The following is a 72,089-nucleotide window of genomic DNA, read 5'->3' as shown; positions in this document are numbered from 1 at the left end:
GATCGTGTGGCCAAATCTTGTAGGCTTCTTTCAAAGCACTAGGGTATGTGGAGTTTTGGCCGTGCAACCTCCTCTTACATGCTTCTTTCAAATCACCAAGTTCTGGGAGATTTGGCCGTGTGGCCAAATCTTTCAAAGCATTAGGGTTTGGGAAGATTTTGCCATGCTCCCAAATGTTGCTAGCTTCTTTCAAATCACTAGGAAGATTTGGCCACATGGCCAAATCTTCAAACGTTAAATTTAAAAATTGAAAATCCAGATTTTAAATATTAAAATTTAAAGTTCAAAATTCAAATTTCAAAATTTAAAATAAAAAATTCAAGTTTCAAATTTTGATGAAACTACAGATATATTTGTCACTGGATCTATGAATGGCTTAATTGCCTGTGCACTGGTAAGCAAGGAAAAGCATTTCAACGATATTGAGCGCTATACCAATGCACAATGTAAGCCATCAATATATGTTGCAGATGAAAAATATGAAAAATCAAGTCATGTAGAAGAATCAGGTGATGAGGATGATAATGATGAGGATGATGATGATGAATTTGACATTGAATTGTCCTTGAAAAGAAAACGTTCAAGTATCATGAAAGACATGATCATGGGTTTCTGTCGAGAAGATGAGTATGTATTGGACTTGTTCTCTGAGGGGCTTGCTGCAATAGAGTCTCTTTCTTGTAAGAGGCATGTTGTTTCAGTTGTTGAGACTTATGAGGAGTTGGCAAAGGTTGAAAGTATATGTTGCACGTATGCTTACAGTAATCATGAAATTCAACAATGGGCTAGCTTGCAAGAACCAATATTGGCAATAGAGGGGGTACCAAAAGAAGATGATACAACTGAAGGTGGAGGGGATAAAGAAATTGATACCATACCAGGACAAAAAGAGCTTCAACCCTTCAATGAAGAGCAGTGTGAGCATTTACAAAAACACGCTTCAAAGTTTTGGGAAACAAAAGAGGAAGCAATAGGTCCTTGAAATTGTCCTTTAATATGGTGTTCGTGTTTTCCATATGTTATCTTACTATATTCTCCATATGATGTATTAATTTTGTTCCAAAGATCTTTTAATATTACTTGGAAATTTCTTCTATCTCATTGCCAAAATTCAAACATTCATATGTATTCTTGAATTTATGTTTAATTTTCTATATTTCATGAAAAGATGTGTTTGCATGTTGTAATACCTTCAGAGTGTGATACACATCCAAATTTATTTATGAGTTCATAAATGTTAAAAAGTGTGTTGATTCTTGATCGTGATGAATGAATTAGTGTAAATTGTTGTTTCTATCCTCATTCACTTCATATGAATGCTCAAATATGTTTTGGCTGCTTGGCCAAATCTTTTCTTAGTGGGAACACTCGGGCAATGCTAGATAATGTTGGACTCCACTCTATCTATTACGCAAAGGTTGTTGGCATTGTAAGGATATGTAGTTTTGGGGATTGAAAGGGTATAGATTCAACAACTTTAGGGGGTATACTAAGCATATGAACATGAATGCTTTCATTTTTTTAGTAATCCAATTTTGTTTTGGAAAAGAAAAACATGAATGCTTTCACACAAACAAATTGCATTGAGAGCACACAACCTAAAGTTTGACAATTTGGCTTTCCATCTCAATCTTCAATTTGTTTCTACTTATGAATTTCATTTCCTTGTTTATCAATAGATCTTGGCCATCTCAATTTCACATCGCTAGAAGCATTGCCTGTACATGTGACACCTAATCCAATGATTCGTTATGTGCCTAATTTGAACATTAGCATGCAAGCTCCAGGCTCAACATGGTTGATTGAAAATGTTGAGGGTGCAATGTCTGGAGTTAATGTTCCATTGACAAATGTGGATGCAAGCTTAGAAGGCAAAGGCAAAGATGCAATGTCATTGAATGAAGCCAAGGTGCAAGAAAAAATCTTAGAAGGTAAAGGAGAAGACATAATGTCACCCTCAGAAATAATGTCAAAATAGGTGATAACAAAAATAAGACTAGCAGTGATAATAGATTTGAAAGGGTTATTGCTCGAGCTTTGTTTTTCAAAGTCAAACAAACATATGTGCTTGCACAATGGGAAGCATTGGCTTGTTCTCCGTCCTGGGTGTTTAGAGTTTCTACAATGGTTGCTCGATCACTGTCATGTTGGCATTTGGTCCACTGGAGGAGAAAAGGGCATGGTGCAACACATGCTAGACACTTTGGAGCATCATGTTAACAGAAAGTTACATTTCTTCATGGTTTGGGGTGCGATGGCATGCCAAAAGCATACAAAGAGTAGAATCATTCGACCAGATAGGATCAATGTGGAAGCGAAGTTTAAACCATTAATGAGAGTGTGGCGTTGTTTTAAAGAGGAATGCAAACCAGCAAGAACAGTGTTCATTGATGTTTCGCCTTACACGGGTTGTGTTAATCCAGTAGAAAATTGCATTTTCCCTACAAAATTTGATATAGATTGTGGTGATTCTATTTTGCTTCATGAGTTATTACTATACCTACAGATGCTAGATGATGCAATAGATGTGCGCAGTGCCATCTCTTCTAACAGATTTGGTCAAGCTCCAATTGTCGAAGGGCATGATGTCGAATCTCATATGTCTACTCGTAGTTTAAAAAAAGACACAGAGAAAGGTATTACTTCACCTATAACCAAAACTAGAGTGAGAGGGACTTGTCCTACTACAAGAAGTATGGTGCATGCTCAACATGTTACATTAAATGAAGAGGAAGAATGCAAGCTAGGAAAAATTGCCAAAATGGGGCCATTGAAAGATAGTGAGGCAAAACGCTTTGCTATGGTTCTTAGATGCAAGGAAAGGGGAATCACTGCCGATGCTGCAAGGGCATTCTTAGCCAACTTGATTTGATTTTATTGCATAGACAACCCTTAGTGAATCTGAGTGATCTTGTTAATTAGAGTTGCAGACACAAATGCTCAGCTAAAACATTTGTACCTACATTCTGATTTATATTTGGACACTATTTGGTTAGATTTGACTTGCCAAACATTATGCTTCAATTTGTTTTGTGAAAGAATTAATAGACATGAGTTAGTACCTTGTCCAAAAAATGCTTTGTGCTTTGTGATGTGAGTTTGTATTCCTCCACTAAAAGAATGATTCTTTGATTTTAAACATATGATAGGTGTTGCAGATTGTCCTGAAAAGTTGAAGAGCTATCTTATTACAAATTTTGATCCTGCATCCAATGGTTTATGGAAACATGAATTGCCCATACCCATTGAGCACGTGTTCGAAATGAATGGCATCCATTATGAAGTAAAGAACTCAACAATACCTGGGGCAGGATATGGTCTTTTTGTACATACGACCATCAAGAAGAAACAAGATTTGATGGTATATAATGGTCCAAAGTATGATTATGATACTTGGAGATCTCTCCTCAAGTTTTTCCCAAGGATGAAGACTTATGGAATGTTTGAAGATCCATTCATTGAGCCATTGACAGATGTGAAATGTATTATGGGAGATGTATTGTATGGAAACATTGCTGGATATATAAATAGCTCAATGTATTATAAAGAAAGAACAAATGTTATATTTGTATACATCCCTAAACTACCACCTTGGGCTCAAAAGTCACAAGGAGATTTAAGTGCCCATGGCTACATTACTGTGCAAACCATAAAGGATATCGCCTTCGGAGATGAGCTACTTTGTGAGTATGAATACTAGTATGGAATTGTTAATGATTATGTTAAACGATGTGGTGCAAAATTGGCTATGTGTCAATGGTTTTGATTATATTTAGTAGAAGAAAGCAATTTAAAAAAAGGTTTTTATCTAGACCATGTCTCTGAGTTTCATGAGCTCTATTGTGATGGAGAGTTTCACGAGCTCTATTGTGATGGAATGGTGTTTTTGAACACCACATTTATATGATGGATGTCAAAGCTCTACCATAATCCTATTGCATATGTCAATACTACAATTTATCAACATAGAAACATATGCATTTGACATTATTTTGATACATCTAATATACCAAATAAAAATTGATAGTTGTTGCAAGTTTAATTTTGTTTTTGAAGACCACATTTATATGATGGATGTCAAAGATCTATAACAATCCTATTGCATATATCAATATTGCAATTTAATTTACTCCAATGAATATTCCTAACGCAACATCTATAAATTGGCTTTTGTTTGTGGTTTTGATGCATATGAAACAACAAACATCTTTCTTTCACTAGCAAATCAACAAATGTTTTGGCCATGGAGCCATGTTCACATCTATTAAGGCCTTTTGCCATAGCAACATACGGAAGCTTGTTGCTTGGGTTCTAGGAATTGGGAAAGTATTGTGCATGGTCTAGTCTCCCCCAACATAATTGAAACTTGGGTCCTCAATGGAGCTAATGTTTCAATAAAAAACATCAAATTTTACTTTTGAAGTGACTATATTTTATTTCATGGGAATTGGGATTTTCCCAAATTCTCTAATATTGTGTTCACTTTAAGTAGAGGATTTTCACAATATACTACCCACAAAAAACTTCAAACACAAAACACCCCAACCTTCCTAGATGGTCATTTTCATAGTGATTTTTGAGCACCCAAATTTGAAAACGAAAAAACCACTAGTAAGAAACCACCTTGCAATGAGGTTTTTCACTCTATTGAAAAACTACCCAAACTTATCTACCCATACTTTTAATAAAACCACTACTCATAGTAAGTTTTGACATTGAAATAAAATAAGACCACCTCACACGAAAGATTTTAACTTTAAAGACCCAAAAAATTTTTCAAAGATAAAATACCCTTACAAACAATCTACATAGGTACTCATTTTCATAGTGATTTTAGAACATCCAAAATTAAAACAGAAAAACACCAACAAGAAACCATCTTGCAAGGAGGTTTTTCACTCCAAACAACCAAATATGCACATAGGTGGTTAAGGAGAAGGTTTCTATGGGTGCTTAGCTGAAAGCTAGTTATGCACTCAAGATTTTGCATCTTGTAAATTCTTGCTCTTACAAAAACCACCATTTAAAAACATATGTTAATAAGAGGTTTCTATGGGTGGTTAAGTAAGCTTTTTACACACTCAAGATTTTGCATTAAGCGAATTCTTGTCTTTTTTTAAAAACATTATTAAGAGCTTTCTATGGGTGGTTAAGTGGAAAATATTTAAGCGCTCAAGATTTTTGCACCATGCAAACTCGTCTTAAAAAAACCATCTGAAAAAAACACATCAAAGCCAAAATTTCCCATGGACGGTTTTTATGGGTGGTTTTTATATGCTTAAGATTTTGCATCATGCAAATTCTTTCCTTCAAAAAGCCACCCAAAAACAAACAAAAGACATACATGTTAATGGGAGTTTTGTGAGAGTAGTTAAGTGGAAGTTGTTTAAGTAATTAATATTTTGCACCATGCAAACTCTTGTATTTAAAAAAACATCACAAAAAGACACATTAAAGCCTAACTTTCCTATGGTTGGATTTTATATGCTCAATATTTTGCATCATGCAAATTTTGTCCTTCAAAAAACTACCCAAAAACCAACCAAAAAGCATACATGTTACTGGGAGTTCTGTGAGAGTGGTTAAGTGGAAGTAATTGTTTAGGTACTCAAGGTTTTGCACCATGCAAACTCTTGTCTTCAAAAAATCCATCACAAAAAAACACATCAAAGCCAAACTTTCCTACGGATGGTTTTTATGGGCAGTTTCTATATGCTCAAGATTTTGCACCATGCAAATTCTTTCCTTCAAAAAACCAACCAAAAAGCATATACATGTTACTGGGAGTTCTATCAAAGTGGTTAAGTGGAAGTTGTTTAAGTAGTCAAGGTTTTACACCATGCAAAGTCTTGTCTTCAAAGAACCATCACAAAAAAACACAGCAAAGCCAAACTTTCCTATGTTTCTTTGGGTAGGTTCTATATGCTCAAGATTTTGCATCATCAAATTTCTTTCCTTAAAAAACCAACCAAAAAGCATACATGTTAAGGTGTGAGAGTGGTTAAGTGGAATTTGTTTAAGTACTTAAGATTTTGCACCATGCAAACTCTTGTCCTCAAAAAACCTCACAAAAAAACACATCAAAGCCAAACTTTATTATGGATGTTTTTATATGCTCAAGATTTTGCATCATGCAAATTATTTTCTTCAAAAAACCACCCAAAAAGCATAGGGAGTTTTATGAGAATGGTTAAGTCGAAGTTGTTTAAGTACTCAGTATTTTGCACCATGCAAACTCTTGTCTTTAAAAAACCATCACACAAAAACACATCAAAGCCAAATTTTTCAATGGGTGGTTTACATATGCTCAAGATTTTGCATCACGCAAATTCTTTCCTTAAAAGAACCACCCAAAAAACATACATGTTAATAGGACTTTTGTGAGGGTGGTTAAGAAGAGTTCTTTATGCACTAAAAACTTATCATTTAAAGTCTTATCTTCAAATAATCTCCATAAAAACACACACGTTCATATTATGAGGTTTCTATGGATGATTAAGTTTACGCTATTTATGCACTCAAAATTCTACATCATGCAAACTTTTGTCTTCAAAAAATCACCATTATGCATACATGTTATTAAGAGCTTTCTATGGGTGGTTTAAGTGGAAAGTATTTAAGCACTACAGATTTTTCATGATGCAATGTCTTTCCTCCAAAAAACCATCATAATAACCATCCAAAAAACCACATGTTCATCGGAAGTTTCTATGGGTATTAAGTTCAAGCTATTTATAAATCATGCAAAATCTTGTCTTCAAAAAACAACCATTGAGCACGTATGTTATTAAGAGCTTTCTATGGGTGGTTAAGTGGAAGTTGTTTAAACACTCAGGCTTTTGCATTGTGCTTTTGCATGCATGTTAATAAGAGTTTTCTAAGGTTTGTTAAGTAGAATTTCTTTTTGCACTAAAAATTTATCGTCACATGCAAACTCTTATGTTCAAATAACATTCATTATAACAACACAAAAGTATTAGTTTCTTTATTTCATACATGTTCTCTTGATTACCATTTTTAATTTTATATTTTGTGATGGTGTTAACTTATTTACTTAGTTTTCTTTTACACTTTTGGTGGTTCTTATGTCTCATTTACTTGCATTTTAGTTTCCTCCATTTTGAATGTCCATTGATTGTTTTCTTACAAACTTCATAAGATCCACATTTAAGGTAATTACTGATGAAAACCACGTCTCACATAAAAATAAAGAAGAAAATCTATGAATAGGAAGTTTTTAAGACGTTTACAAATATAAAAGACTTGCATGAAAGTGGAATGCATATTATTTAAAAAACTATTCTAATCTCACTAGTCAAATTCTATTATAAACATAACAAAAGGTAAACAAGATATAATAACTCGTCTTATTCCTTACTAGGTTGCAACTCCAATGTGAGCAAAATGAAAAAATTTAAGCTAAGAAGAGAAATTGATCTAGGTGCAACCCACACAAAAATTCTACATTTGAGAAAATGTATGAATTGTTCACCAAGAAAATCTACCTAAAAATAGTATGTAACATAGAGGCTTTAGTGGTGGTTTTCACATAGACAACTATTTGCATGGCTTAATTTCTTGCATCCAAAATAAACCCTTAATAACAACCTCAAATATATATTCTATTTCAGTGGTTTAATACTTTGTCATTCCTTTTGTCAGTATAGGTGCATGTCTCATATTAATTAGTTGATGTTATGATACTTAAGAAGCTTAAATTTATAAGTCTCTCGTACATACTTATACAACATAAATATGTAACATATGATTCACTAATACACATGCTTCTAGAAGTTATCAAAGTATTATATATTTAAGTTTCCAATTGTCTTATACAATTCTTCAATGAAAATTGGTAAGGAGGGGGATGAAAGAAAGATGAGCAATATATTAGTAACATCTACCAATGGGGTGATAACCTATTGATTAAGGCAATTGTGTGTGTGTAAAATCTACCAATGGGGTGATACCCTGGTGATTAAGGTGAGTGTGTGTGTGAGGATGTGTTGATTTCAAACCCCAGCTAAGCGCCTATGGAAACAATACAAACTATATATATATATATATATATATATATTAGTAATATGAGGGTCAATGCAAGCTTGGGTGTAGCCATTTTTGGTGAGGTTTAGGGCATTTTTTGTATATAGGCATTATATTTTCTTGTACATGGGGATCATCTTTTTTAAGCCATTCCCAATGCAATGGAAAATCATGCTACACAAATAAGGTGTCATGTCCCCTATAATCCGAAATGTAGAAATGGTATGTGCATTGCACTGACCTAGACCCCTATGAGTCAACAAGTAGATTGACATCAATGGTGGTAGAAGAATCAAGCAAATGATTGTATGTGATATGCACTAGCATTGTTATCTGCTTGTTGTACCAGTGAGCACTTCGTATCTCATCTTGTTCTTGAAATTCATGAACAATTTTTGCAAAATCTATGATAAAAACAATAGTGTCATGGGAAAATTGGCAAGACATGTCCTGAACTGCTTATCTTGCCAGTTGGCCATGAAACTGTGATGCACACATTTTGGGATGGATTGAACCAAGTGATCTATAAGCTCCCTTGTCTAAGTGCTCCTATAGAATAGTAGCCGTCTCTTTTTATCCGATCCATCAACATTAACATGTTCAAATCTCCTCCATTTTAAAGTAACAGATCTGTCTTCCCTCATTTCATTTGGACAGACAACAAATTGATTCTTCTTCAGCTTCAGACTACAATGCTTGCATGTGCCACGAATGAATTCAATGTTGTGCCACTCAAAGTCTCCCTTTGGACATACCACTGGCTCCCACAGAGATATTAGGCTACCAAACTTGGTCTTTCTTGCGATACATGATGAGGATTCAGGTGGGCTTTAGACTATGCATTCATCTGGGAGACATGGGCATTTATCTCCATGGAGGAATGCTCCAACATGAACAAATCTCAAGTCATTCATAGCTTTCCGAGCCAGGTCAAAGTCTATGTGTGTTTTGCAACAACACACACACCTGTCTTTGAGTTTCCTGACGTACTGGGGCTTACAATGCTCAAAGCTCCTTTGTCCAATCAAAATGTTAGGGTTTTGATCCATAAACTTGAGATACAACTCCGTCGGCTAACCCAACATGTGGGAACAACCATACATTGAGCTCCCTTTTGCAAAAATGTAGTCTAATTAAACTATCAGGCTACTGGAAAATAAAACAATTTCAACCACCGAGATGGTAATCAAGCTACTAGTAAAAGAAAACAATTTCAACCACTAGGCTGGTGATCAAGCTACTAGTAAAACAAAATAATTTCAACCACTTTTCAAACAACCACCTTCTCAAAACAAGAAAACTTTCAATGTGTGCATCACAGGGGATCATGAAAATTGTGAGGACATTGCAACTGTGAAGAGATGGGAGCCAGTTCAAGTTTATGTGGAGATGCAACAACAAACAATGGAGAGACAAACAATGACTCACCACAGTTTGCAGAGAGTTTCGATGACCTCACTGACTGTCTGGAAGAGGGGGGTAACTTTGCAGTTGTTGCTGCCTCTAGGGAGAACGAGGAAGATGACCCATACTTTGTGTTGCAGTGTACCAAACCTAAGCACAAGGTTGAGGAAGCATTTACGGATCATTGGGGAACAACCTATGAGAATTGGGATGTAGTAGTTGGGGCTCCATTAGATGTAGTCTCATCATTTCCATCAACATTGTGGAAGTTGGATGATCTTGGATTCTTGCATTAAAAGTTCCTTGCCCACCACTGTGATGTTTGGTTTTCTCAAAATCTCAGCCATAGCACATTCAATTGTCATGGCTATCATATCCATTCCACCTACAAAGAAATCCTTATTTCAAAAAATAATTTAGACCAATCAATTCAAACTATTGGAAAGCCGCTGTGACATGAAGTTGGGGGTAATGAAACTTCACGCAACTCTTAGCTTCCTGCTCTTTCTAATCTTAATAATAGGGACCCTTATCACTTGCAAAGAGAGAGGAAGAAAATATTTTCATGCAAACAAAACCACAACATATCTTTCTCCTTGCTTCCCTTAGAGGAGAATGAATATGGTAACATCCCAAGTGACGTAGTCCAGCATCGGGAGAAGAAAAGGATCCGCAAAGGCCATTATCTCACCAAGCCGGTTGACACCAAAGAGAAGAGCGATGCGTTGGTGGAAGAAGATCTTTCAGCTCCACATGACATGAGCTCGTTTGTGACCTTTACTCCCTCGCAAGGGAATGAAAAAGGTAATGCGAGCAGCTTCCTTTGGATTTGCAATTTGTCAATTAATGTACTCTGTACCTAAAGCTGGATGTGTGCTTGCATTCCAGAAATGCATCCTTAGCAGTAGCCTCGTTGGAGTATTGGTTGTTGCTGGCAGCTTTGGTCCATGAACCATTGTTGAGAGTGAGTCCATTTCTAGAATTATCAAAGCGCTCCCCATTTGGAATTTCACTTGTGAGGGAAGAAGTGGCATTGATCTCCAAGAAAGGCTGGGGCTGGCCATTGCATTGATCTGAAATCATATAGTGCTGCACTGGAACATTTTCTTGAGAGAGATGGTCACTGGAATTTTTGAGCAGCATGATACATAAATAGCATGCAAAGGTTTGCCTTCCCATCTGCCGAAGATTCTTGCACAAGGAAATACTATGCCACCATATGCCAAGATCAAGAAAGCATTTCAGGAGGCTTAGAGATTGAATCTCAACCTTCATCTTCACGTGAGGACAAGGAAACAATCGCTTCCTTTGCTTCATTTTCACACGAGGACAAGGGAAGATGTACGACCACAAGGGCAAGGCCTTCCACTTGCTCAGTGAGGCAAGCAGCTATGCACCTTTCTACTTTAACTACTGCTATTGCAAGGCATCTGAAATGCTTAGGTGGGCGACAAAGCCTAGCAAACTAGACATGCAACTGCGTGCCAGTCTTCTACAAGCATTGTAAAGTAGTTAAATTGCATTCACGATATGTGTGCACACAATAGAGCTATTAATGAACTGAATAACCGATACTTGGTCACCGTAAAGAGTGAGATTCACTCTACTAGCAGCGGATTAATTAGAGAAGATGTGGGGACACCCACCAATACTCTCACTACAAGGATTTCTTGGATTGAGAATGGCGTGAAGGCCATGAATGAGTACACACAAAATCTTCTTGGCAGAGATGGAGAAGGTCCAATTGTTTGTGACAAAGGATGTAGGGTGCAGATTGACACCTTGAAGGAACAAGTGGAAATGTTCAGTGTGCAACATTCAAAGTCAACTTAAACGGCTTGACATCTATAATGACGAGGATGAGTTGCAAGCTTGACCACGTTGTGACCCCTCGCAGTAAGCTAAATTGCTGTTATAAATTCTGCATTTATACTTTTGATGGACCTAATATATTTTCATACTATTTTCATGAATAATTTTCTTTAAATTACTTTGTGGGGTACACCCTCTCTACGTCATATCCAAAGTTTTATTTTTTCTTCTCAAAAATAAGAATAAAAGTTTCAACTATCTTGGCTATGCATATGTGATAATATTTGGATGTACATCCTTCGACTATGCGACCAGCTATAGATACATAAACGCAAACATGTAAACATTGATAGAGACACACACAATGTAAAATAGAGCGTGCACGCACAAACACACATGCACACACATACTGAGATAGATAGATAAAGCTATATATATATATATATATATGAGAGAGAGAGAGAGAGAGAGACGTATATAGTTGTGTCCATTACAGGAGATGGTGGGACTTGCTTCAAATTCGGTACATCTTGAGAGGGCAAGAAGATTGCACTTAACACATAGGGCGTGGCGTGATTTTGTGACTGCATTGAAATCACAGTAGAGCATTGAAATCCGAAAATGGCATTATCAAGCGTGACTTAGCCCCACAATTGGGTTTGAAGCTATCAAAGAACCATGCGCAAAAGACAAGATAATGAGATTCAAAATTTAAGTGGAAGGATGCAATTAGATGGAACTAGGGCTCAAAGACGTTGCCATGCAAGACATCAAACTTTCACCAAGATTGCTATAGTTTCCCATGATGCAGTGGATTGCCTCTCTATTCTTTGTCGATTTTATGTACGCGATGATATAGGGCACCCATCTATGTTTCCATTGGTATTCTGTGCTCCTACTATTCACTCACTTGGACCTATGAACCACTTATGTAGTTTTTGTCATGTCCAGTTATGGAAGCAAGAAACAAGAACAGATATGCAACAAGTAGTGGGAAAACATTGTTGTGATATTGGGCGTGTGTTATTGTTGCCTTTATAAGAACCATTTGAGATTTTGAAATTTTTATTGCAGGGGAATGATGCAACAAGAAGATCATTCAAAAAAAACATAAGAGTGTACAATAGTGTGATGGCTTTTGTCTCATTAGGTGCCCAAATTGATGGGATGTTTTTTGGGGATAGAGGTATACATAACTTTCGGGTTCATGGTAGTGTCTATCATCATGTGGGTAGTTTGCTTCTTGATGATACTAGGTAGGAGATTCCACGTTTTGCACAGTTATATGTATATGACACAGAGCATGAGTTGTAGAACTGCTCGGATGAGATGCTTGGTTTGGATCTAATGATTTTGGAATCCTTGCAGAGAATGATACATGCATGCAATCCTTATGCCAATGCATTGGTAGCTATGGGGGAGATGTTGAGAAGAAATCCACATGTAGACTTAAGGATGGTTATTTGTGAGAGTCATGCAACCTCCAGACAATATTTGGTTCCCACAACTAGCGAGGTTGCCACTATCATGCCAGGACAAGGGAATGATCTTGATGTTGGTAATAGGGACATCCTGATTTTAAGCCGCAATGGCCGTATATGATGAATATCTAACTTGCACCAATCATACATGCTACTCATGTATGTTCTTCTATTTTCTCTAGGGGAGGATGGATGGCATGTATGTATGCCATATGCTGATGATCCTGGTCACCTCGGGGTACAAAGACAGAAGTACGTGCCACAGAGGAAATACTATGCCTATTGTCTATGCAAGCGAGGTCTAGTGGATCAAAAAATAGATTTAATTCTTGGATCTATCCCTGTTTGTAAACCCCCATATAGGCTTAGTCAAACGGAGGAACGTGAGGTCGAAATCAGTTAATGGAATATCTTAGGAAGGGCCAAATCCAAACAAGTAGCTCACCTTGGTCTGCACCAATTTAACTGGTAAAGAAAAAGGATGGTACTATGTGTTTATGCATAGATTACCAAGCACTAAATAAAATCACCATAAAAAATAAGTATCCTATGCCTTGCATTGATGAGCTCTTTGATCAATTGCAAGGGGCAAAATACTTTACTAAAATTGATTTAAGATCAGGATATCACCAAGTACGAATTAGGAAAATGATGTCGCTAAGACATCATTTCGTACTAGGTATGGGCATTATCAATTTAAAGTAATGCCATTTGGATTAACAAATGTGCCAGCAACTTTCATGACACTTATGAACAGTGTCTTAAGGCCATATCTAGGAAAATTTGTTGTAGTATTTTTAGATGATATCCTTATTTATAGCAAAACCAAAAAAAAGCATTTGGAACATTTGCGAAAAGTGTTCCAAATGCTTAGAGATAATTCACTCTTTGCTAAAGAATCCAAATGTGAATTCTTTGCAAAAGAAGTGAAATACTTGGGACATATAATATCCCACGAAGGGGTTCGTATGGATCCTGACAAAGTAAGGGCTATATTGGAATGGCCACATCTTACAAATCTAGAAGAATTATAGATATTCTTAGGTTTGTTAGGATTCTATAGGAGATTCATCCAAGATTACGCTAAGATTGCCGTTCCAATGATGAACCAACTTAAGGGGAAGGGAAGCACCTTCATATGGGATGAACCTCAAAAGAGAAGTTTTGAAAAATTAAAGGTAGCTATAGTAGCAGCTCCCGTCTTAAAAGTAGTGGATCCCAATGAACCATTCCTAGTTGAGACACATGCCAATGATTTTGTTGTTGGGGCGGTACTTATACAAAAAGGTCGACTAGTGGCTTTTGAAAGCAAAAAGTTAGATCGTGCCCAACGAAATTACTCGGCATATGAGAAGGAACTATATTATAGTCTATGCTTTTAAAAAGTGGAGGCACTATTTATATGGTGCAAAATTTGAGATCATCTTTGATCAAGAGAGCATTAAGTGGATTTGTAATCAGCCAGGGCTTAAAGGTAGAAAAGCTAGATGGGCTGAGATAATGCAAGAGTTCGATATACAATTAACATATAGGAAAGGGAAGTTTAATGTGGTGGTAGACTCTCTTAGCCGAATGCCAATTGTTAATGAATTGAGTTTTACTCAATTTCAAAATGATTTCCTAGAGTCCTTAAAGGGGAAATGTGAGTTTGATTCTCACTTCTCTGAAATATGGAAAGCAATTAAAAATAGGGATCCAACAAATTGAGAGGCTTTCACTAAGGAGTTGCATGGAAATGGCGACACACCACAGGTTGGTGATAAAGGACTCAAGTGGAAAAAATATACTATAGAAGATGGCTACTTGCTCTACAAGGGTAGAGTATGTGTCCCGGATAATAATGACATTAGGCGCCAAATCCTTTTTGAATGTCATGATAGTCCAACACTCGAGAATTCAAAAGACATATGTGCTTCTGAAAAGACAATTCTTTTTGCCTAGAATAGGTAAGGACGTCCAAGATTATGTATTGAAGTGCCAAAAATGCCAGGTCAACAAGGCTGAATGCCTTAAGGTAGGAGGTCTCCTACACCCATTAGAAATTCCATCTGGCAAATGGGAAAGCATCTCCATGGATTTCATCGTAGGATTACCTAGGACACAGAGGGGGCACAACTCTGTGTGGGTAATTGTGGATCGGTTGACCAAGATGGCTCATTTTATTCCTGTCAGTGAAGATGTTAAAACTCCAGAATTAGCTAGGCTATTTGTGGAGCATATCTATAGATTGTATGGGCTACCAGCTGGTATTGTTAGTGATCAGGATAGCAAATTTAATAGCCATTTTTGGAGGGCTGTGTTTAAGAGGTTGGAAACTTCATTGAATATGAGCATCACGGATCATCCACAAAGTGATGGACAAATTGAAAGGGTCAATTAGATCATTGAGGATATGCTTCGAGCATATGTAAGTAAATGGCAAAGTAATTGGGAACAGTATTTGCCCATATTAGAATTTGCATATAATAGTGCCAAACATTTAGCTACAGGTTTTAGTCCATTCATGATGATATATGGATTTCAACCAAGAGCCCCAATGACAGTGGGACTCGAAAAAGAGAAGGTTCAAGCGGCCAAAGACTTTCTTGACGATATGAATCAAACACTTAAGTTAGCTAAAGATAGTATAAGAAGAGCTCAAGATAGAGCACGAAGTTATGCAAACCCCCACTATAGAAAGTTGGAGTTTGAAGTAAATGAGAAAGTCTACTTTAAGATACCCAAATCTTCAGAATCTTTAAAGACAGGTAAATGTCTGAAGTTGTCTCCTAGGTATTGTGGACCATTCACAATACTTAAGAGGATTGGAGAACTTGCTTACAAAATAGCCTTACCTGAGGGATGTAGAGTACATCCAGTTTTTCATGTTAGTAGGCTAAAAAGAAAATTAGGAGATGATGATAATCTCATTGGAAATGAAGTCCTAGTTGAACTCATTGAACCTGCATCTTTACCACATGAACCGGAAAGAATTTTAGATAAACAAGAGAAAAGAATGCGACATACCATATGGCAAGAATGTCTGATTAAGTGAAAAGATAGATCTGAAGAGAGTTCAACATGGGAAAAGGTAACCAGTCTCTAGAGGAGGTTTCCCAATTTTGTTTTCGAGGACGTAAACCATTCTTAAGGGGAAGGGAATGTTACGTCAGCCATAATCCCAGGAGTGTGGATATGGTGAAGTGGGAAGCTAGAGGGCTTGACAGTGCAACGGTAGACACGCGAGATTAATGCCTAGCATTATAGAAGGATGCCAAGAGGGGTCAAAAGATTAAGGTCCTTTGAAAGGACACTTGGCAAAAAAGGGGTCCACATGTCATGCACTGGGTTCAAGGGAGATTTCTAGAGACAGGCTCCATAAAGGAAGAATACGAAGGGAACCAAAAGAAGGAAAGCAGTAAGGAGCTCTCTAGGAATCGCGGTTGGGAGGAATGAACAGAAGTGAGCCCTCTTGTTCAGGAAATGTTATATCAAGAGTGGTTCGTGTGTATGCAAGAGGCTACGTTTGTTCCCAATAGTGCACACTTGAGACAACTCTTTGCGACAATATTGCTCTTCTGTGAGCCAGCATCTCCTCGGCTTTTATTGGAAAATTTCAATTCGGAGCTTTCTGATGATTTTTTTCATGCATTGGAAGTAAGTGTGGAGAATCGGGTTCATCATCGCATAATGGCGATAGGGCAATGCCTTGCACATTTGGAGCATATTCTTCGACAGCATGGGCGAGCATTGGCAGATTTTGGTGGTTTGCCTATCGTGGGATAGAGCAAATGATTTTGTTGTAGATGTGTTACTATAAGAGGAGAGGATGTTTTATGTTCAACAACAGGCAGATATCACCCATACGATGGAGGCAAGCTTGAATCCCTGTCAGCTAGTCGCTTACAATCAAATTTTAGCAGTTGTTCATGCAAACGTGGGTGATGTGTTCTTTCTGGATGGTCCGGGAGGATCTGGAAAGACATTGACTCATTGACATGCCTTTGAAGCACTGGAGAGGACTTTACAAGACATCATGTCGAGTGATCAACTATTTGGTGGCACAGTAGTGCTACTGGGAGGGGATTTCCGACTGATTTTGCTAGTGGTTCCAAAGGCTGGACTTGGAGAGCGTGTGATTCTTGCACCTCGGAACCTTGAAGTTGATGCAATCAATAATGCAGCACTAATTGCAATGGTAGGGGAGAGAAAGGAGTATTTAAGTGTAGATTCAGTGAATAGTACAGACGCATATTCATTTCTGTATGCAATAGAGTATCTCAATCTCTTCAACCTTGGCGATGGTTATCCACCTCACTGATTGGTTCTAAAGATAAATATCATTTTGCTACGCAACTTGGATCCATGGAAGGGACTATACAATGGCACTCGATTGATATGCAAAGAGTTCCACACAAGGTGTTGGAGGCTGAGATCATCACTGGTATGCATATCGATGACAAGGTGTTCATTCCTAGGATAACCTTCATTCCAAGCAATTTGCAACTACTGTTTGATATGAGGAGGCAATTTCCCATTCGATTAGTATTTGGCATGACAATTAATAAGGCCCAAGGTCAAACAATAACCGTTCGGCGACACCGGTGTTCATTCACATGGGCAATTATATGTGGCTTTCTCACGTGTACGATCATCAAATGCTGTCAAAGTATTTGTTCAAGACAAGGCTGATGAGGTCAGTGTCAAGGATTCAAGGGTACAATATACTACAAATGTTGTGTAAAGCAAGCATGTATGGTTGTTGCCTTTCTACATTGGACCGTTCTTAATTGAAAAGTACAAGCATATGTTTCGTTGTTTGTACATTAGTTTCAATATAGCTCATGTATTGATGAAGAGTTTTTTAAAAACCCACGAGCATGCTCTTGCATGCAACTAGATACGATGGTCAGGAGCTTCACATTCGTCACTCACTTTGTTGCGGTAGGAGGTGCATGATTGCTTTGAAGCTGCATTTGAGTATTATATATTCTTCAACAAACAACGTTATGTTTATTGACCTTCTTTGTTGCACAGATCCCCCTCGATGGGGGTGCCACGCGTCTTCACAGCTATTGGTTGACATTCTTGAGATGAACAGCTTCTATGGGTGGGGTCCCTAACATTTTGTTCCGTTCTTAAAAGAAGATATATGAATGTTGTTTTTTTTTTGTGACTATGAGTGTGTAAAGAGACTATTCTTTTGATTTTAGATACCTCCCAATTGGCACGTGGTTCATGAGGCTCCACATTTGGTACGAATTGCTTGGCTTCTTTAAATTGAAGGGTCGCAGAGTTGGTGGTGCGTATGGACGTCTTAGGATCACCATATCCTTTATAGGATACAGAGCGCATCAGCCGATGCTGGCTTTTGCTCATGGTAGAAACGGCGACTACATGTACACTTTCTTCAGACACCTACTCACCACACCATGTGATGGTAAGCACTCTCATGGAGCATCACAGGTGTCTTTCCATTCAATTTTCTAAATTCTTATATTGACCCTTTTCTACTTCGTAGGTGTCACTGGCACGCTGAGGTACGTGCGTCGTCGACATCTACTTATTCCAGCACATCTAGGATGTCCTGCATGACATCTATTTCATTAGCGAACCTTTATATGCACCTGCACTTATTTGACTATTGGAGCTTTATGGACTTTCGGATATGCATGCACTTTCAATTTTCATGTTTTGTTCGACGGTTTCAACAATGACATTTCTATCGTTGTGTTATTATACGTCCATAGAGAGAGAGAGAGAGAGAGAGAGAGAGAGAGAGAGAGAGAGAGAGTTGCATTCGTATAAAAGTATTTTTCAAATTAGCTCAAAGTTTATTATTTGTATTCTTATACATATACAATGGAGAGGGACACATGTGCATGCACACGCACACACACATGCACGCGTGCACACACACACAAGCAGAGAGAGAGATGGTGTAAAAGTATTTTCTCAGTAAAGGCACTAGATTTAAAGTTTAATAATCGTGTTTTTATATATATAAAGAGGCATATAGAGAGACACGCCAATGGATTTGTTGTTACTTCCTTTCAAACATAGATAAAGAACATGTAAATTGAGAGAAAGAGAGAGAAAGAGAGCCAGAGAGAGGGTGGGAAGTTCCCAGCCTATCGTAGACGGGTCAAGTTACTCATAGATATATATATTATAAAAGCCAGCTGATGTGGGTAGATGACGTGGACCCCTATCTGGGGTGATATATCAAGCTTGCTTACTTGGAAGCTCAATGAGCTGATGTGGCTGAGATGACGTGGACCCCTATTTGGTGATATATCAAGCTTGCTTACTAATCTTCATCTTCATCTTCATCTTCATCATCCTCTGTCTGTTTGTCATCTTCATCTTCTTCTTCCACTGTCTGAGTTCAAATCAAGAACCCACAACTTCGAAGCTTTCAAAAAACCCCAATATGATGCTACAGCGTCTCCGCAAACATGCTCCTTCCCGTCTCCTTTCTCATCGCAATCATCCGGCCTATCCAACCATCTCTCCATGGGAAGAAATCCGAAAGTTTGGCTTCATCGACAGTGCTTTCTCCGGTCATTCGGAGATGGAACGAGCCCCACACCGGCCCATTGAGAAAATTCTCATCGCAAACAGGGGAGAAATTGCTTGCCGGATCATCAGGACCGCTCGGAAGCTAGGGATCCGGACCGTGGCTGTTTTCAGTGAGGCTGATAGGGATTCCCTCCACGTGCAGCTGGCAGACGAGGCAGTCTGTATCGGGCCTGCTCTAGCCCAATCCAGTTATTTAAACCGGTTTGCTATTGTGGATGCTTCCCGACGGACACGAGCCCATGTACACTTTCTTCACAAGATTTCGAGTGTCATTTGTTTGATTCCCACGTAAACAGTAAAAAGTTTATGAGTCCTCACTGACGAAATACAAACTACCACGAATTTATCCAGGTGAAAAGAAATAGCCTATCAGCAGATAAATGAATGAGCATATAGCATATGACGCATAAAGGAGAGAAAAGTCTCCTATTTTCGGATGAAGGTGTGGTGTGTGGATGGTGTGACGATTCGGAGGAGAAGGATGGATGTGGCCTTCTGCCACAGAGAGAGAGAGAGAGAGAGAGAGAGAGAGAGAGAGAGAACTCTGCTCATTGTGGTGAATTTTATGTTCTTGTTCACGGGGATGGCGTTTGAAAGTATCAATATATTGCTGATTTGTTTGGGTGAATTCATGCTTTTCAGCCGCATACTAGCAGCTTGTTTCTGTTATCAGAGAGGAAGACTGACTGGTAATTGAATCATTTTTCTGTTGAAGGCAGTTCATCCTGGATATGGATTTCTGTCTGAGAATGCACTATTTGCAGAGCTTTGCAAGAAGGAGGGTATCACATTCATCGGTCCACCTGTAAATGCTATCCGTGTGATGGGCGACAAAAGGTCTCACTTTGCACCCTGCCTTTCTTCTGTGCAGAGTAGAGTGTTTTACATGGAGCTTTTGAAGGTTTTTGCAAGCATCAGCCATCATGTCATACAGCGAACTTTTTTATTGGAAAGCTGATGCAGTGAGTCGAAGAGCCTAATGAGTACAGCAGGTGTGCCAGTTGTTCCTGGATATCATGGAGAAGAACAGAATGCAATGTTTTTGAAGTCGCAAGCAGACAAAATTGGCTATCCTGTCATTATTAAGGCCACTCAAGGTGGCGGAGGGAAGGTTGCTACACTCATGTTATGTTTATCTGATGATTTATGAATATGTTGTCAATATCAGGCCATTGCAAAAGTTTTTAACTCGAGGGTTTTATTGGTCCATTTTTGGATTTTCATGTGTGCTCATTGGAGATCGATATGCCATCCTTATAACCATTGTAGACTTGTTTCAGTGAGGGATGGATTTGTACTTTTTCTCTGACGAGTTGAGGGTTTCAAAAACTAGTAGCATTGATCTATTTTGCATTTTGTGATTTACTTATATTTTCGTAACTGTGCAGGGTATGAAAATCGTCTCACGTGGGGATGAGTTTTTAGAAAATCTCTATTCTGCTCAACGTGAAGCGCTAGCAGCTTTTGGAGATAAGCGAGTTCTAATTGAAAGATACATCTTAGAGCCTCGACACATTGAAGTTCAGGTCCTGGATTTTATTTTTTCAAAGTTGGGGCTTTTGAAACCCAATCTCCTTCCTCTCAGGATTATTTCGAAGGTTTTAGAAGCTGTATTCTATCTGATTATGTGCAAGTGCATCTCTCTAGCACTAATATGAGGAGTATTGACTACAGTAAACAAAAGTTAGTGGAAATTAAAGCATCTATGAACATATTGTAACCATATTGAAAAACACCCAATCAAGTCTCCTCAGCTCACCAATCAAGCTCAGACACCATGTTAGAAGAACAATGACCTTGCAGCAAGCACCGACTTTGACTTCACATGTAATCTACTGCGGAAGCTTGCCAGGATGCTATATATCACAATCTCACTTCACATGTGTGCACACAAGTAGATAGAGAACACTTAAGATCTGGAAAGATAACACACTATAGTACATCAACCCTCATGTATAGATAGATGACTCAAGTACAAAAGCTGTCACAATAGTGTACCACTACCCGGTACAGCAAACTATGGCACCACTATGGGCACCGTCTGCCGCACGTACTGCTGTAGAACTCCACCAAGATTGCTAAGTGCCTCTGTAGGCTTCAGTAGCTGCTCGCGAGGCTGAGCTCTGCTGCTCACGTCTATGCAACCACAGCTGCTCTCCTAGTGGCTTTTATAGGGGACAAGATCTGGCTGACCCTAGGCCCTACAGCCCGATTGGTCCGTGGGTCTGCCAACCTACAGGCTGACCCCACCTCCCTCTTTATGTACGCATGCGGCACCTTTCACATGTGCCCACATGGCACCTTCTATATCCATGATGCTATAGGTGTCAAGCCCCTTTGTCCTCCTCATGCTAGAGACCCTAGACTTCCAATAAACGAATGTGTGCTTTCTTCCCATATGGACCCAATTTTCTTGCTCTACTTTCTAGTCGGGCTCTTTAGCCCAGTACAAGCGATCCCAAGCCAGGAGAACATTGCCAAGAATGTACTTTTCTTGAGAAAAGCCACTTTGGGTTTTACTGGCAAACAACTCCTAACATTCTCTTTGCAAGGGTCTTGACAACAATTTTGTAGGAGACAAAGAGGAGAGTGATGACTTCCCAATCTTTCAAGGTTGAGGGTGTCTTGGTTCTTAGAGATAAGTTATTACTTCTTTTCACAGTGTGAGGAGGGTGTCTCTTCAATCCAAGCTTTGATAGCTGTTCTAGTGAGTTCATGAGTAGAAGTCCCAATGCTTGGAGTAGAGTTCTTTAGGAAGATCATCAGACCCATGAGCTTCCCATTGCTTGGCAAATTTAGGCTGACTTGAGTATTCTAAATCTATAGGTTTGATCATATCATGGTTTTCATTATCCTGAATAATGGCTCTGGTGCTTCTGCATGGCACTAATCCTATCAGGTTATCATGACACATCGCAGAAAATGCAGTTTCATCTTGATTTAGGTTCCCCTGAGTATCCTTGAGCTTGTTAGGCTGTCGAAAATGCTTGTAGTCTCTAGAATTTTATTTTTAGATTCTTCTCATTATTGAAGGTTGAGAATTAAGACCTTTTTGTTTTTTCTAATTGATGTATTTCTCTTAGCTAATTACTTCCTCATTATACATAGGAATGGGATTCTCAGCTTGTTGAATCAGGCATTATTTGTAGAAAATGTATGTGTTTTCCTCTACCTCAACTAAGGTGGCCTACGAAAGACATTCCATCTTTTGTCCTTAGTGTTATGACTCCAAGGTCATAGCATGAGCTGGCACTAATGACAACTTTTAAGACCATTCGCAGTGTATGGGTTCCCTTAGGAGGATAAGGACACCATACATGAGCTGTGCACTCTCAGGCTCGGAGGGTGATCCTTTATACTGGATCTATGGCTGGGCGGGGAGCATGCCCGCTCACCCAATGTGGTCTTTCTAATGTTTGGTTGTTTTACAAGTTGGCGTCTGAGTAGAACCTGGACTACACCCAGGCGTGGGCCCAGCTAACCCTTACCATGGACGCTCATTTCACTTATTGGGTGGATGTTCTCTTCATATTCCTTTCATCCCTATGGTCATACAGCTTTCTTTTCTTGTTTTTTCATTTGGCCCTATTCTGCTAAATGCTGAAGATGTGGTTTTAGTTTAGACACATCAGTAGGCCTACAGAGTCGCTTGGCAGCTCTAGATGCTATGACAGCCTATATGGCAGGTACTGTTGGAACGACCAAGATATTTTCAACACTAGTAATGCAATGATTCACATTTGCTGGGCCACAGGTTCACATTGTCACATCAATCATCACATATGTACTTCACTAGACGGGCTCAGTATGAAGTTGGCAGCTCAAGCTGGATTGACTAGAGGGCATGCTTCAATGGCATACAAAAGCCTTCCTCTTTGACTCCCTAATCACCCTAGCAGCACTCTACTCGGGGACTTTTTGGGAGGGTGTACTTCGTAGGGACTAAGTTGGCCAGATTCAAGAAACTACAGGTCATGATACTTGCCGAAAAAACAGTGCTGATTATATTACTTCGAAAAAACAAGATACATGAGGTCAGTTTTGCAGCTGACATATAAAAGGGGCTGCGTTCACAAATCGGACGCAGCCCAAATGGAAACAAAAAGCTCTCTCTCACGGAGGGATCAGGCGGGCGTGAATAAACAGCCAGAGAGGTGGTGAATAGCGCCACTGAAGGCCCTGAGAAGTATGCTCGAAGAAGAGGCCCTGCGTATCCCAATCTCGGAGGAAACGTCTCCGCTTCTCCCGGCCAGCCCGGGAATCTCCTGTATCTGGTCCCACTGGCCTCTGAGTGTGTGTATAATCTCACTCCAGATGTCGGCCATGACCTGGGCAGTCGAAAGAGAGGTACCATCGAGGATCTGCGTGCAGTGCGAGGTCCAAATGGACTGGTTGCCTCTCCTGAGATCCTGTGTCCACCTCTGCCAGGTGCGGCGGGATGCCCTCGAGCGGCCCCCAAGTCCCCTGTGTGATAAGGAACATGGGGTCCTGCGGGCTTGCCTCGAACAACTGATGAAAGCCAGGTGTGGTGCTGCACCAGCAGAACGCACCCCAGATGATCAAACCTAGCTCCGGTGCTGCGCGAGCAAGGATCCCGAAGGTCCACCTCCACACTTCCTGGGCGCGAGTGCAGCTCCACAAGCAGTGTTTTGGTGACTCCTCGTCCTCATGACAAATCTGACAAAGTCCATCCTGACCAATCTACCGCAACCAGCTCATAACTGGAAGACCCTTGTGGGCGAGTAGCCAAAGGAAGTAGGAAATCTTCCGCGGCCGCTAGCTCTCCCACAAGGCCTTCCAGAAGGCCTGCAAAAATAGCCTGGAGATACCCTGAGCATACCAACTGGGCCGTTGGGTGGGCGGGCGGCTCTGCATTCTCCCGAGAACTCGCCTGCCCAATGTCGTGCTGTAAGCGAAGAAAGGGGTCGGCCCCTGGCCTGCCACAACCTCTGGCCATCTCCACTCACCTGGGTCCCAATCAAGCTCTGACAGAGCCCTCCCCTCCCAAAGCCAGAGTTGCCATAACTGCAGCTGATCCTGCTCTATAATAGGATCAATCCACCAAACCTTCCCCACGAGTCCTACGACCCGAACCCTCTGCCACGAGAGAAGGGGGTCGATGAGCACACCCTCTCTCCTGAGTCGGCTGTCCCCCGAAACCACGAAGAAGGAAACAGAGGTGTCGTCCATCCGGCCTGCAACTACCAGTGGGATGCCACGGGGGGTGAACTATCCAAGCCAATGGTCATCACCAGGCATGAGGATCTGAATCTCGGGTGGAACCAACCAACTCGCAGGAATCGCTCCGTCTATCTCTGTGCGTCTCGCTTGAGCTCCATGGACACCTCCAGCTGCGGCTGCTAGAGCAACGGTCTCCAAGTGTCTGTAAGTGTCCCTCCAAACTCGAGGGGACCGGGCTAGCCCCCGCATCCAACCGTCCCACAGGATATGTGACCTCTCCCCCAGCTGAAGGCCCGAGGGATCTCTGACCTGATCGTTCTAGATGAGCGGTTGGCGGTCGATCTCCTCCTGACAGCTAGGAGGGGACTGGATGAGACTGAGACGGAGTCGCCTCCAAACCATGAGAAGGCTACGAATGAGCGGGGAGTGGGGGTGAGCAAGCGGTGCAGAGGTGAAGATCCACCGGAGGGACGGTAGCCACTCTCCACCTCGGCGCGGGACGCAAGAACTGATCCCCTGCTGAAATAACATCTTCCACGTTTGCCCCCCCGGGGTCAAACCGTGGATAACTAACTTGCCCAGCAGGGCCTGACTCTGAAGCTTAGGATCAATGACCCCCAAGCCACCCTCAGCCTGCGGAAGAGTGACTGTCTGCCAGGCTACCCTGGCTCTGGTATCTCTGAGACCATCCCCCCCAGACCACATGAAATTTCGGACCATCCTCCTGAGCTGTGTGACGCTGGATCTCGAGAAGCACCAACAAGAGGCCACATACCAGGCCGTGGCCATGAGAACCTGGTTGACTACAAGAGCACGACCTGCAAGAGAGAGCTTAGCAGTGCTCCAGAAAGCCAGCTTCCGTCGAATGGAGTCTAGCACCGGGAGAAACTGTTGAGCTGGCGTGATGTCCAGGCCGACCTGAAAGCCGAGATATCTAGCTGTCTGTCCCCGTGGGATCCATCTGAAACCCAAAAACCTCCCCCACTGTGAGCATGCCCCAGGGTTTGTGAGAAAACCAACTGATTTGTTCCAGTTGATTTTCGCACCAGCTGCCGAGCAGAAGACCTCTAAGGCCAGCCTCACCCTCTCCAGCATCATCTCATCATCCTGAACGTACAGCGCTGTGTCATCTGCATACTCCGAGTCCAAGAGCTCCGTGTCCTCCCTAATGGGAAGGCGAACACCTCGGATCCCGATCGACCTCGCCCGAAGGTAGTATGTCATCGCCTCGGTGAAGAAGAGAAACGGGTAAGGAGCGAGGGGGCAACCCTGACGCACTGATCTCTCCAATCGAAATCGCTCTCCCATCCTGCCGCCGATGATGACCCTGCTGGAAGATGTCCTGTATAACGCTGAGATACCCTGAATCCATCCTACTGGGAATCCTAGTCTCTCCAAAGTACCCTCCAGGAAGGACCAGTCCACTCGATCGTAGGCCTTCTCAAAGTCGAGAAGTAGGATGGCTAAGTGCGACCCACTGTGCTGAGCCCACTCCGTCGCCTCTGAGAAGGTAAAGACATTATCCAGGATAGTGCGATCCTGGACAAAGCCTGTTTGAGTGTCATGAATGAGGTCAGGAAGTAGTGGCCGAACTCTGGCGTTGATCATCTTGGCAAGGATTTTGTAGGCAGTGGTGAGGAGAGTGATCGGGTGCCACTGACGAATCTCCTGTTGGTCTCCTCCCTTCGGGATGAGGCAAATCAATCCCGAAGAGAGGCTCTCTGGCATATGTCCGCTGCTGAAAATCCTCTAGAGAGCTGCTAGGAGGGGCTGATGGATCTGATCCCAGAAAGAGGTGAAGAATAGTGAACGGTGCCATCAACGTCGTCTGCATGCTGGTCTGAACAAGGGCTGGAATGTGCCTCCACACCTCCTCGCGGGAACGTCTAGTACGGGGGGCAAGCTGCTCCTGCTGGAAAAGAGTCCTGTAGAAGTCGGTAGCCAACCCCAAGACCTTTTCCGGATTAGTAATGATGTGCCCCTTTGCTGTCCTAAGACTTCGGAGCTGATCACCTGCTGCCCTCTGGCCATGCGTCGTGAAGAACTCTTTGCTCATCCGGTCGCCCTTCCGAGCCCAGTAGGAGAGGGAGGCGTGAAAGGAAAACTCTGAGCGACGCTGGAGAGTCTCCTCAAGAAGGGCTCTGGCTCGAAGGGCTTGGATCCGAAGCTCCTCCGAACCCGGAGCAGCCTGCTGGAGTCGCTGAATGGAGGCGAGGTCCCTACGAAGAGCTCTCTCTCTGTCCCACCACGCTTGGCGAACCTGAAGGGCTGCGAGCTGGCAAATCTGGCTGGACTCCTGCAAAGCCTGCGCCACCGACTCTACCAGATCCTCACACTCGCCCCAATCTCTGTCCCAAAGGCTACCGATACTACTGCGCACCTCCTCCCTAGAGAAGATGGAATCAGGAATCTTGCACGAGCGGGGCGGAAGGGACTGAGCTGCGGAGTCTAGTGATAAGAGCACTGGCGCGTGGTCGGAGAGTGTCGTCCCTGGCATTATACCCACCTGACCACCTCTGCTGACGGCCCAATCACTGACATAAAATCTGTCCAGTCTCTCCAGGAGTCTGCCTCCTTCCCTGCGGAAGCCCCACGAGAAGTCCAAGGTCCCGTGCCATTGGCGGAAGGACGGTTCTCTCCAGCTGTCCCTACCTCCTGTCGCAAAGATAAAGGAGTCCCAAACGGATTGCTCTGCCTGAGCTATACCTGTAAACTCTGGTTCTCTGCCCTGCTGGTCCTCCAAAGTCTCCAGATTGTTGAAGTCACCTCCAACGATCCACGAATCCATGTCTGGGAGAATCTCTGTGAGTGTCCTCCAGAAAGTGGCTCTGCATCGGAGGTCTGTAGGTGCATAGATGTTGAGGATTCCTATTTTGGAGCCCTCCAACTCTAGGCCAACCCAAAGTGCACGGCCTGGGATTCACGTACCATGACCAAAACTCCCTGGGCAAATGACTTGCAAACGGAAGTACAAACGCCACCACTCCTCCCCTGTGCACCGATCGAGGGCTCCCAATAAGTGTGAGAGCGTCCAGGGAGGATCTTCCTGCATCTACGGGAATGGGCCATTGAAAGCTTATGCTCCTGGAGCAGGAGTATATACAAGTGACCAATCATTGCTGGCTGAAGTTCCTGTCTCAAGATGAGCTTCCTAGGACCACGGGTGCCAGAAGAATGAAACCCGTTCACGTTCCAGGAGACAAGGTGTAAGCTCATGATGAGGGCTGGTAGGCTGCGAACAACTGTCTGCTCGCGGCTGAGGTCGATGAAGAAGCTGAAATTTCGGAATGAAGGCGCTGACGCTTTTGTGAAGGTTTGGAGGGGGAGGCGGGGTCATCCTGCCCGTTCTTCAAAACTTTTAACAAAGGCGTGAGGCCTTTGGTGCCATGGACAAACGCTTTCTCAAGCCAACTCGAGATCTCTGAGGTAGTCATCCCGTAGAAGGCTCGAAGTTTCTGAGGAGTCCAGGCTCTGACATCCTGGGGAAGGGGCCATGACAGAGGGGGCCTGAGGATCATAATCAATCTGAAACGCTTGGCGGCGCAACTCCACCGCAGGCGCACATCACCCTCGGACCACTGAGTCTCGAGAAGCTGTCCACCCGACGGGCCTATCCAGGAGCAAATTCGAGCGAGCGTCTGCTCTCTGAGAGCCTCCCAGATCGAGTGGTCTGTCCAAGTCTCGGTGCCGTCGCTGAGAAAGGTGAAAGCAAAGCTAGGGCCATCCCTCGGGGCCAAGGCTGCGATCTTCCCATCCGCCCCTTTACGGAGAAGGAAGATACTGATGTCGAGGCAAGCAGGGAAGGTCCCGAGGTCGGCCACATCCAAGTAATCCCAGGGACCAGATCTGTAGAAGTCGCGAGGAAGCTCTCTCTCCTGAAGTTGAGGCCCGCCAGAGTCTGCAACTGAGGGGGTCGGGCTAGCAGACAGGGAACACTGCTCCAGGGGGTGGTGCAGACTCGGGGTGCCTTGCCTGGGTTGGGGAAGGGGATGGAGGTTGAGGGGTAGGAAACTCAGACTCCGTGGAAGCAACTAACGGGGGGGGCGGAGGAGGGGGGGTGGGGGCTGCCCGCGGCTGAGGAACCACCGGTGCAGCTGACACTGCAGAAGAGCTGAGATGGGCGGGGGAGGGGGGATGGGGCTGGAGCTAGGACTGGGGCTGAAGAGGAAGACGAGGGGGTTGAAGAGGGAGAGGTGGGGGCTGATGCTGCGGGTCGGGAAGAGGGGGCTGCGGCTGGGGTAGGGGCGGGGGCTGAGAGGAAGGGAGCTGGGGATCGGAAGAGAGGGGGACCTGAGGCTGCGGAGGGCGAGCTACAGGGGAAGAAGAAGCTCTCTCAAGACCCTGGGGCGGCTGCCTGTCAGGTCTCTGAGGCGCTGTTGCAAGTTGGGTAACCTCTGCCTCCTTGCCTTTGTCAGAAGTCTTCTTATTCTTTCCTCTTTTCCTTCTGACCTCGGTCCAGCCGCAAGCCACCTCTGGACTGGACTCCGGCTGCCTCTGCTCCTCCTGACGTGGCTGCCCGGAGGGAGGGGGAGGGGGCTGAGGGGAAGGGGGCGGGGGGGGCCGAGAGGAGCTGGAGAAGCGTGGACAAGCAGCAGCCAGGTGCCCAAAGCCGTGACACCTCAGGCACTGGCCTGGCTGTCCTGTGACTACCATGCTCTGAGTAATGGTGCCAGCATCTGTCACGATCTCAATCACTGCAGGGAGGGACACAGCGTCTGCCACAGCCACACGGACTCTGGGAGCTCCTGCCGCAGTAACCGCGTCGACGAAAGTGTCATGCATCACCCAGCCAAAGTGGGAACCCAGGTCCCTGACTATTGGCCGCAACTCAGCAGCAAGGCCTGGAAAAACTAGCGTCACTGGGTGGCGAGGTATGCGGAAACGGGCATCAAAGTCCGCTGCGCTGAATCCTCGGTACCAAGGGACTATCATGATGATCTTTCCATCCACAGATGTGGGGGAACCAGCAATCAGGTTCCTCGCAGCTTTCGCAGTGGAGAGTTTAAGCCAAAAGATGCCCCTTCCCATAAGGGCCACCTCCTCGATGTGGCTGTCCTCTAGCATAAGAGTGGACTAGAGCCAGTCCCTGATGGCTGATCTGGAGGGAGAGTGTCCAATGACTCTGCCGTAGACGGAAGTGAGGGCAAAGTCATTGGCAACCTGTTGTACCCGAGACGGCTGTTGCTCTGTCAAGATCACGCGGTAGGCATCTGGAGAGGGGGGGTCCGGCTGGGCCTCCGGTTCCGGGCAGGGAGCTGCCATACCGCCAAGACAAACTGCGAGACCTCCGATGAAGAAGAGGCTGCCACCAAAAAAGGGGGGGGGATAGACGAGGGATGGAGCTTGGGTGTGACGGAGGAGGATAAGGCGAGGCGAAGTGAGGCGGGCGGAGGAAGTGGAGGCGATGGCGGGGGTGGAGGGCGGAAGGCGGAAGGGGCGGAGGGTGGGGGCGAGAGCGGAGGGCGGAGGTCGAAGGCGAGGGAGAGGGCGGCGGCGGAGGCGAGGACGGGGGGCGGAGGGGGGAGGGTCGAGGGCGAGGGGCGAGGGCGGAGGGGTGAAGGGCGAGGGTGGAGGGCCGGGGGGGCGAGGGGCGAGGGCGTGGCGAGGGGCGGGGCGAGGCGAGGGGCGGGGGGGTGAGGGGCGAGGGGTGAGGGGTGGAGGGGCGAAGGGCGAGGGCGTGGTGGCGGGGCGAGACGAGGGCGAGGGGTGTGAGGCACGGGCGAGGGGGGTAAGGCGAGGGCGAGGGGGAGCGAGGGCGAGGGAGTGAGGCGGAGGAGGGTAGGGAGGTAGAGGCTACGGGAGGAGGGGGGAGGGCTCGCAGGAGCAGCAACTATACAGGTCATGATACTTTGCACCCCTCTTGATATCATACTTGTGGGGTTTGCAGCATGGCCCTTACATATAGATGTATCATTTTAGATCATCACCCTCCTAGGGTCAAAGAATATGGCATGACTAAGGTGGGCAATCAGAGTTTACCATGGAAGGCCCTGTCATCATCAATGCTGCTTGTAGGATAGAGATGAGAGGTGTTGGCATTCACATGCCAATAGATGGTTTCACTATTAAAGCATGTCTATTGACCATCTCCCGTATTAGTACTTTTTAAAGACACCCGCTCTATGCATGACAGTACAAGAGGCTCATCAGGTCACCAGAGACAATAGCCCCATCTTGGGTTGATAAGAGCTGTAGATCGATGGATTTTACCAAATTGGTGATGCGGGTTTTTGCAGGCACTGTCAACAAATATCAAGGGAGTGAAGATCGGTACTGCTGTCAGGCAAAAAACAGGATGATTTCAAGCTGGAAATGCCTACAAACAGAGGCAGCCTGCATACGTTTTGAAAGGAATATAAAAGATAACAGGCTGTATGCTGATGATGAGCAGGAACACACTGTAATGACCTCGTGTCCCAAAAGAGGAAAGTGACAGGATATTCTGGCACATAAAGGGCATTTTGAAGGTAATCCATACACATAGAGGGCATCTTGAAGGCATAAATTATTTCCATTAACTCATGACAAAAAAATGTTTCTAACTTCCTTCACAGGGTATGAGGAGTTGTTGGCACAAAATACCTGGAGCAGGCTGTAAATCAGCAAATAAATTTTTTCTAGAAGTGATTTGCCTAGAAGCCCCACTGTCAAAATACCAGACTGCAACTGAAGTACCACTCACATTCAGGAATCTCTTGATTTTCATCATACCGGGCATCATACTTACTAACTAAGAAGGACCAATCCTCTGCGTTTGTTGAGGCACTTTCCTTGTTTGCAGTTGATGCATTGGAATCTGAAACTGTCATTTCAGCTTCCTTCTTTCTCGTTTCTTTCTCCAATCTTTGCTTGCACGCATTGATATGGCTTCTAGGCTTCTTACAGTTATGGCACTTACCCGCAGCCCCCCCCGGCTCCTCTCCTCCTTCCCTCTCCTGTTCTCCTTCTTCCTGCGCCCGTGTTCCAGGGCGTCCTGGGCAGCAGTTTTACGGACGGAGTTTTTTCAGTGTTTGAATTGGCCCTTTCACTTCGATTGGCGAATGGATCCCCACTTAGCCAATCTTCGTCCACCTCCACCGGCCGCGAGAACCGTCATTTTCTCAAAAGACGAGTTGCAGCAGCTCAAGAAAGCTGTGGAATTAGAAGGCTCCACATCACTTTTCGCCTACATCTTTGCAAAGGTCACACCCTTCCAGATCACAGGCCAGAGATTGGATGCTGGCGGCATTACCAGGAGATCTCGCCCCATACCTCAGGGATATTCGACTTTTGGGACGTGGATTCTTCCAAGTGGTTTTCGACTCCCACGAGTCCACAGCCCTTGTTCTCAAAGCTAATCCTCTGGCTTTCGGTTCGAGGAGGATCTTTCTTTTGCCCTACACCTTGGGCTTCGATCCGGTCGAGGAGGACAGTTAGGTCACATCACTGTTCATTAGATTTCCTGGCCTTCCTTAGGTCTACCATCGACTTCTTGCTACTATGGGAGCCACATTCGGAGTGGTCACTGAGATCCCCCCACTTCCTGGCATGCCTTCTTCCTCGGCAGAGGCAGTCAGAGCGGACGGGGTGCCTCGAGTTAGGGTCATTGTCTCTGACCCCAACATCTCAGATGACCACATCATGCTTCAGCGCCCAGATGGCTCTCTCTTTTGACAGAGAGTGGAGATTGCAGGTAGACAGGACCAGTGCAGGATTTGTAGGACCCTTGGGCACTGTGCTAGAGACTGCCCAAGGAAGAGAAAAAGACCCAAGAGGTCTTCTGGTGCAGTTTCTTCATGTACTACCCCAACTGCACCTCCCCAGTGCCCTGTACCACACACTCCAGGACCACCAGGAGAAGCAGGGCGCCCTGCTTCGCGCACCCCAGGACCACCAGGGGCAGCAAGGCGCCCAATGCCCGTAGCACACCCAGTACCTCGATGGAGAGCGATCAGAGCGGCTCCTTTACATCAGGAGGAGACCTTTGATCCGGTTCAGACAGATGTCATCCAGACTCTAGAGGTAGATGTTGCTGCAGCCCCAGACACTACAGGTCCACATCAGGAGGGGCCTTTAGATGCACTAGTACCAACCCGAGTCAATTCGGTTTCTGATCATGAGGGGGCTACCGATACTTCTTCCCCACAGACTGTTCCTGGCACAGTCAGGACGACCGAGGGAATGCATGCATAGATGAGGACTCCAGATTCCTCTTCAGCCCTGCCACAGGCCTCCTCAGCCCCCAGTTTCAGTTCTGCTGATAGAGGCCTGGCAGGTCCTTCTCCTCCATCTTCCACGAGTGCAGGTCTTCTTCGCACTCCTCGGCCAAACTTGCTTCTCAGGAACTCTTTTTTGGCACTGGCAGACTCGGCGACTTTAATGGATGAGGAGTTTGTGCCCTCTACCTTAGGGGTCCCGGTCATTGGGATTCCTTTTGATAGGGCCTCCTCCTCAGCAGGTCACCTGTTGAGTTTCCTGCCCTCAGCAAGAGTTTCGGCCCAGGGGAAGCTGGTCTCCTCTGCTAGGTCGGGTAAGCCTTTCCACCCAGCATCCTCCTGTCGATGAGGATAGTCAGCTGGAATATACAGGGCCTAGGCGGAGTTCCACACCGTCGTCGTAGGCAGATGATCCAAAATCAGCTTCATCCAGGTGTCACTGGAGGTGCTATTGACATCCTTCTTATCCAGGAACACAAGTTGGTTGCCAGTGATTGCTCTAAATCTGGCAAACTTCTTTCAGGACATACCTTCTGGTCGCCTGCTATAGACACAAGGGGAGGTACTTGCATTTCGGTCATGGTAGTATCTCCCCCTCTAGAGCTCAATGGATCATTATTTTGATTGGAGGACATAAGATTGGTCTTCTCAATCTGTATGCCCCCAACAACAGAGGGGAACGAGTCTCCTTTTGGAAGGAGTTACTATCTTGGGCCCCCATTGCAGATTCTTGGATTATTGGTGGCGATTTCAACATGGTTGAGTTGCCATCAGACAAAAAGGGAGGCAGACAGGGTGGAATTCATTCTTTGGAGAGGGCAGCCTGGGATGCCTTTCTCTTTCAGTACAGTGGCAGGGACACTTGGCTTGATGATGCCTTTCATGTTATGCCACAGTCACTCCTGTACTCTTGGTCGAACAGGAGAGTACACATGCCCATTTATGCACGTATTGACAGATTTTATGTAGATGATTGGGCACTTGCATTTCTACTGGGGTTACCACTTCAGATCATTTTCCAGTGGTGTTGCAGATTCTTGAGCCTCATCGGAGAGGACGCTTTGCCAATGTCAGGATTCCGGATGCCTTTTATGCATAGGAGAGCCTCACGGAGGATATTTTACAGATTTGGGTTTCTCACATACAGGGTGGAGTTGTCCGCACATCTCAGGTAGCTGCAGCCTTATCCGGAATTAGTGACTATTATCATACAGTCGCTGATTCCAGGAGACGTGAGATTCTCAGAGGTGAGATTGGTATACACCAGCAGTTAGCGTCCCTTCAGAGGAAAGAGCAGAAGAGGCCCACTGATGCTTGGATTCAGGAGCGCCTTGATGCAGCAAGGGCTCATATACAGATATTGTTGGATCAAAGAGCAGAGTATGCCTTTCATGCACGGAAATCCTTTTGGATTCAGATGGGTGGCAGGGTCAATAAACACTTTTTCTCTACTCATGGACCCAGACATAGTAGAGATAGTGTCTCGTAGCTTGTTGACTCAGACGGGGTGTTACAGTCAGATTTTGATGCCGTCATGCGTGTAGCTTCAGATTTTTTTGCATCCCTTTCTACTGCAGATCTGGGCACACAGGCCATAGATGATGCCAGAGAGGTTATTTGGCAGTGTATCCTTGTTTTGGTGAAGGATGAGATGCATGTTTCTCTTGATGCACCTTTCACCAATGCAGAATTCAAGACTGCATTACTTGCCCTTCACAAAGGCAAGTGCTCAGGTTTGGATGGACTTAACCCTTCTTTTTTTATTACTTTTTGGGAGCAGATTGATGATCACATTACATCAGCCCTGCAAGGCGTGTGGGACTTTGGTGAGATGCCTGACTCACTTACAGATGGTCTCATTCATCTCATCCCAAAGGCGGGTAATAGGAATCTAGTGTCACAATGGAGACCCATCACTTTATTGGGCACTTTTTACAAGATTCTGGCGAAAGCCATCAGTATGCGGCCACAGGTTTTTCTTCCAGATTTGATTCATGACACACAAACAGGGTTTGTGCATGGCAGAAGTATTTTCAATAATATTTGGGAGGCCTCAGAATGGGCCATGCAGAGCCGCCAGAGGATGGCGATTCTACTCTTGGACTTTGAAAAAGCTTACGACAGAGTAGACTGGGATTTTTTAGAGGGTACTCTTTCTCGCTTTGGTTTTTCAAATGCATGGATTAGAGGGGTATCCTCTCTCTACAGATCAGCCCATAGCCAGGTGCTTATTGGGGGGGTAAGAGGGGACATATTTCAGATCGGTAGATCAGTCCACCAGGGATGTCCTCTTGCCCCTTTTCTTTTTCTATTTGTGTCGGAAGCTATGAGTATCTACCTTAGATCTCAAGCTGATATTTAATGGGCTGAGGCTTCCTCTTCGCTAGGAAGAAGAGCTCCTGGATAGTGAGTTGGCAGAGGACACGGCTGTTTTTTTGGATGCCTCCCCCAGGACACTCACTTCCTTTCGAACAGCCTTGGATTTATTTTGCACGGCTGCAGGTGCACACATTAATTGGCATAAATCCAATGGTTTTTGAATTTGCGATGATGACACCCCGGATTGGGGTAATGATATTGGTTTCACTTGGGTACCGAGGGGTCTCTCCGTCAGATATTTGGGCTGCCGGGTTGGGGTGGGCATCTCTCCTTCACAACAGTTTGCTCCGGTGTTGGAGAGCATCACAAGAAAGCTCCTTTTCTGGAGCTCAGCCAAACTTGACTTGGCATCCAGAGTGGTGGTGGTTAACCAGGTTCTTCTAGCCACAGCTTGGTTTGTATGCTCTTGTTGGTGCCACTCTAGGGATTGTATCACTCAGCTCAAGAGGCCTGTACGGAATTTTTTATGGAGTGGTCTAGATGGCATAATTGATGTTACAGCCAGGGTGGCTTGGGAAACCTCAATTGATTCTTCCTACAAGAGAAGGGGGTTTGAATATCATTGACCCGGATCTACAGTGCAGAGCTTTACTCTGCAAGGTTGTTGTGAGAGGACTTATGCCAGGACAAGAGCCTTGGAAGGACTTTTTTATCAGATGCATAGAGTCTCGCACACCCGCTTCAGGAGATGATTGGATACACAGTACTAGATGGATGCTCAAGTATGTGTGGGTGTCTGGATTTGTATGTGTGAGAGCATACTTTTATACTATGGTCTACACCCACTGTTAGGCGCTGATGATGTCAGTGGGGATGTCATAGTAGCTATTCCCTACTATGCGTGATGGAGTTTATGGTTTTCAATCTTATGAGTGACTCTTGTGAGATTGAAACTGCACTATGCTGTGTTTTTAGAGGATGAGTTTGGGAATGTTCTTGGATTCATCTAGGTATATACACAGTACCAGATGGGTTTTCACCACAGCCTACCTCAGATCTCCTTCTTCCCCTCTTATGGTTGCTATATTGAAACCATGGGCCAGCTTCATGTCATCCTGCTTCAACATGTATCCACTTGCTTGGTACTATTTCTTTTTGTTTTTCAATAGTATGCTTATTAAGAAATGAAATGTTTTCCTACTGTTCAGTTACGGACCAATGGGGACTAGGTCTAGCATTTGAGGGTGGACCCCCTTGCTTGGGGTTATGGGCATTAGTGACCCACAAGAGTGATGGCCTCTCTTTGAGAGCGACATCTAGAAACCACACCCCACCTGAGTACCCAAACATGGGACCAATCAAATGCACAGATTGCATACCGACCTAGGAACCATTCAAGAGAATGTTCCCTGAGCTTTGGGTGTGGGCCTGGCAGCATGCCAAGAGTAATGGAGATACAAGATAAGACGACAAACAAATGAGCTCAGTATGGCTCAGTTATGACCTTAGAGTACGTCAATAGATAGTCTAAGCTGTTAGGAACCCGTGGGTGCGATCAGAATTAAATTTTGACAACTTTGAAATTTTAGGGTTTTTGGGAGTGACGTGGCAGCTGACACGTGGCAGACTGCCACATGGAATCTGAGCTGGCAGGTCAGTCCACCTGTCCCACACATGTGGCAGCATGCATGGCAAGTGGCAGGGCATGCAGGCCAAGTGTTTGGCCCCAAATCTGGTAGATTTGGGGCAGGTGGTGGGCTGTCCTCTTTGGGACTGCAGCCCACCAAAAATCTGGGACAAGTGTCCACCTTCCACTCTAGGCCTAGGGGGGGGGCTGAGCTTATAAAAGAAGGCCTCTCCCCTTCATTCCACACATGAAAATTTTGTCACTTTTCTTCTCCCTCCTTTTGGATGATGCAGCAGAACCTCTCCAGCTCCTTGGGTGCAGCCAGCTTCTCCCCAGGCCATTCTCTCACCTCAGCAGCACTTTCTCTCTCTACAACAGTACATTCTCTCTCTACAGTTCCAGCCCCTCCTCTCCAGAAATCTGCCCCCTCTCAGCTCTTTTGGAACAGCAGCAGCATCCTCTCTCCTTCACCTAGCCTGGAGCAGCCACAGCCCCTTTCTCTCTCCTGCTGCAGTCTTTCTCTTTCTACTGCAGAATTTCTCTCTCTACTGTTCCAGCCCATTTCCCTTGCAGAAATCTGCCTTTCTGTGCACCTTTGGAACAGCAGCAGCTCCTCTCTTACATCTCCTCCCTTGGGATCAGCATTGGCACTCTCTCTCTACAGCTATCACTCCATAAAAGCTTTCTCTCTCTAGCCTACAGGCTGTTTTTCTAAGCTGTTGTCATTCCAGCCCCATTTCCACACTCCCCTCACCCAAGGTAGCTTCAGAGGCATCAAGGACTTCATCTACAAAAGGGTCAAGTCACGAAGGGAGCCTGTATTGTCAAGTTTATCTCATTTACAGCACTATTTCATGTTGTTTCTACTATCTTTCTAGAAACTAGTGCTTGTCTCTAATGTTGGATATAAGGGTGATTGTTGCAGGCTTCTTCCTTGTGGATTGGGCAAGCCAAGAGTTGAAACCTGAGCTTGGAGTCCTTTTTTTTGTTGTTGTCTACCTTATACATATGCTCTTGAGTCTTGTATCTAGGTCCTAGGTTTTCATTGAGTTCATCAGTTTGGAAGGTGCATTGCACCTTGGTCTTGTATCTCCATTTTCAAGAATAAAGTGAGCCTGGATAAGGGGGGGGGGCCGTCTTGGCCCCTCAATCATATTGCATTTTCCAATGATGTCACTTTGTGTTTAAGCTGTATAAGTCTTAATTCCAGCTTAATTGCAAACTCTTATGTTCAAGTATATGTGTTTAGCAACTCGCAATCATCTCATTCAAATGCCTCTGCAAAATCCGTTGTCTGAATTGATAGAAAGCACCGAGTAGTTTACACTTCAGGAGTACTCTTCGCAGCATTCCCCCGTCCACGCGTGAAGAGATTGACAGGCAGCCTATCATGTGGAATGATAGTATTTTGGATGAGCATGGTAGACCACTTGGAGCTTCTCTTTACATGCAGTGGCCCAGATGGGAAAGGGGCCCTGCATCTACTGTGGGAGCATGGAAAGCCTTCAGGAGGCTTCCTGCAGACCGTCAGGCCCAGGTGGTTCTTAATCTCAGAGGGAGTGTAGTAAGAATTCAACAGATTGATGCAGCCTTGCCCTTGGATTGGGTGGACACAGATGACATGCCTATTACTTGTTCCACCTGGATGGGGGCATTTTCCAAATCGGGCATTTCTTTGCAGGTGATTGCTTTACGGAACACACATGAGGATGCCTTAGTCTTTGATGTTTCTTCGGGGGGCAGGCTGTCCCAGTCCACAGATGATATATTGTTGGAGGTACCATTTTAGCCAATCAGGGTATAGTGGGCTTCATGGAGCATGGCTCTCTTTCACAGTGGTACTTGGATCCTGGCCCGCTACTTATTACCCTGGGCTCATGGAGGCTATGGCTCTAGTTTTTGCAGTGGGACCCTGGGAAATGGGAGTGGATAGATGAAGGGCACCGAGAGAAAGGCATCCCCTTCTTTTGTTACACGGTCAGTAATGCCAGGAAATTCCAGCTCAGCTGTAGGGGTTGGAGGCCCACCAGAGCTCCTCATTGGGAGGATTTTCAGATTACTACAGACTTGCAGAAATTTTTTTGGCAGAGGCTCCTGAAATCCCACCGGAATAGAAAAATCACTCTCTTCTTTTGGCTTTCTATTCATCGTGGGATAGCAGTGAATCATTGGAGATCCAGGTTTGGGACCGACCCTACTTGCCCTCGTTGCCTTTCTGCTTTGGAGACAATACAACACTGCCTTTGGGATTGCAGACAGGTGGAAATCATATGGAAGGGGATTGCAAGACTTTTCAGCACTTTTGTTCGCCTCCCCTTCTATATGACCTGGGGATTAGTGGCTTGGCTTACTCTTTCAGGGCCCCAGGTTTTCTTCGAGAGACATGACTCGTCTTGGGCTCTATACATCCGACGACACCTTGTGGAGTTGTGCTCTTTAGAGGATGTTCTGGCCACTCTCTTCAGGGCTGCTCATTCCTCGGTTGACTCTCCATGGGAGGTTTTAGCTAGCATTACAGCATGGCACATTTGGAGAGCTAGATGCACTGAGGCTATGGAGGGTTCTCAGGTTCACCCTTCTCAGATCTTGGCTAATACTTGGACAGATACGGTACTCACTCTGATGGCCATATGGGCGACCATGAAGGGATCCTCTCGAGCAGCCTCCTTCAGGAGAGTTACTTTTCTCAGGGATTGGAGAGACTCTCCCTTCCTTGTTGAGACTTCTACAGGGTTGAGTTGGCATTTTCAGCCTCAGCCTTGGTTTCTTTCTACCTCATTTTTCTGAGGTGTTTTTATTACATGCTTAGCATGATGTATTTTTGCTCAGAGCTTGCTCTAGCGAGTTTCTTTCTTACTTAATAGAAGTCTCTTTTTTGCAAAAAAAATAAATTAATAGAGATGTTCTTCCTTGTCTATTCTTCTTGCAATAGCAATCCCACTAGTTCTTGGAAAGTGAGTGGAGCTTTACTATCCTTCATGGACAGGTTTAGAGAAGTATCTGGCAAAGAGTTCAGAGTAGTGGACACACTAGTTGGTTGTATCACCTCGTCATATTCAGCAACTGTTCTCTAAGATCCTGGATCTTAGTCAAATGATCTGACATTGAAACACTCTTCTCCATCCTAACTCTTTTCAAGTATGAAACCATGGCCTTACTCCTTGGATAATACATATTCTCCAAGCTTGCTTGGAAGTCCTAGAGGAATGGATATGAGGTATAATGAACATCTTAACAGACAAGGCAATAAGAGATATAGCGTGGGCATCTTTGGCATCCCATCTCCTCTGATCTTGAATAGGAGCAGCAAGTACAGCTAGCCTTACCTGAGCTTGCTACCTATCACATGCACCTCCTTGCTGAGGTGTAGTAGGAGCAATAACTGTGTCTGCTATGCGGGCCTCGCCACCAATGACAGTGCCCCATAGACTCGTAGCAACTAACAGTTTCTTCACCATAAACGTCAATAGGGAATAAATGGTGCCATCCAATTTATCCTCCTGGGCCAAAACCCCTGACTGATCTTCCAGTTCTAATTCTGATTGAGACTTTGAGCCATCTCAGATGTATACACAAGCTGCCTAGCAATTCACATGCTGCGAATGGTATTGCACCAACAAAATCACAGTGTCTCACTAGCCAATGCTTGGCTAGACAATGCACAAACGTCACTGAAATTCTAACTGTATCTGAAAGGAAATTCCCTGGGCATTGTGGCACAAAAAGCCCTAAAGTTTGAGAGTAGAAAATACTCCAAATGCGACGAGAAAGAACTGAGTTCTTATCAGAGATTTATCACTGATGTGTGTGTGGCATGAACATTTCAAAATTTTCTCATTGCGCAAATGTTACTGAACTGATCCAAACGTGTGGCAAAAGGACCCCCCTCTGTAAAAAGCTTCGCAACCCGAGCAGAAACAGAGTAAATTCAATTTCTGTTAGGGCAGAAACAATGAATTTCTGGACTGTTTGAGCTAGAAATAATAAGTGAATGCAAAGACTGAACTAGCTGAGCCAGTAGAGAGCTGAAACAGGTCTAAAAGAGCAAAGCGAGAACTTCAAAATGCTGCAGCAGGTTCAGAACTGAATGAAAATCTACGATTGTTGGTCAAATTGTCAGAAAACAGCAGTAGTAGCTTCTTAAAAGTCCTTCAAAAGGAGGTCGACCAGCAGAAAAGACACCTGTAAATCAGGTGACATTACCCTAAACAAAAGCGGCCTGTCTGGAGGAGCTTCCTGCGGCAGGCAACCAAAGGACAGAACAAGAGGCAGCCTGTTAAAACAGGTCAAAATTACTACAAACATCTCTGAAAATGGGTCAGCCAGGTTTGGAACAGCTCGCAAATGCTGCAGAAGGTGGTGGCTGAGGAGAACAGTGCCGTATAGCAGCTCTTGTTCAGTGTAGGAGGTGGTGGCTGAGCAGGACAGAGACCAGCAGGTTTCTCGCCTTGCATGCTTCCTCACGTTTCCATGATCTTGACATGTTTCCTTTGTGTTGGTGCCTAGATCCTACCATTATGGCTGTATCTTCTCATTCTTCTTCCTTCACGCCAACTTTTGAAGCCTTTATTCAGAAATTTTCTGCATTCACTGCAATGGTGCTGCTATTCTTGTTGAGGAAACTTTGGGATGAAAACAACAAGGTGTACATTTGGTGGAATACATAATAAATATGGCAAAAATGCCCAAGTTTGAATTCCAACTAAAGATAGCAATGAAAGTTGTGCATGGTTTTTGTTACGTCTAGAGAGACTCTTGGTCAATCATTGCCCAAAGACTTGCAAGGGTGGCCTTTTCAAGGCTATGCAACCATCCCGTGGCTGTACCTCATTGCAAGCCTCATGGCCGGTGGGTCATCAGAAAATTATACTGTCATTTACTCAACTCGTGCGCGATAAGAAAAGTGATGATCTGGATTGGCCAAATGACATCACAGAAGAGTTGTCTATGGACTAAAGTCTGACATTTCAATCATTTAGACTCTTCTTTGCTTACCGAGCTCCCAATTGTTGTATGATGATTCGAAGTGGACTAAAAATAATCCAACTGACCTCACATCAGAGTTGACTCTGTGCTCTTCAATGTTGACATAATGATTGACATGTCATAGCTACCCTGCAGTACAACTCTTAAGTGTTCAAGTATAACGTTTATGTTTTTCAAGAGAAATCGATGCATATTTTTGACGGAAATCATTAATTACATGTACCTGAGTGAAGGGATGGATGGGAAAGAAACGATTAAAACATGATTTAAGGTAAATTCTCAAAATAAAGGGAAAATGTGCAGGTATTCGGAGACCAACATGGAAATGTAGTGCATCTCTTTGAAAGAGACTGCAGTGTGCAGAGACGACATCAAAAGATTATTGAGGAAGCTCCTGCTGTAATGCACTTTACTGTTTTTCTAACTATTAGCATGTTGCTAGACATGCAGCACATTCAAAGCTGTTGCTTAGGATGCAGATGTTATTTATTACTGTTGACTTTGATTTTGAGTGGTGAATTTTGGTGCAGCCAAATGTAACTGACGAGTTTCGTCAACAAATAGGGCAGGCGGCAGTCAATGCAGCTAAGGTTTTGACAAATTCGTGCTACCCTTTTCTGCATTTATTTGTTGTTGCATGGTGCAACTTTTTATCTCACTGGTTTTTTAATAAAAAATCTTTGGTTGATTGCTTTAAATATGTAATTACTCTTGCCTTGAAAGGATTTCTGTGTTGTAAATATAGGTTGAAAATTGTGTGCGTGTGTGCACACACTTTTTTGTGTGAAATGCATGTGTGTATACACACATGTGCACACATACATACATACATACATACATAAATACATTCATGCATGCATGCACATATAAATATAAATGTAAATGCAAATGTAATTGTAAATGTAAATGTAAATAGATAAATAAAGAAAGAAAGATAGATAGATAGAGAGAGAGAGAGAGAAGAAGAAGAAGAAGAAGAATATATTATCGTCCTCTGAAGACCAAAACCGGCCTATGGGACCTGAGCAATACAATATCACAAGTACATGAAAGCTCCTCCCGAAGATGGGAGGGTGGAAAGAGAAACCACCTTCTAGGATTCAGGTGGATTCCTATGCTTGAAGAGCTTATACACAAATGTACCTAAAGCTGAAGGTGACCCTTTATGCAGCAAATCAGCCAGTTTGTTATGTCCCTCAAGGAGGTGATTGAACTCTTCCCTAATGTGTGCATAGTGAGGGCATATCATTACCATGTGTTCTTCTGTTTCAACCATACCTTGATCACATAGTTGGCATATTCTACTCTCCCTTGGCATCTTTTTCCATCCCCCTATTTCTATTTGCAGCTGGTGTGATCGGGTGCGAAGTGAGGCTAAAGCCCTCCGTTTATGCACTGCTATAGGTGTACATATGTACTTCTGCGTTGTTGTCTCCCTTCCTGTATAAATTGACCAATATTCGGGGTTGATATATGTGCGATAGTACTCAAATTTATCTTTGTTTTCTGCTGTTTGCCATTTCCTGTGTAGTGCATTCAGCAGGTCATAATGAAAAGCCTCTTCATCAATCTCCTCTGAAGAGTAGTTTAAATACTCTTCTACTTCCCACTTCTTGAACCATTTTTTTAGGTCCTGTGCCCATCCGGATGTCAAAATCTTGCCCTTGTTTGTCTTTTGAAGCTTCTGACTTTCATTCCATGCTCTCTTTGGTAGCCTTTTATTATCCATGCACTTGACCTTTGTGATGTATCTGAGTACTCTCTTCAGAGCATGTAGCTCTATGGGTATACATCCTGTCTCTAGGAGTAACAAAGAGTATGGTGTAGTAGCCTTGATGCCCAGGTGCCTCCTAATGAAAGACTTTTGCATTTTCTCTATCTCATTCCACGTTGATGGAGATATACTCCCACCCCATACCTCTACTCCGTAGAGTACTGTCTGTATCACATATGCCCCAAAGATCATATTTCGTACTTGCCACCTTCTCGTATTGCTATTGTTGCACTCATTTTCAAATTGGAAGTATTTTGCCCATCCTGCATCAAGTCTCCGTTGCACACAGCTGTTCCATCTATTATTGGCGGGGATTTCAATACCCAAGTATTTGAATGAGTGCACTGTCTCAATGGGTTGTCCTTTATATAAGATTTGGAGGGGGCTGCTTGGCTGTATAGTCTTGACTATCATGAGTTTAGTTTTGTTGACATTAATAGCCATCCCACTCTCTGCACAAAATATGCTGAAGATATCCATCATTTTTTGCATCTTACTTTCACTATCAGTGAAAACAACCACATCATCTGCGTAAAGAAGCAACCAAATCACGAGACCTGCTAGATGAGGGCTGTATAACTCATCTTTACATGCTTCTTCATTCACCAACTCCTCAAGTCTATCAATGCATAGGCCGAACAAAGTGGGTGAGAGCGGACATCCTTGTTTTACCCCCATATTACTATAGAACTCTTGTGACATCCCATCCTTACATTTTAGTTGACATTTTACTTTCTCATAAAGTCTAAAGACAGCAAACCTTATTTCCTCGGGCACCCCTATGCATTCCATTCTCTCCCATAGCACATCCCTAGGCACTGTATCAAATGCCTTCTTAAAGTCAATGAAACAACAGAAGAGTGGCTTCCCCTTGAGGCGGCTTTCCTCCATCAAAACTCGGAGAGTGACTAGGTGATCCACTGTACAGTGTTTTGGTCTGAAACCAGCTTGTCCCATTGCTCTTTTATTTTCTTTCTCTGCCCAAGCACTCAATTTTGCCTCTACTATTGTGCTATATAGTTTGGCTAGAGTGGAACATACCATAATTGTTCTGTAATTTCTTAATTGATTGCGGTCACCCCCTTTGTAGATTGGTTTGATCCAATTCTCTTGCCATTCTGTTGGGAAACCATGCATCAAAGCCTGATTTAGTGCCATTGCTATGTGCCTTTGCGTGTGCTCATTGGTCCACTTAATGAGTTCAGCCACTAGGTGTAGAGTGTTTGCTGCCTTTCCATTTACCATTTTCTTGAGGCCATCTTGTACATCTTTCAATGAGAAAAGACCCTGAGTATTACTGCTGAGAGGTATGCTCACCATGGGCCGAGCCTTGGGATGTGTGTAGAGCTGTTGAGCATATTCCAGCATCTGTGTTTCTGTAAAATCTCCCATAATGTCATTTGACCTTTGTTTAATTCCTTTCCATGCTCTTCTAGGATGCTTGATAAAATCAATTGCATCAGTCCATTCCTTGTTCACAATATGTGCACGTCTTTTTTTACGTTAAGTGCATGGAGCTGTTTCTCAGCTGCTCTTTTCTCATCCCCCATTGGGATCCCCTTTAGTGCATTCCTAGCTGCCTTGCACTCAGCATCAAACCAAACATTGTATGGTAGCCCTTTCTTGCATTCTTTATTGCTCTTTTTGTACCCCAAAACTGACTTGGCTGTAGTGAGAATAGCATTTTTCAATTCTGTCCACCCAATTTTCTGTTTTCCCAGCAGACACGTCTCTAGAGTTTCAGCGTACTCCACCTTCTTTGCCTCATTTATATGATAGTTGCATTCAACTGTTTTGCGCTCTTCTAAAGTTGCCTTGGCAAGTAATATATTAAGCTCCACATATAGTGGTGTGTGATCTGAATCAGGGGACTTTGAGCCAAGTGAGAAATTGTGAATGAGATGGCAAGCTTCCAAACCAATCAATGCATAGTCGATCACACTAGCCCCTCCACTGGCAGGGAAACAAGTAGGGGTATTTGATTTTGGGAAAAGGGCTGTGCCATTCACCACCAACATGTGCATTCCATTCATCAATTGCTCCAATGCCCTACCATGTGCATTCACTTCCTTATCCTTCGAGCATCTACACCAAATGGGGTCAATGTCTATCTCATGTTCCTTGATGTATTCTTGCTGAGTGGGATAGTGAAACTGTAGATCTCCTATCCGTGCATTGAAATCACCAATGAGCAAAACATTTCCTTTTTTGTTGAACATAGCTATATCCAAGCACAGGTCTCCAAGTGGCTGGGTTGGGTCAACCTCATGTCTTTGGTAGAAGGGAGATTCTCTATGAGGAATGTAGCACCCTGCAATGTAAAGTGGTGAGTGCATTCCTTTTACCATGATCCATATGAAGCGTTTGTGGATGTCATCTTTGGCTATGGAAATCATGTCTTGTATATGCTCCTTGTATATGCATGCTACCCCTCCTTGCCCTCGTAGGCCAACTTGCTTTTGCCAGATGGAGTGCACCACGTATCCATTAATTTTAGGAATTCTGCATATGTCCCTTTCCCAAGTCTCTGCGAGAAAAATAATGTCTGCATCATGCATAACTTCATTCAATCCAGCCCCTTTATGCCAAGGGAAACCTCTACAATTCCAAAACATGATCTTCAACTTCTTTTGGGTTCCATAGGCCGCGTGTTCCTAGAGGGCCTGTTCAGCTCCTTGCTCTTTTTTTTTGATTCGGGCCTCATACATACGTCTCCTTTCTTCTTGCTGCTTGGGGGTGCGGTCTTCTGTCACGTAGAAAGATGTTCCCTTTAAGTAAATCTTGCTGCTGTCCAAAATGATTTCTCTCTTGCGCGGGTCAAGCATGGTGCAAACAATTGCTCGCTGACTCGAATTTTCATCTCTCTTTCTCCCTACTCTGTGTGCCCCAAAGACCACAACCTCTTGCATGGCAAAGTGCTCCACAAAAAAGTCCCCTACATCCTTTGCAAGTGAGAGGGGTGTTTCCTTTTCTTTTTCTACTAGACCTCGTATGACGAGAGAGAGAGAGAGAGAGAGAGAGAGAGAGAGAGAAAGAAAGAAAGAAAGATAGTTTATTAAAGTCTTCAGAAGACCGATGGGTCTATGAGACTGTGAAAATCCTGATACAAAGTCCGCGTGAGACCCTTCAGGATCTATGGGACTGGTGATCACTATTAACAAATAGTGATCCCTTACATCCAGTGAAGAGAAAAGTCTTACAGATTTGTCATGTAGTGACTACTTGTTGGGCCAGCTTGTGAGCTAGACCCAGTACCTTGTTGCGATGTTCTAAAATCTCTTTTAAGTAGCTTCCTAGCTTTTTGGCTGGCTGCTACAGCAGATTCTTCAGGTCTCTGCTTTTGAGAGACAGAGAGAGAGAGATCTATATGTATGCATGTATGTATGTATGCATGGCGCACATGCACACACGCAACATGTGTGTGTCACTGTATGTAATTGTGTATAAAAGTGTGTGTGTGTATATGTATGTAATTAAGGGGGTTATACAAAGAAAGAGGAAGGTGAGCTCTACTGGGAGAGGGTGGCGATATAAAACAAAGAGGGGGAGGTAGGGGGACTGCCAAGCCGTGGGGAGAGCTCATTGGGGATAGAGAAAGGAATAAAAAAGTAGATGCAATGAAACATGTTTTCTATTATTTGAAATGTTTCCTAACTTTTGGGTCAAAGAAACACTAGCCTGCTTTGTAGGATTTTATTTGCTTTCAAGCTTTGAACTTTCTAGTGTTTAAATGTTTCTAGGATGTGAGCAAGCAGCATATACAGTTTTCTTTTCATTTTATGCAAATTTTAATACTGTTAGGTGTTAAGGATGACTGATGGCTGATCTAGATGATTGGAGTTGGAATTAGGATGAGGCCATCATAATGTTGCAAAGTTCAATATTGTTAGGTGTTAGGGATGACTGATGGCTGGTCCAAATGATTGGAGTTGGAATTAGGTTGAGGCCATCATAATGTTTTTTGCCATCTTCTTGATTGTAGCTAGGTGCCATTAATGCATGAAATGATGCATGGAAAACTTTGAAATGGAACATGTTTGAAAACATTTCTGAATGTACATTTCCAAACGTCTAGCAAATATGAGATGGAGAAGGGGAAACGTGGGAGATCTCGAGCAGTCTTGGGCTGGGCAGCCCAGCCGCTAGCCAACCAAGGGTGATGGGGGAGTGGGAACAGGCCATCAGGGGTGGGGCAAGGCATGAGGCATGGAGATCAGGAATGTTTTCTGGGGGGGCGGGATGTGTGGGTGTGTGGATTTGTATGTGTGAGAGCATATTTTTATACTATGGTCTACACCCACTGTTGGGCGCTGATGAAGTCAGTGGGGGTGTCATAGTAGCTAGTTCCTACTATGCGTGATGGAGTTTATGGTTTTCAATCTTATGAGTGACTATCGTGAGATTGAAATTGCACTATGTTGTGTTTTTAGAGGATGAGTTTGGGAATGTTCCTGGATTCATCTGGGTATATAGATGAATACAATATATGGTTTGATTAGACCCTATGCTGGTTATCCATTGCTTTTACAAATTTTGGTAAATTATAATATACCCATGATTTATGAAATCGAGTGTCCTTGTGATCATGAATGATATTTGATTGCAATTTTGTGCGTGTATCTCAACATTGACCAATGATCAATCTTTGTTTTAATAGAAAGAAAGATCCACCATCCAAAAGTGCATATTGGATCATGGATTCCCCTTTTGTTTGAGGCTTTGCCATATTTAAGTTCCGAGCAATACAAGATGAGCAGCAAACAATATTTACCAACCAAAAGGGTATGTCTTGCCTCTTCTAGAATTTGGCCCACCTTTGATAGTGCCAACAACAATGCATATTCTTTCACAAAGCAAATATTTGTGCTTAATCCAACAATTGGAGGCCAGGGTATTGTAACCTTTATAAGGGGTAATTTTAGAGACTGGTGCTTAAACTCTCGAACACATTTACTAACATTTTTTAGATAGAAATTACAATTCCTTGGATATTAGATAATTTTTAAGCTCAAAATTGTAAACAAGAGATCATGAATACTTGTGGGCATTGGCTCGTGCTTTATGGGAGCAGAAATTATGTGATTGAGAGAGAGAGAGAGAGAAGTAGAAGTAGAAGTAGAAGTAGAATTTATTAGCGTCCTCGGGGTGCCAAAAATGACCCATGGGACCCGTCTCAATACAATGTAAAAAGAGTTTCCTCAAGGAGAGGGGTCAGGAGTCTATGAGTTCCTGACGACAGGTAAAAAGACGAGTGACAAAAGATCCCAATGCTGCCGGAGAGGCAGTGAAGAGAACTGATGTCAACTGAGCGGAGTCCCCCAGTATCTGCTGGTAGTCCTTCCTGATACGTGCATATCGGGGGCACTGTAGAGCTACATGTGCCTCCGTCTCAACTGTCTGCATGTCACAAAGGGTACATACTCTAGCATGTCTGGGCTGGTGTATCCAAGCTCCTTGCTCAATGGCAAATGTATGAGATCTGGTATGGAACCTGGCAATGTTTCTGTGATATAGAAGGGGGATAGGTGTGCTAATATAAGACTGAGCATGAGTCTCTATGGACATGTATGTAGACCAACATGTGGGATTTATGTTGTCTTGGTAGTATTCCAGCTTTACCCTCTTTTCACTTGTCAACCAGTGATTCCGCAAAGTGCCTAGTAAAGACAGTTGAAACTCTTGCATGTTGACCTTTTCAGGCGGCATGGTCAAATATGCTTCCACTTTCCATCTGTTGAACCATTTTCTTATGTCAGTTGCCCATCCTGTGCAGATGACCTTACTTTTGTAGTTCTTTTGAAGCTTTGTGCTGGCATTCCATGCTTTATGAGGCAGCCTATCAGGTTGCATTTGCTGCACCTCTATTAGGTATTGCATAACTCTGATCAATGCATGAAATTCAATCGGTCTCCTTCCCATTTCCAACAGAAGTATTGAGTATGGAGTAGTGGGTTTGACACCAAGGTGTCTCCTTAAGAAAGCTTTTTGCATTTTCTCTACGAATCAAGATAGCTGCCAATAGCTACGCAACCAGCCTCAGTCGGCATCGACAATCAGCTAGCTTGACACTCAGCTTTGATCGTCTACAGACTACAGACACACAGGATCGTCTACAGACTACAGACTACAGACTACAGCCTCAGTCGGCATCGACAATCAGCTAGCTTGACACTCAGCTTTGATCGACTACAGACTACAGACTACAGACTACAGACTACAGACCCCTTTCAAGTTGAACAAACACCCAGGCCTGACTACTCCTTTTGGGAAAGTGTATGGCACCAAGAACAGCAAGAAAATAGATATGCTTATGAATATGTTCATCGAGTTACAGACTCAGAATTTCCAACTCCAAAAAACTGTCATGCAACTCCAAAAAAGAGTGGATGCCTTAGAGAACACAGTGGATAATGGATGCCAACAAATGCAAAAGTTTATGCAAGCCAAGCCTGTCGAAAGGGATGCAAAGAATGTACAAGAAAGGAAGAAATGGACTGAAATAGTGTCTAAGAAAGATGCCAGTGCAGCACATGTTGAAGAACCATCAAAAACAGCTCAAACACCGTCACATCCATCAACCACAAACCAAGAAGATGCCCATGAACAGAGAGAAAGAGATAAGAGATCTCAAAACATTGTTATCCGTGGTCTACCAGAGATGGATAAGGAAACCCCTCTGGCTCTAGCCAAGGAGGTGACTGAATTTTTTTCAGAACACTTTGTGATGCCTGAAGTGACTGTATATGCAGCCCATCGTGTAGGGAAAGCACGAGAGGACAAACCCAATAAAAGGGCTATTGTGTGCACTGTAGCAGATCCACGGAAAAGGGAGATTATCCTGGATAGCAGTAAAGTGTATCTTAAAGGCACACCTTTCTATGTCAGTGAAGACCGCACCCCAAAACAGCAGGAAGTGCGAAGAAAGCAATACACGGAAAGACTAATGAGACAAGGAAAGCTGCCCCAAACACAAGATGGGGATCAAAATGTGAAATAGGGGCTCGCAACCCATGGGACACACAAATGCTTACAAGTCATGTTTTGGAATTGTAGGGGCTTCCCTTGGCATAAAGGGATAAGCATAAATGCCTTCATTCACGATGCAGACATCATCCTTTTAGGAGAAACTTGGGAAAGTGAAACATGCAGGATTCCAGAGACACCGGGATATGTGGTGCACTCAATATACCAACGGCAAGTGGGGAAAAGAGGGCAAGGAGGTGTTGCATGCATGATACAAGAACACATGGCAGAAAAAGTCAGCCTTCATAAAGTGGACAAATACAAAAGATACATGTGGCTGAAAATAGAACTTGGCAAATGCCCTGTCTTTCTTGCAGGTTGCTACATACCTCACCATGAGTCACCCTTTTACAGTAGACACGGAGTGGACCCTAGTGCTGCATTTGAAGCACTATGTCTTGATGTGGCTGAACTCAGAGAAAAGGGCCAAGTCATAGTGATGGGAGACCTTAACGCAAGAATTGGTCAACTACAGTTTCAGCCCATTACGCATGATGAAATGGATAAAGAAGCACTCACAGAAGCGGACATCATGTGGCATAGAGGATCCGAGGACGACACCATCAACACACAAGGTAGAGCACTCCGATGCATGATTAATGGGCTGCACATGCCAGTCTTGAATGGAATGCAATTATTCCCTAACACCCACAAGATGACGTGTCTCTCAGCCAGCGGAGAACAGAGTGTGCTAGATTATGCCTTGGTACATGTGGATACTATACCCATTATCAAAAGCTTCAACATAGGGATGAAATATCCAAAATTGGGCCATCTCCCAATATGGATGGATCTTGACATACACCTTGAACATAGGGAGCAGAAATTTTCAGCACATGCAGGAGGTTTCAAAGTAGACCCAGACAAACACCAAGTTTATGCAGACACTTTGGATGCAAAGCTGAGAAAGAAAGAAAGAAAGTTTATTATAAGTCTTCGGGAGACCGATGGGTCAAAAGCAAAAAATGCAAAATGGCAGTACTAAGTCCTAAGTACAACATAGTCATGTCGATGGTCGACTATATATCAATCTCAGCATCATCATCAATATCATCATCATCCCCAGCAACAGCAAGATATCAGGATGGATGAGGCAGTGAAGGCATGAAGTCGGCAATAGAGTGCTGTCGGCCACTCAGAGGTGCGGTCCTGGCACGTCTCTTGGTCGTAGCTCTGCGTCTAACCAGGGCTACTGTGACCCCCGTCGGTCGGGCTCCAACTCTAAACAAGGAGGGGATGTCTCCAAGTGTGATCTGTGTGTCGACCCTCTATCTGAGCTGTCGGGTCACGGGCTCCAGGTCACGGTCATGTCGAGGCCTCGTCTCATTGGGGTCCATGTGATCTAGCTGAAAGAACTCGGTGATAGAGCTCTGAGAGGGATCAACCGAGGAAGAAGTCTCCTCCTGTCTCCGTGCTCGGAGTATCCTCTCGCGATGTCAAAGTGCCTCATGAATGAAACCTGCCAAACACCGCTGGTCTGGGTAGGAGAGGAAATGGGCTAAAATCCTATAACTATCTCTGAAGAGGCAGTGGAAACGTCCTCGGATCTCATAGTACACAGGACACCTGAAGATGAAATGCTCCTCTGTCTCAACCTCCTGTATGTCACATAGTGTGCATATGCACCGCTCCCTCGGCGCAATAACCAACCCCACATGGACAGCCTTGCAGGAAGCAATACTTGCCTCAGCCATGCAAACATTTGGAGCAGCAACTACAAGAAAAAAGAAACAGGTCAAAGGACTACCACACAAGAAATGGTATGACGAGGAATGCAAACAACTACGCCAAGAGCTGAAATACATACTGAATGCAAATAGGCATAAACAACTGGAGAAGACATACAATGCCTTCACAAGGAAAAAGAAAAGAAAATATATTTTGGAAAGAGAGAAATCTGATTTGGTCACTTTCATAAAAAATCCAAGAAAGGGCTGGAAACAAGTGAAAGGCAGACGGAAACAGGTCATAGGGGATATATCAGATGCAACCATGCTTAACTATGTTACCAAGTTGTACAATCATGCACTTGCTAACTAGTCCTTTCACCTATCGGTCACATGCACTAGTCCTTTCACCTTCGAAGACATTGAAATTGGACTAAAGAAGATGGCTAATGGCAAAGCATCAGATCACATGAAGATACAGGCGGAATTTGTGAAATGGACAAGAGACCGAGCAAGAACATGGCTCTCACACATCCTAACACATGCTCTACACCATGGTTTCCCTCAGGAATGGCAAGAAAATTGGGTCCAGCCTTTACACAAAGGTGGAGACAAAAATTCAGTCACAAATTACAGAACTATAATGGTCAGCTCTACATTGACCAAGCTCTTTAGCACAGTGCTTGAAATGAAAATCAGCTCATGGGCAGAAGAGGCACAAAAAAGAGCCACCGGACAAGCAGGCTTTCGCAAGGAGCACAAGACAGCCGACCACCTTATTACCTTAAGGGTCCTCATGGATGAATGCAGACTGAGAGGACGCACTCTATTTTGTTGTTTTGTGGATTTCAAGAAAGCATTTGACACAGTTCCAAGAGGAGAACTATGGAAGAGAATGCAAGAAAAAGAAGTCCCTTTGGCCTTAAGGGTAGGCATCTCTCGCATCTATGAAAACGTATTATGCCGACTCAAACAAACACAAGGTATGTCTGATGTATTTGAGAGCAATACAGGAGTGAAGCAAGGCTGCCCTCTATCGCCTACCTTGTTCGGAATATGCATTGACCCACTGGAGGAACTCATCAATGAATTTGCAGTAGAGAAAGGGTTGCAAGGACCGCAATTGGGGCTTTGGACAGTGCTATTGTTGTTATACGCAGATGATGTCATTCTTTTTGCATACGATTCGGAATCTATGTACAAACTTTTACAAGTGCTTAAGACTTTTTGTAGGGAAAGCGGGGCTGCAAGTAAATGTCGGAAAAACAAAGATGATGGCAGTCTGTACCAATCAGCCAGAACATCCCCCTGAGATCACCTTTGATGGACAGATCATTGAGTATGTCAGCACCTTCAAGTACTTAGGGGTTGATATAACGGCGGATCACAGATGGTGGCAATGTATACATAGAAGGATGGACACTGGTTGGGGGAAGTACTGCCAGCTTGAGAATGATTGCAGGCACACCGACACTAGGAACTGGAAAATTCAAAATGTATTGTTTGATGCATATGTAGTGCAGACAGTATTATATGGAGTGGAAGTATGGGGAGGCAGCATTCGAGAGATCTACAGCGAGGGGCTATACTCCCAAGAGCTAGGGCAAGGGCGGGCAGGTCAGCGAGCTGCTGAACATGCCTACGCGTTGGCTGAGGCTACGACGGACAGGAGGCTACAACAAAAACGGAGAGGCTAACGATGAACGGGAAGTTGCGACGCCCGGAAGGGGCTACGACGGACGGACGGACGGGAAGTTGCGATGCTCGGAAGCTGCGACGCTCGGAAGGGGCTACGTTGGACGGACGGGGCTACGACGAACGGGAAGCTGCGACGCCTGGAAGGGGGTACGACGAACGGACCGGGGGGGGGAGAGAGAGAGAGAGAGAGAGAGAGAGAGAGAGAGAGAGAGAGAGAGAGAGAGAGAGATTAATGAGTTTCTGTGCCCAACAATGCGGTCAACATTTTCTTTATGTGATAGCTAGTTCTCCGATGCGTCTGATTAGCTAGTTGGTGAGGCAACGGCTTACCAAGGCGATGATCACTAGCTGGTCTGAGAGGATGATCAGCCACACTGGGACTGAGACACGGCCTAGACTCCTACGGGAGGTAGCAGTGGGGAATCTTCCGCAATGGTCGAAAGCCTGACGGAGCAATGCCGCGTGGAGGTAGAAGGCCCATGGGAGGGGGAGAGAGAGAGAGAGAGTCTAGCTAACCTTTAAGCTCAAAATTGTAAACAAGAGATCATGAATACTTGTGGGTATTGGCTCGTGCTTTATGGGAGCATAAATTATGTGATTGAGAGAGAGAGAGAGAGAGAGAGAGAGAGAGTCTAGCTTAAAAAGAATTCCAATAGTACTAACTAGAAAAAAAAAGCAATAACATTTGGAAAATGACACTAAGTTGTTAAATTACATGGCGCAGCGGAACAGAAACTGAACAAAGAATAGAGAGTACACAGCAAACTGGAGATGAACAAAATTTTCCTTCAATACTGATGTAGTATAGATGATGGCTCCGTCCACCCGTGCGCTCCCACAGTGGAGCTTAGATGGCGATCTGGACAGATACTAGGTGAAGAGCTACTAGCTGGAAGATCTGATTTGGTACAATGGACAGGGGAGGTCATCTCTTTATAGCTATGAGGGCGGTAGTTGGATCAACGTAGTCGGTGGAACCAACCAGTCAACCTAGTTGGTGAAGCCGACCAGTCAACCTAGTCGGTGGAACCGACTAGTCGTCCATGGAATATTCCCTATACTTTCGCCTCGGGGGCTCTCGTCCTCGGATCCCCCAATTGAGGGCCAGCTGGCCCCCGGACCCCAGTAAGAATAAGGGGTTCCCACACAATCACCTCTTGCAAAAATCTCCAAACTCTGTAGAAACAAACTCACCACCACCATCCGATCTGATTTTCTTCACTTTTCTCCTTGTTTCATTTTCAACAAGCTGTAGCCATTCTTTCAAGTTACCAAAAGCTTGAGTCTTTTTGTGAAGAAAGTACACCCACATCTTCCTACTATAGTTGTCGACAATCAATAAAAAATAGGAAGATCCCCCCAAGGCCTGTGTAGGCATCTTACCGCACAAGTCAACATGCACCAACTCTAAAGGAGCGTTTGCTCTGTTCTTGCTTTCTTGTGGAAATGTCTTTCTCTGTTGCTTGCCCATCATGCAAGCTTCATACGGTTCTTTGATTTCTGCTACTACAGGTAAGTGAGCAACCATACCTTGCTTTTGCATCTCCTTCAGCACTGCAAATCCGGTGTGGCCGAATCTTTCGTGCCAAAGTCTGCTTGTGCCCACTGCAGCGGTGGCTGTAAGAGCACTTAGCTCATAGAGGTTGTTCCTCCTTACTCCTGTGTCAACAAGATTGCCTGCACTATCCAGAATTTTTGCTCTTGTCTTGTTGAACCTCACCTCATGATCAAGGTCAGTTATGGAAGCAACTGATAGCAAATTTCTCTTGATTTGTGGAACATACAGCACATTAGATAGTTTCTTAACATCTCCATTTACAGAATCAAATGAAACCGTACCTGTACCCTCAACAGGGCATTTTGAGTTATTTGCAACCGTCACGGTGATGGGTTCTTGTAGAGGCTGCATGGAACAATATAGACCCTTCTTGCAGGTCATGTGATAGGAGGCACCACTATCCAACATCCATGAATCAGTGGTTGATGCTTCTTGAACTGAGGAACACTCTTCCTCAATGGCGAGAAATAGATCCAACTCTGCTTCCGCTGTGTTAGCTGTCTCTTTCCCCTTATTTGTCTTCTTCAAGGTACCATTCTTTTCATCTGCTTCGCCCTTCTTCTTTTTGTCACCACTAGTAGAGGACTCACCTTTGGTGGAGGAACCACCTTTGCCTTTCGCAGTGGCAGAGACTGCAGCATCCCCATTGCCGCCTCCATCTCGAGCTTTAAGCCTCAATTCCTCCTCCATAAGTAAAGCACATAACTCCTCAAATGACAATGGTTGGGGTCTCACTTGAGTGTTAAGTGCTGTTACCAGTCCATCAAACCTTGGTGGACATATCCGGAGACACCGTCGAGCTAGCTCTTCGCTAGTCTTTTGTATCCCAGCACCAGCCATCTGGTCACGTAGATTTTTGATTTGGGTTATGAACGCCTCCGCTATCGCTCCTTCATTAAACTTCTAAGCTGCGAGTTGATTCTCCAAGTTCTGGATCCTTGTTTGATTCCGCGTCTCATACTGACTCTTCAATATGTTCTAGGTCACAGTTGCCATAGATGTATGCTGAATCAAGGTTAAAACACTATCAGTAGTACTTGTAACAAGGGCACACAGAGCACCTGCGTTCCTGCGTTTCAAAGCTCGTAGAAGGTCGGCATTAGGAGGTATCGTACTCCCCGGATTTGCTAGGTCGGGGGTTCCTTATGGTTCAGAGTCAGTTCCTGTACTGTCTCCTGAAGCTCATATAAATCCAGAATAGCAGTAATTTCAAACTTCCACAGAGTGTAGTTTGTACCATCTAGCTTGCCTTCAGTGAAGGCTGGTGGACGAATCCTCAACGCCTAGATTGTTGGTGCAGTAGCAGCTGCTGAACTCGAGCTACTTCCTGTTGCCATCACTCCGTATGCTGTTGAAGCTCTCGCCTCTCTTCTATTCTTCGATCCTTAGAGCCGCCTGGGCTCTGATATCATGTTAAATTACATGGCGTAGCAGAACAAAAATTGAACAAAGAATAGAGAGTACACAGCAAATTGGAGATGAACAAAATTTTCCTTCAATACTAATGTAGTACAGATGATGGTTCTGTCCAGCCGTGCGCTCCCACAGTGGAGCTTAGATGGCGATCTAGACAGATACTAGGCGAAGAGCTACTAGCTGGAAGATCTGATTTGGTACAATGGACTGGTGCACTCCCACAGTGGCGCTTAGATGGCGATCTAGACAGATACTAGGTAAAGAGCTACTAGCTGGAAGATCTCTGTTGGAAGATTTGATCTGGTACGATGGATTGGGGAGGTTGTCTCTTCATAGCTATGAGGGCGGTAGTCGGATCAACGTAGTCGGTGAAACCGACCAGTCAACCTAGTCGGTGAAGCCGACCAGTCAACCTAGTCGGTGGAACCAACTAGTCGTCCATGGAATATTCATGGAATATTTCCTATAGCGTCTTTTCGGGGGCTGTCGTCCCCGAACCCCCACTAGGAGGGGCTGTTGGCTCCCCTAGGACCCCCCAGCTAAGGGCCAGCTGGCCCCCGGGCCCCAGCAAGAATAAGGGGCTCCCACACAATCACCTTTCTACCATTAATGGTCTCATTGATAGACGTCATCTGACATGCAAGTCAAGATCCATCCAATGTCCCCGGCTCACACATGGCTTCTCCTCATATGGGGGCCTTACAACTTGAGCACCTTGGACCACTGGTGGTTACCAGGAGGGTGGGGCATTGAGCATATCTAACATAAGTGACCTCCAAGCCTATGCTAAAACACTGCTCTATTGAGGCGATGCCAACAAAAGGATTTTTTTTAAAAAAAAAGGGGTAAAATAATTACAATTATAGCGTCACCAACATGTACTGTGACTTAGAGTAAGGTGAGTTGGTTATGTGCTCTCTTAAGTTTTGTGATTATGATTTTCATTGCTTCTATAAAGGGCACCAGTTTTACCCCCACCTCACTAGTACGTGTGGAGCGCGCGCACACCCCCTCCCTCCCCCTTCTTTCTCCTTCTCTCTCTCTCGCCCTCCACATGTGTGTTTGTGTTTATGTCTCTGTGTATGTGTGTGCACCCTCTTACATCTATCTGTATGCATGCACAGGTGCACACACACATTTCAAGTGCAAGGGGGTTTGGGGAGAGAGGCCTTTGGTGGTGGGCAGGCAGCATAGGCTTGATGCAGCAGCAAGAGAATCTGCATAGAGAAGGTGTGGGACAGGCAGACAGAGGAAGGGGAGATGAAGGGAGAGAGGGCAGGAAAGAAGCCAAAAGCAGCATGAGCAGGAGCAAGAGCAGATACCTATTTAGTAGCACCATAGACTCATCATATATGTGTATATGTCTACATACATACATACATGCATGCATGCATGTATGTGTATGCATGTATGTTTTTTTATATGCATACACACACCAGTATATATCATGCACACATATACACATATGTACATAACGTATGTATTTGTGTGCATGTACACACATCTAGTCTTCACATAGCATGAAAGGCCAAGATCACATTTGTATGTATGTATGCATGTATGTGCATATACGTATACGACGCTATACGTATACATATGTATGTACATATGCCCAAATATGGACATAGACATACACATGTACTTGTCAGATCTATGTGTGTGAACCATTCATTTTTTACCATGGGATCTAATTCTCTCTCATATTTGCTGTGTAAAGGCAGTAGGATATTACAGTGCTGGAACTGTGGAGTTTATTGTTGACTCCTTATCAGGGGAGTTCTTTTTCATGGAGATGAATACTCGGCTTCAGGTACAGGTTTTTGGTTAGCGTCTGCATTTAGTTTGGCTACCTAGTTTGCCTGAAGATAAATTGAAGCTTGCTACATTAGAAGATCACTTACATAGAAAGCTGTCTGAAGTTGCCATAGTCTTGAAGCAATGTCCACAATGTTCAGGTTGAACACCCTGTAACGGAGATGGTCACAAAGCAGGATCTGGTAGAGTGGCAGATTCGTGTTGCCAGCGGAGAGCCGCTCCCTTGTGGGCAAACTGATTTGTCTTTATCAGGTGAACTCATCGTGAAACTTTAATCCAGATAATTTACAGCAACATTTTGGGCCCATTTTTTCATCGTAGCATTGAAAATGCAAAGGCAAATTCTGTATGAAAGACATACATCACGAGTGCAAATGATATTATCTTAATATGGCAAAACTTATTAGCTCTTGTTGCTGGAGAAACCAATCTTTTTGTTACCTATTTCGCAACACAGATCTTTTTAACTCTCTGGGTTGAATTTTCCTGAAAAGGGCATGCTTTTGAGGCCCGAATCTATGCTGAAAATGTTGAGAGTGGATTTTTACCTGCTGCTGGAGTTTTGCATCATTATCATCCACCTCAAGAATCTTCAACAGGTGTGACACCTTCATGCTGCAGCAAGTGGGTCTACTGAAGAGAATATATTCTTTCCTTATAACAGATGAATATTTTTGCAGTAAGAGTTGAGACTGGTGTTCAGCAAGGAGACTCTGTAACAATACATTATGATCCTATGATTGCCAAATTGGTCGCTTTCGGGCATAATCGCTCTGCAGCATTGGTGAAGCTGCAAGATTGCCTTTCAACATTCCAGGTTGCTTGAAATTAATGAGATTTATTGTTCATATAAAGTATTTAAACTGTGTATTTATCCAAGCTTGGTTGTGACTAACACGAATTCTAATGCAAGATTTCTGGAATTCCAACAAATATCGGCTTTCTGAAAGCGCTTGCACATCATCATGCGTTTTCAACGGGGAAAGTTGGGACACACTTTATTGACCACTACAAGGAGTCACTTCTGGCTCCCCTTGCCCTTGAAAAGAGCTCAAAGGACTTCAAAATTAGTGCAGCTATTGCAGCTGTGTATATTTGCATGAGAGACACATGGCTGGCATCTCAAGCTGATTCAGGTAAGGGTGCAGGTAATTGTGGTCTTCAGCAGCCAAACATGAGTATGAGTTTAACCAGTCTTTAGTGCTGCTTGCAGAAGGCAGCAAGACATATACTGGGAATATATGGGCTTCAACATCAGGTTTTCGCTTGAATCATGAATTAAAGCGGCATATAATATTTGAATGGAGGGAAGAAGCTGAAAATGCTAGAGAGCTAGAGATTCTTGTCACGTACTGCAGGGATGGTGGTTATGAAGTGGAGGTAATGCCTACATCTGTAATGTTTGAAGCTTGGGGATGGTAACATGAGCTTAATTCAGGCTCTGCTGCTTTGAGTAATGTTTGGCATATGTGTTTCTAATTCCAGATCCCAGGTTGTGATTGCTCTACTTTAAGGGTGAGGCATGAGTACCAATCAATTGATTGTCATGAATTGAAACTTTCAATTGATGGAATATCAAGTCGCATCTCTGCTTCATTTTACAAAAAGGTAAGTTCCCTTTCTTATATGCATATTAAAAAACAAAAGCAAACAGAAAAGTGACTTTCGTTTCTTATGGGCATATTTGAATGGCCATCCACTCTATTTGCATTTGTTATTGTGATAACAGAGCAGAGTAGGAAAGAATAACCAGATCTTGAAGCCTTCTCTAGCAAGCTTGCCTTGTCTTGATGCCTCTTCTCTTCTTCATTTCCTCCGTCCACTGTCCAGGCCTTCTCACCATTCCCTCATTCTTTATCGCAGTTCCTCATATTCTTTCGTGGATATGATTGGTAAAGATATTTTGGGGCCAAGTAGCCCATATTTCATTCTGCGTTATTATATTTCTGAAGAGCATTTAGTCTCTCCTTTTGCTGTTCCCAATCTTGTAATTGAGATTGTCCTCATAGATCTTCAGGTCTTTCAAAACTTCTTCTTTTCTCTCTTTCTTTCTTGCTTTATTCCTCATCCACGACCAGCCTCTCTTCCACTCTGCGAGTCTGTTCCTTTCCCCTTCCTGATGGAGCTGTCTTGATTCTCCTTACTTGCAGGATCCTAGAGGGCTTGTGAACACATGAGTGCACATTTCTCTCCCTTCCTTTCGAAAGATAGAACCCCCTCTCTGCCTGGGGGAGATTTTCAACATGTTAATAATGTCTGATTTTGGGGGCCCCCCTTGCCACCGTGTAAACAGCTGGGAGTAATAGATTCTAAAGAGAGCTGAGAGATGACTGAAATATAGAGCTGAGAAGTGAGCTGTGCAAAACTGAAAAGAAAGCTGTAAAGAGCTGCTGAAACAGTACCCTAACCTTACTACGTTTGCTGGTCCGAATCCCTGACTGTTGTAGACACCTTCCAGACAGGCTGAACTGAAGGCCAAAAGCTGAGGCTGATTAAGGCCAACTCCGGAGGTGTTCAGGGCTGCACACATGAGGCTGGATGGGAAATGAGGGCCTGGGAGCCCCATATTTATAGGGCTGAAGGGCTGAGCCAACCTGCCCAAACTGGCCGACTTTCAGTCAGCTGTTTGGGGCTGGTTGGCTGGTCCCTTGGCCCCATAAAAGGTGGCCTAGGGAGGGGTGTAGGGTAGCCTATAAAGGCAGTCCTTCCCCTGCCATTTCCCTTCACTTGTTCCAGCCCTGGGGGGGCCCAAAAGGGCTCCTATCCTAGGCTGCAAACCTATCTCTAAACCTAAGATGGAAACACTACCCTACTGTTCTCCAGTGGGTACCAGTGAACAAGGACTGATCTGTCTAACTTGACCTAAGGCTGAGAGACTGACTTACGTAGCTAGTGCCTGATTGTCCTTGGACAAGGGCTCACAAAGGGGTCACAGCATATGACAGAATCACTTATTAGGGAACTATTACACACTTGTCAATGCAGCCAGTGTGTCACATTGCACCCAAGTGCATGGGTGCATTGACATGACCGCCTCTCTCTACTGACCCATGTTGCTCGCATATCTGCTAACTCCTCCTCCACATGTCTATGGCTCGGAGCGACTTGAATGCAAAAAAATCTGTGACAATTTGCTGCGATCTGTTTGTATCTGGCTGATTTTCAGCCTGTATACCCTCTTGAACAGGGTGATCTGCAGCAGCCTGCTGCTGCATATAAATGGGCAATCTGTGCTGTCCAACATCATCATAAATAACCCTCCTGTATTCCACAGGTTGCACGGGTTCCTTGTGTACACTATCTTCTTTAAAGATGACATCATTGCTGCGTATAATCTTCCGTTTAACGGGATCCCATAATCTGTACCCCATTTCACCTTCGTCACCATATCCCATAAAGATGCATCTGATAGACTTTGGATCCAGTTTGGTGCGGAGATCTTTGCGTACATGAGCAAAGCACTCGCAGCCAAATACCCGTAAGTGCTTATATGAGGGTGGCTTGCCAGACCACACCTCCTCTGGCACTTTCAACTCCAAAGCCTTATTTGGTGACCTGTTAATAATGTGAACTGCTGTTTGCACGGCTTCTGCCCAAAAGCCATGGGGTAATGCAGCATAAGACAACATACCTCGAACCTTCTCCTGAATAGTTCGATTCATCCGCTCACTTGCACCATTTTGAGATGCATTATGAGGGGCTGTGAGTTCCTGTTTGATGCCCTTAGCTTGGCAAAACTGCACAAAAGCATGTGACACATACTCACCCCCATTATCGGATCTGAGGCATTTCAGCCTACGACCTGTCCGATTCTCAACCTGAGCGACAAACCTCTTGAAAACATCTAGGGCATCTCCCTTATGCTTCAAGAAATAGACCCACACCTTACGTGTGGCATCATCAATAAAAGTAATAAAATATTTTGCACCCCCTAGTGATAACTGTGGCATCTCACACAAATCAGTGTGCACTAGATCAAGCGGTGCTCTATTCTGGGGAGTTCTCCTCTTATGAGGAGTCACAGAATGCTTGCCAAATATGCAATGATCACAAGTAGGCAAATCTGAAAATGAAAGAGACGGCAGATAACCCAAACGTGACAGTTCTTGCATTCCTTTAACAGACATGTGTCCCAACCGGCTATGCCACAATGAAACCTTTGGCAGCTCGGTTATGGCAACAACATGATTACCCACACTGGAAACATAAAGAGGGTACAAGGTATCACTCTTAAAACCCTCAGCCACTACTGTCTGGCCATCAGTAATCACCCATTTGGAATCCCCAAATGTGGTGTGGTAACCACTGTCATCTAATAAGCCAGTGCTAATCAGATTTTTCTTGATTTGCGGCACATGGCGAACACCATCAAGCATGAATGTGCGTCCATCAGGAAATACTATCTGTATACTGCCAATCCCTGCAATCTGACATGCTTAGTTGTTCCCAAGATGAACAACTCCATGAGTACCTGTGTAGGAAGTAAACCACTCCCTATGAGGAGTAACATGAAAAGAGGCACCTGAATCCAAGAGCCAGGTGTGCATGTCATGGCCATCAATAACCAAAGCATGTGCTACTACAGCAGAAGAGCATAAAACATCATGTATGTCACTGTCACTGTCCTCTGCTGCAACATTCACTGCATCCAAGTCATCTACCTTGGCCTTGCCTTTGCCTTTGCTTGCATTTCCTGCATCCTGTGTTTCAGCCTTCTTGGCTTTCTGATCCCGTATGAACTTGAAGCACTTCGACTTCACATGTCCCTTCTTGCCACAATAAAAGCATTCAATGTCCTTTTTGCCACGGGACTGACTGCGGGATTTGGACTTACTAGCAGATCTCCCCTTCTGCTGAGTCCTGCCTCTATCTTGTACCTGCAAAGCATTTGAAGACTTGCTGCCCGCATTATTCTTCCTGCTCATCTCCTCCATAAGGAGAGAGCTCTCTACATCAGCATACATAAGAATAACATTTGAATTTGACAGGGTGGTCTTGAAAGTGTCCCAACTCTCAGGGAGGGTACACAACAAGAAAGTAGCCTTGAACTCCTCATCAAGGTTCAACCCCTGTGCAATCAGCTGTGTAAAGATAGAATTGAACTCACTCAAATGTGAGGTCATAGCTGTACCTTCCTTCATGCGAAGATCAACCAGCTTCTTCAACCAATAAACCTTACTGGCTGAACTCTTTTGGGCATACAATTCTTCTAGTCTGTGCCATAGACCATAAGAGGTCTTTTCAGTCTGAACATTGAACACAAGAGTGTCTGAAATAGTGAGCATGATAGCTGCCCTCGCAGACAAATCAAGCTCTTCCCAATCATCAGCTGCCATGTCAGATGGCTTGACACCCTTTACCCTTATGGGCTTAGCAATCTTCTTTAACAGAAGGACATTCAAGCACTGTTCTGCCCATAATGCATAGTTATGTGCTCCTTCCAGTTTCTTTATGTTCAGAATTGAAGAATCACCTCCTCCTGATGCCATATCAGATGAGGAAAGTACCTGACTTTCTGGAAGTAAAAAGACTGAATAAAAGTTCTGATTTCTCAGAAAAAACCTGCTCTATTCAAGAGCCAGAAGCACTCTCAATGGTGCTGTTTATACTGTCAGTAAAATCTGCAGCAAGACAGTAAATGTCCCTGCAAATACTGTATCTCTGACAAAACTGTTCTGAGCTCAAAGAGGCATAAAAACAGTAATTTCAGACTGCTGCTGCTGCTCAACAAGAGCTTAACAGTGCATAATTATCTGACAAAACCACTCAGACTGCTGTAAACACTGCTGTACTGACTGTACTGATCACTTCTCCCACCTCAGATGAGGTATGTCACTGACTCAAATTGCAGAAACCACTGGTCAAACACCCCAAAAACAGTAAATGACTCTTCAGCCTGTCACAAAACCTGCAACAGTAAATGGGATAAATCCCAAGCAATCACCCTTATACCAAGGGGAGAAAATGCATCTGAAGATCTCTGTCGGTAACCCAAGTGCTATCAAACAAAGTCTGGGCAAAAGCCCCTTGATCTGACACCTGAATCAAGTGGAGAACACCTCAACACTGAGGTAGCATGCAATATGAAAATCTCTCTGACACGTGTACCTGACAATGTGCAATGCATAGACTGCCTCTGTGTACTCAGTAACAACACAAACCACAAAGTACAAACACCAAGAAGAAAATCTTTTGAGCACTGTCAACGATGGGCAGTTAGGGACCGAGTAAACTCGATGCGCCCTGACCAAGCGTGGCTCAACTGAGATTTTCAGAGTGTGTACAAAGAATGTGACCTGCAACAAATGTCACCAAATGCACTGCGGAAATAAAGCAAATGTGTGCTCCCTGGCTACACACTGCCTCAAGGCATATACTGCAAACACATCCAGGCAAAAGCCCTTTGATAAGATCACCCAAAACTGAGAATTTCACTCAGTGAATGCATAGAAGCTCCTGCTGTCCTGCTGTACTTCTGTCCTTGCAGCAGGTACACTTCCCAAAAAAAAAAACGAATTTTTGCAGCAAAAGAACAAAGGTGTACTTCTGTACCCTGCTGTCGACGCCAACCGTACTGTACCTGCCGTACAGTACAAAATGCCAAAGGCTCCCGTACAATCGTGAAGAAGACGCAGTTGTACGGCAGTCCGTACGGCTGCCGTATGACTAGCTGCGCACAGCAGCTAGGCAACTGCCTGATGCAGCGTCGCGGTGTACAGCAGCTGCTGTACAAACAAAACGACGACGCCCTGAAGCCCACGCAAAGGTCCTACAGCCCCGCGACCGCGCCTTCACTCTGCAGCCCTCGAAAAAAGCGCCGCCTGCAACCTGACGATGCCCACGCAGATCTGGCCGCCCTGCAGTTCGCGACCGCCGTACGGCTCTGTGCACTGATCCGTACGGTCGTACGGACGACGTACAGCAGTACGGAACTGTCCGTACGGAACTGTCCGTACGGATTAGGTCGAGGTAGGGGGAGAGTGAGCTCGATGGCTCTGATACCAGTTGAGAGGGGGGAAGAGGAGTGGAAGGGAGCAAGAGAGTGAGAGTGACACACTAGTGCGGGTGTGAAGAGATGAGTGAGCCACACCACAAACTCACTTAAGTTTTATTAGGATTAGGTTTACCCTATGACTGTCTTAAGACAGTCATAGGTGTCCTATCTTTAATTCTTTAATTAAGGGTAGGCAATGTGCCTTTACCCCAACAGAGCTGCAGCCACAGGAGGACACACCGGATCATGCATTGTCTGTGCTCTATCACCGATCTTCTACCACCACAGCCATGACAGCCATTGGGTCCTTTATGACCTCCCTTTTAGGGGATCTTCTATATACACCGGACCATACTTGAGATTGGATTTGATTTGACGTGGTGAGGGTGATGATGATGTCGATGTCAGGATTGTGTAGTACTGGTACCTTCTATGACTATATGACATTTAGCATCTAGCATGGGGGATGATGCTCGTTTCAATAGCTCCACCCTTTCAGCATGTTGTATCAGTTTTCTTAGTCTCATAAACCCATCTATCTTCCAAAGACTTTAATAAAATTTCTTTCTTTCTTTTCTTTTTCTCTCATTTTTTCAAAAAACCAAAAAGGCCACTTATTCTTGGGTATTGATGAGAACATGAGTGTTGCTTAAGCATTTGTCATTTCTTTTTCTTCTCTTTGCTAATGTCAGCACCCTTCTTTAAGAATATTCTCTCTTCAATCTTCCTTTTTCCCTACCTCATTCTTGTTTTTTCTCTATGCTTAATCCCTTGTCAACATGTAAGATTGGTGACAAACTACGTTTTAGTCCCATAAAAGTATATAACAAATTGACAACTTCCTATTTGTTTGATTGCAATCTGTGTACTAACAACTACCCACCTTTATTATACCTGTCAGACATGCATTTCTTTCCTACACAATCAGAAATGCCTGGCTTATTGCTTCTTTGACCAGAATTATATGCAGGGTTTTTTCTTAGGAAAATACACATGGTCACTGTTGAGACTAGTTAAAAATTCAAGACAGGAAGAGGTATTGCACTTAATGTGTCTACAGATACATAGTTTGACTTAGATGCAATTTTGTAGGATATGGTTAATCATGTGGACATCTGGCGGGATGACAACCATCATCAGTTTGTGCTTGCAACACAATCATGTACAACAGAAGACCATATTGTAGGGTTGTTGGGATCCAAAGGAGAATTAAAGCAAAGAATGAATCTTCCTTCTGGAGGGGTATTTGCTCCCATGGCTGGTCGTGTGATAAGGATGCTTGTGGAGGCTGGAGCAAGGGTTAAAAAGGGAGATTCTCTGCTAATTCTCGAAGCAATGAAAATGGAGGTACATTCTAACACACGCTATGTTTGAATTGTCGATTTTTAAAAAGACAAAATGGAAGGGGCAATGTGACATGTGCAGGCCTTCATACAACAGCAGTCTGACTGGATTTCTTTTTCTGGTGAAAAGCTTCAATCAAGTATCAAAGAAACGGCTGAGAGCAAAGCACTCAGGGTGCAAATACAACATGCATAGCTTGAAAAAACAGTGGTGAAGGTGCCACTCAGACTATCCAAACATAAGCAAATCCTGAAAGAAACTGAGATTGTGGTTGAAAATGCCACATCATTCTAGTGAGAGATTTGGAGAAGAAGGGACTGCCTCTCCACTATCTGAGAAAAAGTGTCCTTCTGGGCAATGCAGATCTCAGAGGTCTCTGCATTCTAAACCAAAATCATAACAGTTCTGAAATGTAGTTTTGGGAACATTGGTAGGTTTTATTCGTATTCGATGTCTTCTGGATTGAAGGTCAATCTTGGGGAAGTACATTTCACGATTACCACCACCACCCATTTTTACAACAAATCAATCACTCTGTCAATCAGATTAAAATGAAATCGTTTAGACTTCAGAAGCACATGTAGCTTGAATGAAGAGATCTTGGACTACTTTTTGATTAGTCTTCTCCTTTAAAGCTAGCCTTCGTCATGGCTGAGTCTGCCCTTCACCTCCGGAGTGCCGACAGAAAGCCAGTATGAAGACTTTTGTATAAATGGATGCTCAAGTATGTGTGGGTGTGTGGATTTGTATGTGTGAACATATTTTTATACTATGGTCTACACCCACTGTTCTAATGACGTTAGTGGGGATGTCATAGTAGCTAGTCCCTGCTATGCGTGATGGAGTTTATGGTTTTCAATCTTATGAGTGACTATCGTGAGATTGAAACTGCACTATGTTGTGTTTTTAGAGGATGAGTTTAGGAATGTTCCTGGATTCATCTAGGTATATGTCAATCAGATTGTTTCCCTTCTCACCACCACTAGGCACTACCATCCACTTTTGTAACAAATCAATCAACCATCATCTTCTTGCCACACACACACTCCCCACAGTCTTTCTTGAGCTTATAGACCTTAACATAGTACATATTTCGGGAGTTGCAAACACTCTAGCACTCTATCTTTCTGTTTGTCATTGCCATCGTGACGCACAGAAGTTGTTTCCACTTCCTACTCATACACGCATAGGCCTCTAATAGAATGCCACCTCGAACAGATTCTCAGTGTGCTATCCTTGCCATCTTGAACAGATTCTCAGTGTGCTATTCTTCTACCAAAATGTATATCTTCGCTTATAAAATACAGCAAGGCTTCTAAAACTTTGAACAGGCGAAGTGTGTGAGACATGAACAGTGTGTAGAGGAGATCCATTCATATAGCATGCTACCTACTCCATTGCCCACAAGAACGCTTCCTCACAGCAATGCTTCGCACTGCCTTATCCAACAAAAGTAGAAAGTTACTTCCACCTCGTACCTACATCTCCAGCATCCCTGTTGCATATGCACACAGAGGGATTTCAATGATTAATCCAGCTTTGTTGCCCAGGTACTTACGTGCTCCAAACACCATGCTCAGATCATAAGATCTCGAGAATATTTTGTACCATAACGAAACACCCTTTTCACATTGCTCTTGAGCAGCAGTCCAGTCCAGTCACGCAACCAAGCAACCAAGCTCATATTAGACGCCCAAGACATAGTCACCTTGCAAATGCATAGCCATGTGACTGTTGGTAACATGGCAAACAGGTCAACCACATTATAGCTAACATGGCAGCCTATGGTAGGTTGGTCTCGGAGGTTGGCTGCCTAGGATTGGACCTAGGCTGCCGAACATCAGGTCAGTTGGTTTGAAGGGCATCAGCCTTTTACCAAGGGCTAAGAAGATGTCACACTCCCCTTGCAATCCATCCACCAATCAAGGCATGAGGGTTGCTACTGAACCTCGAGAAGTAGTGGCTTTGAGAGAGAGAGAGAACTTTTGTCACTTGACTCTGTTCTGGACAGCATCTTATTTTGGGAGGGATGTACCTTTTTCGTCTATTAAAAAGTCGTATGAATACTTGCTTCTGACACAGAGATTGGAACTGGGAGATACTTTGTGAATGCCATAATGAATGACATAAAATTACCCATTACCTCACACAAAGGTCGAAGAAAGATGTAAATATTACCATTTTTCTGTCCAGTCTGCAAAGATGCCTTTTACAAACACTAGGGCTGATGCGACAGCATAAAAAAGAGCAGCCAAGTGTACACAAATGTCACCTAGGAACAAATTATGAAGCTGCTCTGAATTTGAAGCATACAAGGTCTGCAGGCAAAGCCAACTATACCCATGGCCCAAAACAGCACTAATGAATTGTTGACAAATTCCTCCTCGCATGCTGAAAATCAAAATGACTGAGACTAGCGTGCCCACCAAAGTCCCCGAGAAAGAGTGGGACTGTTGGAAAGGCATGCAACAGGTGAAATGCAAAAGCAAGGCTGAAAGGCTTCCTTCTTGTGACACATCCTTTGGTGATAACTAGAGAGAACAGTTGCTTCCCTCTGCTGTCCCAACTGGTGAGGCCCCTAGTTGTTTTGCTTCACTAACTGCTTCTCCTACTTCTGCTGACAGCAAAACAGATACATGCTACAGAACTGTCTCTCAAATGAGGTGTCCTTCAAATTTCAACATTGGTACTTTTAATTAGAGAAGTACTCAAAATCCCTGGACTTCAAAATAAGGTCTTTATTGACTTCTGGTTTTAAAAGATTAATGGCCCCCAGTTTTTCACTTTTTCACGCTGTGCCTGTTTACCAATGAGTAGGGCATGGTACTGCAATGTATCTGCCTCAGGGTTTTCCTTTTTTCTTGATCTGCCAGACTACTATTCCATTCCGGTCCTCACCAAATAGTATTCCTTTATCATGTATATATGTGAGATGTTGAAAACCTTCAATGGGTGGTAAGAAGGTTTTCCTTAAAGCTGATATGAACCAGTCCAGGAATGACGTCTGACACAAGGAAGAGTATGACAATCCTATCTTTACACCCAAATTCATGTTATGTAGTCAAAGGTGTTTGTGATCATGGATGAAAACACCATTTTGCATGAGCGCGCGAATACTGAAGTAATAGTATATTTTTTTATTTGATGTCTTCCCAAATGATGTCGTTTGATTATGGCAACAGCATGTTGTGCGAGCACCAAAAGATGGACTTATCCAAGAAATAAAAGTCGAGGCTGGTCAACATGCAAAGGACAATTCTGTTCTGTTATTTATAACCGACCAAGACACAGTATAGTATCAAAGGTAATTGGGATCCCATCGAACTTTTTTTGATGATTTTACCAAGCTCTGTTGTCATAATTATCTTAACAATGCGTATCACATGTCTGCAATCTTCTGTACTCGTAACTTTGGTGGATGTGGTTGTATATTGGTGTTCACTGTTGAGGGGACTTCATTTCCTACAAAAAAGCTTGTGGGCAGCCCTGAATTGTAAGAAAACATTCTAATTCTTAATGTGTATATTCTTTTTTCAATCATAATGGCATTTGTATTCCTTTTCTACAATTGGCTTTGTGTTGTTTTGATTTGAAGTCCCCTAATATAGCAATATTTGTTGAACAGTCGTATTCTTCTCTCCCGAGTAACAAGCTCTATATATGTTCTAGTTTAGGATAAGCTTTCACATACTAAACAGGAAATCTTTGGAGATATATGTTTTAAAACAATAACCATCTTCATTCAGATCTGAATTTTGCGTCTGACTCTTACCTGACAAACATGGGCCATACTGAGAATACACAAGCTTATCACTTGCATTCAGATGGATAGTAGAATTCTTGATAATTGGCTTGGATAGTAGAATTCTTGATGATTGGCTTGTACTTTGTTTAGGCTTTTGACTGCATGTAGCTCTAAGACATTCATTCATTGCGTGGTCCTATCTCTATATAGTTGTATATCAACTTTAAGACATGTTTTGTGTAGAAACATCTATCAGAAACATGGTTGTTAAGACACTTGTGTCTTATGGTAAGACACTTAAGACACTTAAGACACGTGTCTTACCTTAAGACACATGTAGACACGCTCTAATTTTTTTTAATAAAATTTAAAAAACCCTACGTTTTGGAACCTTAGACTTTGCAAATGCAAAGTAGCATTTTCGTTTCGCCGTACAAGCCGTCCATATCCGTACGCTCTTTCACCTCTCCCGCACAGCTGCTGCGATTTGCCGTACACAGTTGACGTATCTCGTACAGACTTGACGTACCTATCGTACGGACTCGACGTACCCGCCGTACAGATTCACCGTACACTGTACGAATCCGCCGTACACTGTACGGACCTGCCATATACTGTACGGATTTACCGTACGTTCGATTTTTGGCACCTTCTGCAGCCTGTTGGTTTGGGTGACGAGCATCAACGTTGGAGGCTGGAGCTCAGCCTGCCTTCAGGTTCACATTGTGCAGACTGCATCGTTTGCTTCAGCCTTATTTTATCTCGTTATATAGTGCTGTTTTTGAAGGCTCCACTCTGCATCTTGCTTTCTCCTTTCCCAAAAAATTGGGGCAATTATGGGCTGGTTCCTGAAAGCCCTAAGAAAGTTGGCCCCCTTCTGGGTTTGTTTCATATAAGAGCCTGCTAGTATAACAGTAAATTTAAAGGGGGCAAAGTATGGGCTGAAAGCCCTAATTAATTTGGCCTCCTTAGGGCTGCATAGCACCTTATGCATGAGACTTGTTACTGCTTAATGCTTGAGCTTTGAAGCTTCTATTGCAGCTTGCTTGGCATGTGCATTTCTCAACACAATTAGTTTATAGATTGCAGTTTACTTGCTTGTTCTACTTCTCCCAAAATTTATATTGAATTATGCTCGTGTGCATGCCAACATGACAGGTCGCAGGTCATAGCTGCAGAGAATTACATTATAGCAACAGAGAATTACAGCATAGCAGCAGAGATTTACCATGCCTAAACCTCCAAATCCACTTTGGGGGATCCATACCACTATGATTAACCCCGCTATGGCAACGGGGTCAGGAAACAAAGAGTGGAAATGCAATTATTGTGGCGAGCCTTTTGTGAGCTCAGCGACACGTCTTATTCTCCATGTGTCTGGACTTGGTGGTAGGGGAATTGGTGGATGTACTTCTGTTCCTTTTGAGATTGCGCAGAAAGTTATCA

At 43.9% G+C, this 72,089-nt stretch overlaps 1 protein-coding gene across 12 annotated transcripts; it reads left to right on the top strand.

Moving 5' to 3' along the window:
- The first annotated feature begins 19,049 nt into the window (after positions 1 to 19,049).
- MCCA (methylcrotonyl-CoA carboxylase alpha chain) lies at positions 19,050 to 70,850 on the top strand. 12 transcript variants are annotated; one of them, XR_015542533.1, is made up of 16 exons: positions 19,050 to 19,542; positions 20,017 to 20,138; positions 20,265 to 20,412; positions 20,690 to 20,827; positions 41,913 to 42,008; positions 42,140 to 42,199; positions 58,463 to 58,555; positions 58,701 to 58,812; positions 59,055 to 59,159; positions 59,241 to 59,377; positions 59,474 to 59,696; positions 59,774 to 59,940; positions 60,046 to 60,168; positions 66,647 to 66,901; positions 70,081 to 70,391; positions 70,524 to 70,850. XR_015542533.1 is itself a non-coding variant. In XM_087389036.1 (16 exons), exons 1-15 carry the CDS (start codon positions 19,153 to 19,155, stop codon positions 69,592 to 69,594), a joined length of 2,241 nt encoding a protein of 746 aa, XP_087245162.1. In that variant the 5' UTR covers positions 19,050 to 19,152; the 3' UTR covers positions 69,595 to 69,632; positions 69,772 to 70,074. The 12 variants fall into 12 exon arrangements, 10 of the variants coding, with proteins under 10 accessions (XP_087245162.1, XP_087245147.1, XP_087245138.1 ...); XM_087389036.1 differs by lacking the exons at positions 70,081 to 70,391; positions 70,524 to 70,850 and adding exons at positions 69,523 to 69,632; positions 69,772 to 70,074; XR_015542541.1 differs by lacking the exons at positions 70,081 to 70,391; positions 70,524 to 70,850 and adding an exon at positions 60,300 to 60,390 and having other exon boundaries at positions 66,647 to 66,770.
- The last annotated feature ends 1,239 nt before the right edge of the window (positions 70,851 to 72,089 follow it).

The sequence above is a fragment of the Dipteris shenzhenensis genome, chromosome 2, assembly GCF_047967505.1.
Source record: "Dipteris shenzhenensis isolate YYH24624 ecotype China chromosome 2, Dip_SZ_1.0, whole genome shotgun sequence".
NCBI lineage: Eukaryota > Viridiplantae > Streptophyta > Polypodiopsida > Gleicheniales > Dipteridaceae > Dipteris > Dipteris shenzhenensis.
Note: the sequence above shows the minus strand (reverse complement) of the source record. Positions and strands in the feature narration are given on the sequence as shown.

Bases quoted from the DNA above. Each gene is read 5' to 3' on its own strand.
- MCCA (XM_087389012.1), top strand. From the start codon at position 19,153: ATGATGCTACAGCGTCTCCGCAAACATGCTCCTTCCCGTCTCCTTTCT. The intron at 59,160-59,240 runs GTGTGACACCTT...ATATTTTTGCAG, and splicing joins ACCTCAAGAATCTTCAACAG to TAAGAGTTGAGACTGGTGTT. The intron at 59,941-60,045 runs GTAATGCCTACA...TTCTAATTCCAG, and splicing joins ATGGTGGTTATGAAGTGGAG to ATCCCAGGTTGTGATTGCTC.